This window comes from Palaemon carinicauda, chromosome 14 (genome assembly GCF_036898095.1).
Source record: "Palaemon carinicauda isolate YSFRI2023 chromosome 14, ASM3689809v2, whole genome shotgun sequence".
In the NCBI taxonomy this organism is placed as follows: Eukaryota; Metazoa; Arthropoda; class Malacostraca; order Decapoda; family Palaemonidae; genus Palaemon; species Palaemon carinicauda.
The window spans coordinates 47306326-47378414 of NC_090738.1; the positions used below are offsets into that span (position 1 = coordinate 47306326).

The 72089-nt window shown below is 41.0% G+C and overlaps 1 protein-coding gene across 1 annotated transcript; it reads left to right on the forward strand.

Annotated features, from left to right (window-relative positions):
• Window positions 1-943: 943 nt before the first annotated feature.
• parvin (beta-parvin) lies at window positions 944-49317 on the forward strand. Its single transcript, XM_068386160.1, has 7 exons — window positions 944-998; window positions 3852-3949; window positions 19759-19920; window positions 38204-38344; window positions 44074-44229; window positions 44536-44623; window positions 46946-49317. The coding sequence occupies exons 1-7, from the start codon at window positions 944-946 to the stop codon at window positions 47020-47022; spliced, it is 777 nt and encodes a 258-aa protein (XP_068242261.1). The 3' UTR covers window positions 47023-49317.
• Window positions 49318-72089: the final 22772 nt, after the last annotated feature.

Here is a 72089-nt window from a genome sequence, read left to right on the forward strand (position 1 = left end):
GTCTGTTGTGTGGAAGAGTTTGTGACCCTCTGCCTCTGGGACGTGCTCCTCCGCGGGCTGTTAGGAGACTTTTTCAAACCTGCTGGTTCTAGTCACGATGTCCCTTCAGGGTCTCGTGACAGTTGTGTTAACCCTTCAGGATCTCACGGCAAAATTTTGAATTCTAGTTGTGTTGAGCTGGTGAGTTCTCACAACGTTTGTTATGCTGAACATTCAGGCTCTCATTCCAACTGTCTCATAGAGACTTTGGTTTCTCATGACAGGGAGATCTAGGTTTCCCGTTGCGTTGATCCTTCGGGATCTCGCAACAAAGGTTGCGTTGAATCCTCGCGCTCTCGTGCCCTTTGTCACGTTGAGCCTTCGGGCTGTCGTGGCAAGGAATCCTTGGTCTCCCATCACGTAGGACCTTCGGGTTCTCATGACCGTGGTTATGTTGAGTCTGTGGGCTCTCGTGACCTCTGTTATGCTGAGTTTGCAGGCTCACATAACAGAGAATCTCCGTATTCTCGTTGTGGCAACCCTTTGGGTTCTCATGACACATTGCTTGAGAGATTCCATCTCCCTTCAGGTAATGATGGTGTTGTTCCTTCGGGTTCTTGTCATCCTTCCTGTCGAGTGAACTCATGTAGTTCCAAAATCGGTGGGTGAATCTGGCTGTGTAAGCGTTACCTCCGTTTTGGCTGATGAGAAAAGTCCTCAACCAGGTCCTAGTAAGAAAAAACTTATGAATGACTTTCATAACTCTGCATCAAGCAGAATGGTTCCCTGACCTTCTGAAACACCTCACGGAGATCCTGAGAGAACTCCCTCCACAACACAACCTACTCAAACGGCCACATGCCAAAATCTACCACAAAGCCATAGCTTTGTTTCGACTTCATGCCGGGAGACTGTCCAGCACCTTCTCACACAGAAAGGCTTTTCACAACAAGTTTCAAAGAGGATGGCTGAACTGAACACCTTAGATGCTCCACAGCTTCAGTCTACCAGGCAAAGTGGTGAGTTTTCTGTGGTTGGTGTTGAGGAAGGGGTATCTCTCCCCTCGATGTCACTGTCCCAACGATAGCAAAGTTCCTTGTATACCTTCAGGAAGAAATTATTGTCTCAGTTTCGACAGTTAAAAACTACCGCTCAGTCTGGCCTTTAAACTGAAAGGAGTTGATATTTTCTCCTCGGTGGAACCTTCCTCACTCACACAAAGTTGAGATTACTTGTCCCCAGTTGGAATGTAGACCTCCTTGGAACGTGGTTCGGGTCCTTCAGTCCCTGAAGGGTCCTCCCTACGAACCATTACGCCAGGCCACAGATCGCCACTTCACGTGGAAGACGGTATTCCTACTCGCTCTGGCCTTGGCCAAGAGAGTTGGTGAACTGCATGGTCTATCATCTGATATCTCCCACTTTAGAAGATGGGGAGAAGTACAGTAGTCCTTAGCTACGTCCCCGAGTTTATTGCTAAGTCTCAAAATCTAGGTGTGCTGGACTCTAGGTTTGGCCCATTCCAGATAGAGAGTCTTCGTTCTGTAACCAACTGGTACTTTGCCCAGTCAGGAGTCTGATGTGTTACCTAAAAAGAACGGCAGCAGCTCGTCCCCGTGTATCAACTCAGTTTGTTAGCATGGGGAAGGTCAAGAGGAGGGTCACTAGGAATACCATTTCCTCCTGGATTTGGAAAGCAATTGACTTGGCCCTTAATCCAGATCCTCCTCCTTTCAAACGACCCAGACCTCATGACGTCAGAGGCATTGCTACGTCTCTGGTGTGCAAAAAGAAGTACTTTATGCCGCAGGTACTCCAAGCGGGTGTGTGGAAGTGTCAGACAACCTTCACCGCCCACTACCTGCAAGACGTAACCCACAGTAACATGGATATGTTCTCCACTGGTCCTGTGGTGGCTGCACAAGAAGCGGTCTAAAACATCTTCAGCTCCTTGCTGGACAAGTAGCAGAGGGTTGAGAGGTGAGGTTACCCAGGTTAGTCTGGGATGAATGAGTAGAAGACTGGTGCCTTACTTCCTTTCACCTTCTCTCACCCTGGGGAAAACAGCACCACAGTCCTCAGCACAGCTGACCTTACCTCTCTGCAGGTAAGACTCATTTCCCTTGTGCATCCTGAGTATAGAAATAATACTTTGTTATGTCCCTAATACCTCTGAGGAAGGGTGTTGAGTAATTCTAGAAGAACTCTTTAGGTGACATCGAGTTCCTACGTTAAAGACAAGCCACATTGCTAGATGCACGAAAACACATGCTTCTGCAGGCTGCTAATAGTGCATACAATAATTGCAGCACTTCATTTTAGCGAGGGTTGGGTTCCTACTACACTCGACCATACAGTGAGGTAGAGAGAACCCCGGGTCAAACCAAGGCCAGTTGGGAGGACTTCCTCCCTCCTAAGAGTGAGTCACCCCTATAAATAGCGAAGGGTTTGTATTTGTGCAGGAACAAATGACAAATTTGTTGAATAATTTGTATTTTTCCTAGCATACAAACCTAGAGCTCTTTATGCAAATTGGCCCGCCACCCTGTCCCCCTAGAAGTCATGCCAGAAAACAAAAGTGCTTGCTTAGCCCAGGTGAGCCAAGGCACCAGTCACCCATTGAGATACTACCACTAGAGTGTTATGATGTTCTTTGACTGGCCAGACAGTACTACATTGGATCCTTCTCTCTTGTTACGGTTCACTTTCCATTTGCCTACACATACGCTGAATAGTCTGACCTATTCCTTAAAGACTCTCCTCTGTCCTCATACACCTAACAACACTGAGATTACCAAACAATTCTTCTTCACCCAAGGGGTTAAGTACTGGTGTGTAATTGTTCAGTGGCTACTTTCCTCTTGGTAAGGATAGAAGAAACTCTTAAGTTATGGTAAGCAGCTCTTCTAGAACGACACTCCAAAATCAAACCATTGTTCTCTAGTCTTGGGTAGTGCCATAGCCTCTATACCATGGTCTTCCACTGTCTCTTGGATTAGAGTTCTCTTGCTTGACGGTACACTCGGGCACACTATTCTATCTAATTTTTCTTCCTCTTGCTTTGTTAAAGTATTTATAGTTTATATAGGAAATATTTATTTTAATGTTACCATTCTTAAAATATTTTATTTTTCCTTGTTTCCTTTCCTCACTGGGCTATTTTCCCTGTTGGGCCCCTGGGCTTAAAGCATCCTGCTTTTCCAACTAGGGTTGTAACCTAACAAGTAATAATGATAATAATATCAAATAGCAGTGGGGGGTAGTTATCCCTCGCTAAAATTATCATAGCTCATCTTTCAGCTTCGCGGAGAGTAATACCTCTATAAATAGCTCCAGCTTTGTATGCTAGGAAAATACAAATTATTTCACAAATTTGTCATATTGAAAATGAAATGCCAGGATGCCCAGACACACAGGATTGAATATGTGCATAGTAGTTCGACATGTTGCTGATGAACCATCTCTGTTGGTGCATGAAACAGTTAATGTTGTGAAAGCTTTTAATGCACATGTGGGGTTGAGCCATGATTCAGAAATTGAAGGAGAAATTTGGCTGTGACTTATTTGTTCTTATCTAGAGCTACCCATGTTAGGGAAACAGATTACCATTATCAAAAAGAGAGAATATGCAGTAAATTTACTGTAACCAATAAATCCTGATCATTTTATGGAAGGTTTTTTCTCTTTAAATCATTCTGAAAACTGACTGGTAGATACTGACGACAAGTAATGTAAGTAAGAATTTCAACCCAAGAACTTAAGGACTTTGACAATGACAAATTCAGTATCATATTTTGAACATGATTATCTTATATAGCCTTAAAAAGAATGCTATTTTGAAGATTCAATTGTTGTGTTTTTTTTTTTATCAGAAAAACTTACAAACAATCAATTGGATGTACAAGAAGTTACCCAGAGTGAGGAGGGACAAAAACAAAAGCTGCGCATCGTCCTAAATGCAGCCAATCATGTATGTATATTTTTTTAATCTTAATGACCAATAATTTAAGTGTTATATAGTGATCACTCTTGTGCACATTCATGCTCACACAGGTGGAGTGATAAAGGCCCTTCAGTGTGCTTCTGTAGGAGTGTGCTCTTATATGTGAATGCCCATGAATTCTTTACAGTTTGTGCCCTGGATTTCATAATTGATGATGCTTTGTCCAGTAATACCTCTTTTACCTAACCTCTTTATCTGTAAGTGAACTACTCTATACCTCTAACCTCACCTTTTGAAACTAGAGTTGTGTTGGCTATGGTGAGAGGGTTCATTAATTTGGTGAGATGTAGCTATGTCACTCTTCCCCTATCCCTCTCCCTCACCCACCAATTATGCCACCCTTCTGTAAGTGCAAGTTATCGAAAGCTACTGTTTCGGTTTAATTCCATCAAAGATAATATCTTGAATCCCCTCAAATTTTCTCTATGCATGTACTATCAGTGATTATTGCAAATGTCTCAATCCATATGAAACAGCTTATCTTGTTATAAATGTCTAAATTTGGTAACTGTATTCACGCTAACAGAAATAGCTTTTTCTTTAGCCATCATTGGATAAGTTTTTGTTCATTGTATGCCTTGTAATTATACATAATAGTATACGTCTTTTGTCAAAGGAGTCTGATACAATTTTTTTATATTTCTGTACTGTGTAAAGTAAGTTCTTTTACCAATGAATTGTTTTATATCTTTTGATGGCTATCATAGAATTATTACATAATCACTAGACAATGAATATAAAGCTTTTTTACAACTAATTCAAGTGCTTTAGTAACTATTTAGAGTAAAGTAATATAAAGAAAACTAACTTCCGAAATTTTTTTCTTTAATTATTTCACAATGATTAGAAATATTTCTTTTTAAACGAAAAGTACACAAAATGAAATACATAATAGAAAAAAAGCAAACATCTAAAAAAAATTTTCTTCCTACACAAATACAAACCCCATGCTCTTTTCTATTGATATATGTTTTCTGCATCGCTGAAATCTAGCCATAAACTTTTATGCGATGTTCAAAAGCCCTCTACTAGTTGGTGTGAGTAGTGGGTAGTAGACTAGCCAATTCACTCACACTCAGCAGATGAGATCCCTCTCTTTTATTTTTGGCTCTATAGATTGAAATCTTGCCGTCTCGCTTTCTCGTTATTAACCCTGTTATCTCTGCCTATAAAACTAAGATTTCTCTCTATTTTCGGGTGTGTGTGGTCTCTGAGGACTTACGACTATTTGGGTTTGCCCTGGCATTGTGTGCCGCTGTTGCGGAACGTTTACGTCGAGTATGGTCATGGATCCTCACAGACTTTGTCCTGCTTGTATACAACACTCCTGCACGCAGGCTTCTCCATGTGACGAGTGTTTGGAGTAGACATCCTCCTAGTGGGAGTCGTACAGTAGGCAAAGGAAGAAGTCTAAAAGGGATTCCTCTCCCTCGGGATCATCCTCGGGATCGAAGAAGTTCCAACTTCTTTCTCTGGCACCTTGTACTCTCCCTGTAGACACTTTCTGTTTGTTCTCCTCTGAAGTGCAATGGGTTAAGAGTGATGACCACTGGACTCCTTTGACCCCCCGGACAACCATCGGGCCTGGAGGACCCCGTCACTTTCCCTATCAAAGCAGTGGCGCTTGCTACCCGTGGGTAGTCTACCAAAAATATTTTGACGCCTTGTGTCATTTGTGGCCTTCTTTGGGGCTTCCGGGTTCCCCCATGAAGGAACAGCTTTTGGAGGTGCTAAAGCTAAGGGCACAGCGGGAGTGCACATCTGCTTTCTCAGGGGTTCTTGATCTTCCCTCTCGAACCGCTGGAAGCGAACCGGTCTCGTGCCCCTGGCTGATGTATCCTCTACAGCTCCTATCCCACCTAAGGGGTTGCAGGCTGGTACTTCTTCTTGGAATGCCAGCTGTATCTAGACTCCAAGGCTGCCCATGACATGCTTGATCCCTTATGGGAGAAGCTGGGTATCATCCCAGTCAAAGTGACCAAGACGTGGAGGAAGCTGAGACAGGAAACAACACCCCTCAGAAACGCCTTTCATCCGAGGACAAGCAGGGGTTCGAGATCTCCTAAGGAAATTTCATTCACGGACAATTATCGACTCACCAGTTGAGATAGTCCATACCGCACCATCCGTTCCGCTTTTGAACCTTTTGCTGCTCCTGTCGAGCCTCCACAGTTTTCTCAACCAGTAGTGACCCCTGAGAAGGAGACAGCTAATCTCGTAACCTCATTTTTAGCTAAGCCTCAGGAGTGGAAGAATACAAAAACCCTTCAGAAGAACTGGACTTCGAAAGTTCTTGAGGATCCGGTACTTCGAAAGGGTGCTTGTGATGCGGTACTTTCCTTGTCTTTGTCTATGAAGTAGAACCTCCCCTCTAGAGTAGGTCTCGTTCCTCAATTGGGGTATCGTTGATAACCTGAACCCAACTCAGGCTCTTATTGATGTGAGTGAGGAGTTGGATGAAGCTAATGAAGATTCAGACAACTCTGTTGGTGTGCTGCCTCGGCCCGCTGGCCCGAAAGCTTCTGCCATTGAGCAAGGAGAGTCGGACTATTTCTTTGAGCAAGTTCTAGCTTTAGTAAGGAAGATCAGTGGACTTGGGGATCCATCATACTCCCTTCCTGAAGGGAGAGACTTGGTCCTACACTCATTTTGTCAGACCCCCCGACCTGGAGAGACCAAGCTCGAGTTGCACTGGTCCAAGATGGTTTCAGGGTCTATAAGGAAAGCTGTTTTCCAAATAGCTGGGAAGAAAGACTGCGAGCTAAAAGTTTGTCTCATGTACTTCCTGTGCCTTTCATCAGGTAAAGCAAGTATTACAACATCCTACACGATAACCCCTCAGCCTTACTGTTATATCCTGCAGTCTTGGCTTTAGTTTAGGGGTTGCCCATGGATAAATTGGCAGCACAACAGGTGACGTTCTCGGCTGCAGAAGCTTGGAACTTAGAGTGGATTGCAAAGGTGACTTTGCAAGCCACTTTGTGGATCGACTAGTAGTCTGGCTTGGTTGGTTATCTGATCGCTAATCAGGTTTTGGTGGACCCAGAAAAAAAAAGGTAATGTACACCTTTTTGCTTTCGTGAGCAAGTACTGTAGAGGTCCTCGCTTACAACGCAGTCAACCAAAGGGTTAACTGCACCTTGAAACAGTGTGACACTGTTGCTTCAAAGTTTCAAAGGCAGGTGCCAAAGATGGATGTACTTAGGTTTCGTAACTCATCAGTGGAGGGTCCCCCCTTGTTCTGCTTGGAAGACATTGATGCAGTTGCAGAGGAAGGCGAGTCAGGACATCTCGCCCCGACTCTTTGTCCCCATCTGCATAGGCAGGCACATAAGATGACAGGGACTTCGAAGCAGACCAATGCTAAGATGTAAGAACACAAGTGGCCCTTTCTTGGCAAAGGAGCAAAGGGAAAAGGAAGGTTAAGGTGGAAAATGCCCTTGCCTTCCAGATTTTGAGTCTTCAGAATAAAACTAATGATCCTGATCAGCTGTTACTATGTCCTGTGAGAGTGCTGAGGCACTATCTCAAGCCTGAATCTAGAGCTCACACACACATCAATCGCTTGCTTGTGAGCGTGGGCAGGGTAAAGAAAAGGATTATAGTTTCCTCATGGATTAGGCACGTCACTGACTGGGCATTGAATCCTCTCTCTCTCTCTCTCTCCTCATGATGTTAGGGATGTTAGCACGTCCATAGCGTTTAAGAGAAGCTTCTCTGTGACACAGTTACATTGATCCCTCGTTTATCGCGGTAGACAGGTTCCAGACCCGACCGCGATAGGTGAAAATCCGCGAAGTAGTGACACCATATTTACGTATTTATTTAACATGTATATTCAGACTTTTAAAACCTTCCCTTGTACGTAGTACTGTTAACAAACTACCCTTTAATGTACAGAACACTTACTGCATGTACTACAGTACCCTAAACTAAAACAGGCACAAATATTAAAGGCAATTTTATATCATGCGTTTCCTAAACACGCCAAAAAGCACGATAAAAATGGCAACCAATGTTTTGTTTACGTTTATCTCTGATCATAATGAAGAAGCAAATGCATTTAGTGTACACATCTGTGTATAGGTTAGTTTTTGCATCGATTATATTGATTATTCAGTACAGTATGTTGATTTTGTTATTACCAATGTTTTACTTAATTTTTCTTAGGACTTCCAAATGAAACGGCGGCGTCATAAAGTACGCTCCATCTTCGATCGTAATAAACAAACAAAGGCATTTAACGCGCATGATGAAAGTGATAAATAATGATATTACTGTACAGTAAAAGCTTTTAGAAAATATGTTATTACAAATATTATATACCGTATCTATATAAAATCATACATACGTAGCAAAGCAGGAAAACAATTTACGAGAGAGAGAGAGAGAGAGAGAGAGAGAGAGAGAGAGAGAGAGAGAGAGAGAGAGAGAGAGAGAGTTGTTTTGCGTACGTAAATGTAAATTTTAAACAAAAAAATAGCCCCATTTCATATAAAATAGGTTATTACAAATATTTTATTTTATCATATTACAGTAGTCTGTATAATACTGTAAAGTTCAGTACAGTATGTTGTTGTTAGTCGTGGCGATGAAATTCTCACGAAACAAAAACACGGCATTCGATTACAACAGCTGATTCATTCTCTCTCTCTCTCTCTCTCTCTCTCTCTCTCTCTCTCTCTCTCTCTCTCTCTCTCTCTCTCTCTCTCTCTCTCTCTCTCTCTCTCTCTCTCTTCGTGTTATACAATACTTACATATAGATGAAGAAACTAAAATTAGTTTTCTTAGTGTCAATTAAATACGAAACGAAAAAATTATGCCGAGTTTACATCCATTTCAATCGTTGCTAAAAATACGGCATCCGATTTCATCAGCAAACCACTAGTTTTTGGGAAACATCATTTTATTCTAGAAAATTGCTACTCTTTAAATAGTTAATTGCACATTAAGAAAGCGTGTACTTTTGTTTTTAAATTTCGGGTGTGTTTTAAAAATCGAGTATTGTTGACTTCTTTTTGTTTTACTTTTGGCTGTGATCAGATCAGCTGACGTCTAGCTGCCGCTCTTGAGAGCGTACAAATACACTAACAGAGTATCGTTTATACCATTTCTTAATTTATTCAAACCGTCTATACAGTTGATATTACATAAGCACCAATGTGTTATAACCTATCAAATTTTTTTGTTTATTACATTTAAAACAACACACACACACACACTCTCTCTCTCTCTCTCTCTCTCTCTCTCTCTCTCTCTCTCTCTCTCTCTCTCTCTCTCTCTCTCTCTCTCTCTCTCTCTCTCTCTGTGGGCTACTTTTCACTACCTCCCATTCTTTACCTCTCTCTATCTCTCTAACAAATTATATCTTTGTTGCTCCTCAAAGTTTCATTTATATTGAAAATCAATCATGATTCAATTTTCCTTACTTTCTCCAATCTAGCACCATCGGTCACATCGCGGTATTTTCGAAATTTCCAGAAAATCCGCGATATATGTATATATATGCGTTATGAAAAAAATCCGCGAAGTGGTGAATCCACGATAGTCGAACCGCGAAGTAGCGAGGGATCACTGTACTTCAATCAGCTGTTTGGCAAAGACAGACGTCCTTCACTACCCATTACCCGTAGGATGTAACCCACAGGAACCTGGATACATTTACTCTGGGACCTGTGGTGGCCACTCAACAAGTGGTTTAGCTACCTTAGCTTCCTTGCAGGACTTGTAGTAGTTGGTTGAGGCCGTATGTTACCGGGTATCAGTCTAGGATGAATAAATGGAATGGCTAGCTTTTATTTCCTTCCTCTTCCCCTCTCTGGGGACACAGTGTCTGGAGGACTCTACAAGATGGCCTTCCTCCAACTGCAGGTAAGATCCATTTTCACTTGTGTGGTCTGAAATATTGCATATATAGACATACCTCTCAACACAAAAGAATCTGCTTATGAAATTTTCATGCTGTGAAACGAGATGCGAAGAACTTTACGACTCCCAACGCCTAAAATGTTTCGTGCAATGAAAGAAGGTACGGTACAAGAGCCCGACCGTCTCCGAGGCCGATTTTAAAATTTGCGTGCCGCCAGCCCGTAAACTCACCACCATCTTCCCGGACTCCCATTGGTTATCTCCCTACTCGGATACTACTGTAGTTATAGTCATAGGATCCTGTCCTCTTATTGGTTAGCATCTACTGTACTGTATCCCATCATACATCTACGCATTGGCATTCTTCAGACATTTTGTTTCAGGCAGCGCTATCGTACGCATTGACTTTGTGTTTGTTATTTCACTTTCATGACTCTTATATTGTATTATGTTAAAATATTACGTTACTCTACTAAACTAGCCATGGGTGCCAAGAAAGGTGCTGATATGCAGGGAAAGAAGAGGATGGTGCTTTCTTTGGAGACAAAGATGGAAGCAGTCAAGAAATACGAGGCTGGCATGCTGTTAAGTATGTTCGCAAAGGAACATGGCCAAAATCCGTCTTCGATAGGAATGATCCTAAGTCATTTCAGGAAAATTTTAAGAAGCAGGCAGAAACAAGCTTCCTTGGATATTTTTTTTAAAAAGAGGCCGTTGGTACTAGTAGATCAAAAAGAAGCTTAACCCTGGATAGGTACGATGGGTCGTTTGCGACCCCGAGCGTAAAAAAAAAACAGGTTTTTCTCACGTGACTCACCCCCGTGACTGAATTTGTGGGTGATCGACCTGCAGGAGGTGTCTCCCCTACACGCTCTAGTAGTGTCCAGATGTGCATTGCTGTAGCTGTACTCCTTCCCCGATTTCTGAGACGCGTCGGGGTCGTTCGCGACCGAGTTTACCCTTCTAAGGTAGTTTGCATAATTATCAAAGTTATTACGTACTGTATTATGAAATTGTCGTAGAATGGTGCAACTTGTATAGGTTATCAGTTGTGGAAAGTCTTGGTGGATTGTTTGGCTACCATGTGCATGATTTTTTTTTTAGTTAAAATGTCGTTCATCACCACGAGGACCATTTTACCGCGAGTGCCCCTTTTTAATTTTTTTTCATTTTTTTGCCAAGTCATTTTTCCGTAAGATATTGCCAAATAGGGTCGTAAAACTTTTGCTTGTTTAGTGTTGGAAAGTGTGTCTAGATGATCTGGCTACCCATGCATGACTTTGTTTTTGTCAGATACGACGTAGTTATTGGTATATTGGGTATTTAACTGCGGTTACCAATTTCTGTTTTTTTTCAATATTTGTAAAAATTACTACGTAGTAAGGAATTGCCGTATATTATTCATTTTTTTTCATGTTTATGTGTTAGAAAGTGTGCCTTGATGGTTGGGCTAACACGTGCATGTCTTTTTTTTTTATCTGAGATGCCGTATATTAGAATGTCGGGCATTTTACCGCGAGTGTCCCTTTTTCATTTTTTTGCCAAGTCATTTTTCCGTAAGATATTGCGAAATAGTATCGTAAAACTTTTGCTTTTTTAGTGTTGGAAAGTGTCCAGATGATCTGGCTACCCATGCGTGATTTTGTTTTTGTCAGATACGACGTAGTTATTGGTATATTGGGTATTTAACTGCGGTTGCCAATTTCTGTTTTTTTTTCAATATTTGTAAAAATTTACTACGTAGTAAGGAATTGCCGTATATTATTGATTTTTTTTTCATGTTTGTGTTAGAAAGTGTGCCTTGATGGTTGGGCTAACACGTGCATGTCTTTTTTTTTTATCTGAGATGCCGTATATTAGAATGTTGGGCATTTTTCCGCGAGTGCCCCTTTTTATTTGTTTTGAATTTTTTTGCTTAGTCATGTTACCGTAAGGAATTGGCAAGTAGTGTCGCAAAACTTATATTTTTATAGTGTTGGAAAGTGTTTCTAGATGATCTGGCTACCCATGCCTATTTTTTTTTTAGCCAGATATGGCGTATATATAAGTATGTGTTCGATTTTCCTGTGATTGCCATTTTTTCGTTTTTTCCCATTTCTTTCAAAATTACTACGTACTAAGGAACTATCACAGAGTAATATTTCATTTATATGTTTATTTGTCGGAAAATGTGCCTTGATGGTTTGCCTAGCACGTGGCTGAAATTTTTTTTTTCTGAAATGCCGTATATTAGAATGGCCATTTTTCCACGATTGCCCCTTTTTATTTGTTTTGCATTTTTTTGCTTAGTCATGTTACCGTAAGGAATTGGCAAGTAGTGTCGCAAAACTTATAATTTTATAGTGTTGGAAAGTGTTTCTAGATGATCTGGCTACCCATGCCTATCTTCTTTTTTTAGCCAGATATGGCGTATATATAGGTATGTGTTCGATTTTCCTGTGATTGCCATTTTTTCGTTTTTTCCCATTTCTTTCAAAATTACTACGTACTAAGGAACTATCACAGAGTAATTATTCATTTGGATGATTATTTGTCGGAAAATGTGCCTTGATGGTTTGCCTAGCACGTGGCTGAATTTTTTTTTTCTGAAATGCCGTATATTAGAATGTTAGCCATTTTTCCGCGAGTGCCCCTTTTTATTTGTTTTGGATTTTTTTGCTTAGTCATGTTACCGTAAGGAATTGGCAAGTAGTGTCGCAAAACTTATACTTTTATAGTGTTGGAAAGTGTTTCTAGATGATCTGGCTACCCATGCCTATCTTTTTTTTAGCCAGATATGGCGTATATATAGGTATGTGTTCGATTTTCCGGTGATTGCCATTTTTTCGTTTTTTCCCAATTCTTTCAAAATTACTACGTACTAAGGAACTATCACAGAGTAATGATTCCTCTAGATGTTTATTTGTCGGAAAATTTTGTTTACTTTTTTTTTTGATTGAATATCATCAAATTTTTTTAGCTAAAATATTATATTGTTTTACATTTTTTTTTTTTTCGATTTTATTTCCCTTCAAAAAAATTTTTTTGGGTCAGAATTTTAATTTTATAGTCGTAAAATAATCGACAATTATCCAGCAACCCACCATACAATTTTTATGCATATCCAATAATAATTAGATTAGTAAATAACACCTTGAAATTGACATACCCTTCCTACATTTCAAGTGGCAGATTAGGGAGTCTGAGTCAGTGTGGTTGGCGGCCATTTTGTGGACATATCTGAAGCGTAAGCTGCCCTATCTATATATATTCTTGTTCCCTATAGAATTTGTGATATTTTGGTATATTTTTACCTGCATAAATATCATATTATATATAAAATATATGTATTTTTTTACGAAATTTCTAAGTACTCAAAAAATTACCTTTAGATATGGCCCCTGATATAAATGTAATTTACAAAATAATGAAGATTTTTTTACATATTTCTATTTTAGGATAACATATGTTTATTCCCTAAAAAAATTAGCCACTTCCTATTTCATTTGGGTACCCAAAAAAATTCATGAAATTTGGACAAATTTTTTTGGCCAAAAAAAGTTACCCTTTTTTTCTCATTTCAGATCTTCACCTCCATGGGTCTGACTTCATCCAAAATACATCAAGATGTGTCCTAAACATTCAAGAATCAATTCCTAAAAGGATTTGTGTATATATGTATAAACTTTTTTTTTATGAATTTTTATGTCAGGTCTTTTTTTTTTCTACTTAATTTTTTAAAATATTTATAATAAATAGTTTTTCTGCAGATGAGTAGTATTTATCTTTACAGTTGTTTTAAGCATTCATTGAAGTTTTTTTTTGGCAAAAGAAAAAAGGAGGTTACTGCAAAAACTGATTTTTCAAGAATTTTTTTTGGCGTCGGGGTCGTTCGCGTCCGAGTATACCCTTAAAGGGGTGTCCGAGGAGCGTACCTATCCAGGGTTAAAGTGATCCAGAAAGAAAGAAAAGTGGCAATGATGAAGAAAATATGTACAGTACATTAATTAGATTTAGAAAATACAAAGCGTAAAGTGAAAAAATTCAAAATATAAAAAGGCAAAAAAATAAAAAAGAAATTTAAAGCCTATCGTAAAATTGTTAATATTTTCTGACATTTGTTAATGTTTCCTAAAATTAAGTGTTAATGTTTTCTGTCATTTATTAATGTTTTGTAAAGTTAAGTGTTTATGTTTTCTGCCACTTGTTAACGTTTTCTGCCGTTTGTCATTTTTCTCTACTGCCCCGCCACTTCGCTCTCGGACATCGCCTCACTCCAAAGGTAAGGTTTCATATTTTTGCTACTTTATTTTTACTGTTTGCTCTAATTATAGTCAGACCTCGGTTATCGCAATAATTAGGTTACAGACACTGTCGTGATAAGTGAAAATTCGCGAATAAATGTTACACTAGGGTGGGCTAGCTCTTAACCTAAAATGTCACTGCCCCTTGCCCCAAGCAGCTGCCAGAGCTGATGATTAACACAGTAAATACTGCCTAATAGTTTTACTTTGGTTTCTACAACAGTTTATAATCTTATGTACAGTGTACAGAACATTTGCACAGATGTACACTATGTATTTGACAGTTAGGTTACAGTACAGTATTGTGCTAAGGTAAAGTGTACCGAGTCGTCATCATCCCCTTACTCTTTTGTATAGCAAAAGTTGTTCCTATCTAGTAATACTGTACTTTAACCTAATACTCACTGATACTCTAATGTATATTACTGTAATATAAGTACAGTAATCTTACTACAGTACAGCTTAACCGTACTTAATGTAAATGTTCGGTGTTTTCGTTCAGACGACTGTAGCCTACGCCGCTAGCATGACACAACTTCTTGTGTTGTTTCTTGCGTAGTATTTTATTGTATATTTGTACCTTGAAATACAGCATATTTTATAAACTAAAACCTTAAATATCTCGATAACAATGATTTCTTTCAAGTAAAACAAAAACAGTGCATTTGATTACTTTTCAACAATTGATCTCTCTCTCTCTCTCTCTCTCTCTCTCTCTCTCTCTCTCTCTCTCTCTCTCTCTCTCTCTCTCAATATTCAATTTCTTTTTGGAAGCATTATTGCATTCTAGAAACTTACGATTATTTAAATGATTAACTGTGCTTTAATAAAACATTTATGTACTTTTGCTTTAAATTTCGTGTGTATTTTATCAATTTAAGTATTTTTGGTGCCGTGATCACACAAACAGAGAGAGAGAGAGTGTGTGTGTGTGTGTGTGTTAATGTTTTGTGCTTCCCCTACCCTCACACACTTTACAGCTCTAACGAGTAGTACTTCCCCCGCTCGTTGTCTTCCTCCGTAATAACCAAACTTTTCTACACCTGAAATTCTGAAATCTATAGATATTTGGGGAGACAGTGGGGGACCGGAGACAACTGGACATTTGTATTTGACTGTACAGTATTGTATTTCATTGAGTTTCGTGGAATTTAGACATTTGATGAACATTTAATGTGGTGTTTTTGTAGGGCCTGTAATGAATTAGGCTATTTACTTGTAAAAGGCGACACGCACAAAAAAATCACGCTACGAAAGCCACTACGGAACTGATTAATTTCGTGTTGTGAGGCACTATTGTATTTTGCCCTATCGCCAGTCTCACATGAGGACGAGTTGCACTTTGTCTAGGTTCAAGTTTAAAGGTGATTATTATTACTTTTTACTCTTACCTGGTCAGTTCACAGTGCTTGTTTCCACTCATTCACACCATGATTTCCCAGGTTATTAAAATTTCCAGGTTTACCAGGTCAGAGGTGTACCTCAGGTCTAGTTTTCCCACCTGTTGAAATTTGAATTTCCACCCACCAAAGGATGAGTCTTCCTAGTAAAGAGCGAAGGGTTGGTATTTGTGTAGGAACAAATGACAAATTTGGAGGTAATTTTTATTTTTCCTAACTATACAAACCTGAGCTCTTTACACATGATATGTGGTAATTCGGTTTTACCATTAAGACCTATATTCCTTGATTGCTGCAGCTTTCTTCAGGTTACAGTTTAATTGTGTAATGTTTATGTACTGAAGTAATTAATCTAATACAGTACTTTAATGTCTTTCTTATTTATTGATTTTTCTTATACGTCTTTTACTTCATAAATTATAGTCAATCCATATTTTATTCAAGATAAAAGTGATTTCAGGTTTATTTACAAAGGAAACAAGCTTACAATAGTTAATATTATCTTTTATACACTGTATCTCTATCACTAAAACACACACACATACAATTTCCCAGTTTTAATATACTTTCTTGCAGTGTGTACAGCAAATGCTAACTGATTATAGTAGGTTACTATAAATGATATGTTATATTGAGAGCTTTTAGAATAACACTTTAATGCTCTTTGATTAGTGAAATCTAACTAACTAATTGTTATGAAAACTCATTGATTCGATCATAGTAAGTGTTGTAGATGAAGACTGTAATATAGCATAGCAGTCATTTCATTATTTAGCTTTGCACTGTTTACATGTTTACATTTTTATGTTGACCTATTTTAAGATGTGCATACAGTACTAATAAATATACTCTGATTTGTTAAATAATTGTTCCAATTTGTTGATGCTCATCTTTATTACTTGACTTGATGCTAATTATTGAGTTTTGTTCCACATTCATTACCAATTTAAGGTAAATGAAATACTTTGATTCTTATTGAAATGGTCCCAGGGTTAACTTCCAGTATATCTGGCTAGCTTAAGCTAGCTTTATGTAACTACCTAAACTTTTCAATTGTTTATTTTTTTTTTTTTAACTCTCCAAATTGAAGTTCATTAATTCATTGTACCTGATATTGCTTCACAGGCTATATAGATGGGTTCATATAAAGTAATCTAGTAATTGAAAAGTTGTGTTAGGATTTTGAGTAAGCTTAGCAAAGGCTAATCATAGCAGGTATTTTGTGAAATACATTTTGCTATTTCCTAATGCCCGTTTTGTATGTGGTTAATGTAGGATTTACTTTGAACTACAGTACAATATTTTTTTCTGTAGATAAAAAATTTCAAGTATGTAATGCACATTACTGTAGTCATTGATATAGAAGGTACTATTAGAGAAACTGCTGGCAATGCAGATTTACCAGCAATGTAGGTTTGACTACAATTGAGTCATAGCTAAACATCAAAAGTAGAAGTTTGACTTTTACGTAGATGTAAAAGATATTGATAATTGAATTAATGGGCGTTAAGGGGACCGTCTGCCATGTCTGCCATTTTTTTTTTTGCTAATGATGCAAATTACACCATTTCTATATATGTTTTAGAGATATATAATACCTTCATCATATAAAAATTTCAAGTCATTTGATCAAAAACTTTTGGATTTATTAGCAAAAATCATGATTTAAAAAAATAATTTAGGTACATTTTTCCCCACTACTATAATACCAATTGTATTGAAACTTATACCATAAAATACTCTATCAACCGAACAATTCTGTCAGACAGAATTTTGATTTCCCTTTCTGTTTTTTTTTAATGAATTTTTATTTTTTTTTCCTCGTCTAGACGGAAAATATTCGTGAAAAAAAATATAAAAAGAAAATCAAAATTTTGTCTGACAGAATTGTAGGATTTTGATTCTTCCTTTCAAGGATTTCTTTCTCTCTAATATCGAACAACAAATACGTGAGAAAAATGTACCTAATTGTGAATAAGTATGTTTTTGAATTATGAGCTCCCAAAGATTTGCAACACATTTTCGCTTCTTTTCTTAAAGAAATCAAGATAATATTATTATGATAACTTTTTTTGTTTATTCTTACATAAATGCACCCTAAACGAGGTATTTGAACCCTCAGTTTACTATTCCTACTGTTAGAGTTGCCAGCGATCTCTCCTTGTTGCCAGTGTTTTAGTTAGCAGGTTTCAGCTCTGTACTCTTATTCATGTTTCCCTCTTTCTTGGTTCTTTTTTCTTGCTCTCCACTTACTTTTTGTTCTTTTTATCACCTTATGTAACATTGGCATTGCTATAAAGTTCCAGAGGACGTTGTGAAAGCACAATCTACATACGAACTTCAAGTAAATAAACACATGCATTATAATTTCTATATGTCTTTGGAAACTTTGCTGATCTCGTAGCTGGTAGTTTTCATTTACCTTCCCTCTACCAATGCCTTTCATTTCTGCCAGAAGTACGATATATCGAAACATAAGAGTAATAGAGAGAGAGAGAGAGAGAGAGAGAGAGAGAGAGAGAGAGAGAGAGAGAGAGAGAGAGAGAGAGAGAGAGATCATGAATATAATTTTGGAGTGATAGCATTTGGTTGATATACTGTAGATGGCAGTTCAAATTGAGAGAGAGAGAGAGAGAGAGAGAGAGAGAGAGAGAGAGAGAGAGAGAGAGAGAGAGAGAGATCAACCATTATTTGATTCTAAGAGAGTTGAACATTGTTATTATAGAATTTGTATAAATGGCAGTTTTAAATAATTCGAGAGAGAGAGAGAGAGAGAGAGAGAGAGAGAGAGAGAGAGAGAGAGAGAGAGAGAGAGAGAGAGAGAGAGAGAGAGAGAGAGAGAGAGAGAGAGAGATGCAAAAATAAACGTAACTAGATTCTGTCAAACTCGGTCATGCAGACGACAGTAAGGATGACGTCATAATTTAAAGACCAATATATCATCATTGTTTGGAAAGAATGATAGACTATTTGTTCTTTTTATGACCTTAGGTAACATTGGCATTGCTATAAAGTTCCCGAGGACGTTATGAAAGCACAATCTACATATGAACTTCAAGAGAGAGAGAGAGAGAGAGAGAACTACGATTCTGTCAAACTCAGTCAGGTAGACAACGTAGTAAGGATGACGTCATCATTTAAAGACCGCTATACCTTCATTGTTTGGAAAGATTATTGACTATTTGTTCTTTTTATGACCTTAGGTAACATTGGCCTTGCTATAAAGTTCCCGAGGACGTTGGGAAAACAATCTACATACGAACTTCAAGTAAACAAACGCATGCATTATAACTTCTGTAAGTGTTTGGAAACTCTGGCTTCTGTTCTCTTAGGAGTAGATTTCATTCAACTACGCTTTACCAATACCTTCCATTTCTGCCAGACGTACGATAGATCGAAACATAAGTGAAAAATCGCTATAGATATGCAAAAATAACACACAAAGACGATTTTGTCAAACTCAGTCATGCAGACGACGCAGTAAGGATGACGCATCATTTAAAGACCGCTATATCTTCGTTATTTGTAAAAATAATTGGCTGAAACTTCTGGGGAGCATGTACGATATGTTTATGCATACATAGAAGCAATAAAACGATTTTCTATTTCTGAAAGTTATGTCAAAACCCCATGGCGGACGGTCCCCTTAAAATGGCTTGTATAGATCATCATATGTATGTGCTTTTGTAACCGGAATACTGATCATATTTGGAAATAACGTCGGTCCTAAGCAGTGAATGAAACTTTTGATACTGAATCATTCATTATACACATTGAATTATGTCATATTCACTTTTGTGCTGTTGCAGTATTTGTTGTTTGGTATTTTCTTTGCTCATCTGGTAACATGGCAACTTCCACTAACAAATCTGGATCATGAAAGTATTCACCAAAGTGGTATAATCACAGAAATTAAGAATGGTTTTCCTAATATGGAAATCCTGCAAAATATGATGGTTTGTATAGTTTGGAAATGTCAACATTTAGTATTAAAAGAATTGTGGTATGACACACTCCTTACTGTCAAACTGATCTGTTTTTTTTTTTTTTTAATACATTTTGTCTCTCTGATTACAAAGGATACATTTTTAATACCTATACTGTATGTGAATTTGTGAACATTGTTTTCCAGTAACAATTATTTTTAGTATTTTTGTGTAAGTTATTGCAATATATTATTCTTATTGTAGTCATTTATTATGATTATTTTTTATTTCATATGCAGATTCTTGGGGTAACTCGATATGGGCCTCATAAATGGTCAGTGGAGTCCATTCACTCAAAGAATATTGTAGCTATTCTTCATCTACTTGTTGCCTTGGCTCGTCATTTTCGTGCTCCAATCAGGATGCCTGAAAACTGCGTAATTAATGTTGTTATTGTCCAGGTATGTAACTAGAAAAAGTTTTTGTGGAAAAAGTTTAGAATTAAGATATTGATTTAGTTGTTATGGATGAAAAATTATTGATTTTATGATTCACTTTTCACTGATTTTATGGGCCAATTTGACTGAATGGCAAGTACAGTATGTTAGCATGGCCAGTTAACTGCTTGATAGCAGACAAACCTGAGCAAGATAGAGTTGATGCTACTGAAGCTCCATTTTGATGAGTGATATATCAAGATGGCTGATTATCACATGAGGAACTTCCATTATGAAGAATAGTACACCAAAGATTTGTAACACTTAATTTTGAATCTGTTTCATTATTTGATGAATGATGTAGAACTCTCTTCCCTACTGGAAACAGGGAACCATCCTAAAAGTTAAAAACCTGCAGTTATCTGTTGAATGTCAGGACCCATAAGGTTTGTAGGTTTAGGCTTAGCACTTATCCGAATGTGCTTCTGTGGCATATGTGGCAGAATCCTTTCAGGTCTTACCTTTAGTAGACTGGGCCTTTTTTATTAGAGGTGTCCAGACAAAAATATACTTCTAGGTACTGATCCTTGCATTACTAAGAAATAACCTTGGACTTTGTTTAGTAGTGTTTTGTTATGCAATACTTGTAATTCTATCACCTGTATCAATATGGGGTAATTATTTCAGATGTTAACTAGTATTTACCACAAGATGTTCTGAAAGCGACTGCATAAGAAAGGGCATTAATCAAATTACCATTTAGTTTCCTTGCTGGTCAGGCAAGGAATGCAGTAAACATCTCGTGTCGTAAATAGGCAGGGAAAATAATGGCAAAGCATAAAGTCACAATGAAAATTGATGATAAACTCAATGTAGCTGTTCATTGGGACTTTCATAATGTCTTCATATCTGTTGCATTTTCATGCTTTTGTAACAAATTCCAGTTTTAAAGTAAAGATTAGAATATTAAAGGTGTCTGGTTTTAGATCTAATTTTATCAGAATAGATACTCACCAGAATGCCAGCCGGACAAGTCCAAACTCCCACTGTGGTGTCCAACCACAGCAGTAGCCTTCCCAGTAAACAGCTTAAACTTACGGTCCTGGGCTGGGTTCGATCTGTCGCCATGCGAATGTTAGGCAAACACTTTAGCACTAAACTTGCCAGGAGGCTAGTACTGTACAGAGGTATCACAAGAATTTCCGTGATTGCAGGATGGAAGAGCAAATTTTCAACTTCATCGCAGATTTATCTTTGAAGGAGCATTCTACCAAGTCAAGAAAGACCCATAAAATACTGTATCTTATTAGCTTAAATAACTACTCATGATGGACAGTGGCTAGTTGAAGGTGTAATATTTTCATCACAAAGTGGTTCCATCTAAAAAGAGTTGTTCATGCATTAAAAATGTAAATAGCTTTGAGCATGAGACAGTACACTTATTTGATTTTTTAGTTTGTCTAACTGGCAGGATAATGTCAAAGATCATAACCCTTGAAGAATCTAAAATAATCTTGATAAAAAATCAAGTCAGTAAGAGAGCTTTGGCAATTAGTAGAACTGTTGCAGTTATTTAACTCATTCATCTCTTGCAAAACACTCTTCTTTCTTCTCCTGACACTGTACTAGAACTTCTAACCTTCTCTGTGGGAAGGAGGAGGATGACTTCAATATCCATCTTGGGCAAGGTACGAGAGACCTCTTGGGCAAGGTACGAAGAAGACAATGGTACCTGCTTCCCCAGGAGAGGCAGTTATTCCCCGCTCTTCACCTCTTGATGAGCTGAAGAAATTGTGACGACAATGCTAAGTTTTCCTTAGGCTTGGAGGGCGTCCTCTTAATGCATAAATTGCTGCAAGCCCTGGGTACTTTCAGGCTGGTATATTCCTCACCTGCCACATTGGCAGAAGGAATACCTGATGTGGACCCCCAGGAATCCCTGTCTTTAGTTGGAGCGCAGACCATGGAGACGACGACAACAAACTCAAAGGAAAGGAAGCGATTCTCACTCCTTCCTTGAATTGTCCAATCTATTCAACCTTGCCTTCAGCTTCAGATTTTCCAGTCCCTACACACACTGCAATAGTAAAATTACTGATACGCTGTGAAGGGGAGATATAGATAGGTACATAGATAGATTTTTATTGACCACAAATTCTACATTAAAAATTACAATAAACATAATTACATATTAACATTAATCTATTATACATATTGGGATATTTACATTATTTTATATACAATGTAGTCCTTGAAATTACAGGATTTATAATAGTGCCTTAGCATACATCACAATTAAAATCATTAAACATATTTCCTATAAATCACTTCAACATGAAATAAAAAAATTACTATTAAACCAAAGAGAATATATCTATGGGTAGCAGTTCAAGATTGAGTGGGCAATTTTCACAGTAGTGTGTACATTTTTGGCAAGAATCTGATGAAATGAATTTATATTATAATTAATTCCTATACTATGTGTAATAGGGCATGAGTCCACCACATGTAGCTCCGTTTGCACCTCGCCACAAGTGCTTAGTCTCTCCTCTACTGGGAGGTGACCTCGACCTCTTCAATTCCACCTACCTGTTTCAATAGCAAAGTTATGGGAGCTTAATCTTAATTTAGTAAAAGAAGTTCTATAAATGTCATTACTATTTATCTTTTTAGTATATACGTCATGTACAGTAAATTCAGGTTAAAGCAAGTCCATCATCTCAGATCCTTCACAGTGCTATGTGAAACCTTGTGAGTCATGACCTGTTGGCTTGCACACCCTGCACAGAGCGCACCAATCTGTACTTACACACTCATCACACTTTCTGTCTCATGCATGGCCATTGTTCTCACCTGTTTATTCATGCACACAGGGCCCATTCACTGGTTTGTGTGTACCAATGATGCTTACCTTTACTGGTGCTTCATCATGCATATCCAACACACACAGCAATCATGTAAATCTTGTTAACCAGTGAGTGCTCTCCCATTGCTCTCGCTATATTCATCTATTTGTTTGCCTTCATCACGCTCTCCTACACGTATGCACATCTTGCTTGCCTTTTCCCCTTCACTTCCCATACCAGTCCAAGCTCACCCTTTGTGCGCACATGCATTTCTTAGGGTGATTCCTGTTGAACATGATCACATAGTATTTGGCATGCTTTCATTGTGCTCATAGTGCTTACCTGTGTATATACACTCATCATGCTCACCTTTATATGCTTTCTCATTGCTCTTACCTAAATATGTCTGCTCATGGTATTCACTTGTGTGCGTACACACACGTCACTTATGATCTTCTGCTCTTGTGCAAACTTCTTGAATGGAAGGCAATATTTCCCCTATTCATACACTTTCTCCTGCGCTCGTGCACACTCCTTTAGCAGAGGGAAAAATTTCCCCATTCATGCACACTGGTCCTGCATACCCAAGGTTATCCCTTGCTATGTGCTCCCTAGCGTGTGAATGCACTTCATTGGATGCACACATGCTTGTCCACATGCCCTCTTTTGCGAGTTCGCGTTCTCCGTTGCACACGTTCCCTCCTGTTGTAGCACATTCTGCGTGTATGCATCATTTTATTACTTTGCACTCTAAACAGTGTGAGTGCTTGACACTTTCAGCGACTTCAGTTAGTACACACACAACTCCCAGTATTTATTCTTCTGTGGATGGAAATTCACCAGCACAGGCAGGCACAATTAGTTGCTCTCATATACATACTTAGAGTTGGTCACCTGATTGTTCAACGCGATGAGAGAGCACGTCTGCTCTCGTATGTACGCTCATACGCTTACATTGGAGAGCAGTCGTCAGTTACAAGACACTCCAATGATTGAGATAATTTGCCCCTTTTTGACCGACCAATGCATAGGCACTCACCTAGCAGTGAGAAGTCACTAGCTCATGGCCAAAGTTATGTGAGTGCTTCAATCAAAATGAGGCCCTCAGATGATATCTCGTGGGGGGAAATCTTCACGAAATAGACAGTTACTACAAGAACATGATCTTCGTCTTTGCAATGATTCCCTTCTGGCCACCCCCTCACGTATGCATGGTAATGAGTTAGCCCAAGGATCGTTCCGACAGGATAATGTAAGCCGTTCTGCAGTACAGGGAGTAGCCCAGTCACCCAAGGCCAGCACTTGATCTCGGGAATCCGATCAGACTAGATAAAAGAGAGGCTAGTGACAACAATAACATAAAAAACCATCTCCTCAATGGGAAGAGGAGTCAAGGGAGACCATAGACCCTTCAACCCTTGACCAAGGTTCCGCTCCTCCGAGTTGGAGAACCTGGAGAGTGATTCAACCTTTTTCAAAGTCTTATGCCTGCTTTAGGAGTAAAACAACTTACGGGGAAACATCAAGAAACCCTGTAAAGGGAGGCAAGACTGCCATTGACCTGCACTTTGATGCCCCGGTAGGATCAAAGCCCTATTTAGAGCTTTCTTTGTCGGAACTAGCTGAATAGGCAATCAATAATGTGGATGAACAGATCTCTGGGCCAAGAATTTGTGGAAGCTTGGGCACACGTCAACAGCATTTGTCTTCTGATATACATCAACGACTGGTTGATACTCTTCTCCTCCCGAGGATAGCTTCTCCTAAAGAGAGAGACAAACTTCTTACATTTTGTCATGATTTAGGGATCGTGATAAATTGGGAGAAGACCAGTCTATAGAAAAAGCATAGGATGGAGTGCCTGGTTATGCTGATAGATACATTACAATGAAGGCAAAGATTTTTTCTTGCATTAGCTGACTCAGGAAAGCAGTACAGTATAACCCTTCTTCATCAATCAACTTATATCAGCAAGAATGGCAAAAGTTACTTGGACACTTGTCATCCTCGGAGAGGCACATGTTTCACAGGCGACTCCATCAGTGGTTTTTCCAATGATGCCTGAAGGCACACTCCTTTGCAGCCACCGGTTCCGTTCAACAGCTAGTTCCAGTCGACAAAGATGTACGGAAGGATCTAGCATAGTTTCTAAGGGACAAGAATCTACTTAAAGGAACTCCCATAGAGTGCCTTCCTCCGGAGATGCTTCAGTTCACAGACGCATCGAAGAATGGATAGGCTTCAGGCCTGAGGAATGAGATCACCTCAGGCTGTTGGTCTGAAAAGGAGAGACGACTGCTCATCAACATCTTTGAAATAAAAGCAGCTATAGCCGAGGTCATTTCAGTGGCAGGTGATAGGTCACTCGGTGGCGCTGATAAGCGATAATACCACCGTAATGGATGTCAACAAGAAAGGTGGCTCAATACTGCTTCAAATGGCAGGTGATAGGTCACTCGGTGGCGCTGATAAGCGATAACACCACCGTAATGGATGTCAACAAGAAAGACGGCACAGTACTGCTTCAAAGCACCTCCACGACCTAGCAGAGCAGGTACATCCTGGGCACTGGACAACATAGTGGAGCTTTTGGCAAGATTTATCATGGGAAAGAGTGATGTAATTGCCAATAAGCTCAGTTGCTAGGGCCAAGGAGTAGGAATGGAGTAGTTTATTTATCCTGTAGTAGCTGAGAGACTGCTAACTTTGTTGGGTTTCCCGTCAGTAGACCTTTTTACCATATAGCTCAACAGCATGCTTCCATTTTGCTGTTTACTGATCATGGACCCAGCAGCAGCTCTAGAGGATGCCTTCCAACATCATTTGGACGGGCTCAACCTTTATGCTTTTCTGACATTTTGCTAGATTCTACGGGTAATCAACAGGCTATGGATTACTCCAGATATCAGGCTGACCCTGGTGGCTCTCAAAATGCCATGAGCAGAATGGTACCCAGACCTGCTGGTGCTGCTAACAAAAGTTCCAAGGGAATTTCCTATGTGTCCCAGTCTACTTTTTATACCCCACCTGTAGAGGTTCCATGGCGCACTGGCATCCTTGTGTCTTCACGGGTGAAGACTATCCAGCATCTCCTCCGAGAGGAAGGCTTCATGAGGCAATGCAAAGGCTATGTCTGGATACCTCTGTAAGTCCTCAGTAACAATCTATCAAGCAAAGTGTGCTATTTTTTTGTGATTGGTACTGAAGAAGGGGTAACATTTATTTCAGAGCTTCTTTGTAGTTGATTGCAGATTTTCTTGTTTACTTTCACGGGGAGAAACCTCTCACTCCTGGTGGTGAAAGCTATCTCTCAGTCTTGAGCCTGGTCGTTAGACTGAATGGCTTAGGCCTTCCCTCATCGTGGAAATTGTCTATGCTACGAGGAGCTTTGAGCAGTCTTACCCAAAGACTATATACTGAAGGAAGATAGGAAGGCTCAGGCTTTTAACACACAAATGAGTGTGCTATGAAAAGATGCCAGATACTCCCATGCGAAACGAATGGCTCCATCTGTTGAGCGAGCAACCAAACATTCAGAGCGGTAATGCTTACGGGTATATAGGATGGAATTCGATTGTAAATTTTGCGACATATTTGTTCATAATTTGCATTACTATGTCAGTATATTTTACTCATATACATATTCTTAAATTTTAGGTAACTAAGTTGCAAATTATGTTTCTCAGTCTATTTTTCAGAAATTCAATAGCTATATCTCTTATGATTTAGTTAATTTTCTTGCAAATTTAAGTATTGTACAGTATATTACAACCATTTTTAAATGTTCTATACAATACCACATTCGAATAAATTAAAACATACTGTATATCTGATTTGTTAAACTTAGCCACACATGCTTATGTGTAGGCATACATTTAATTACAGTTTGTAGGCCACTGTAAGATGGAGAGATATTAGGTGTATAAAAACACAATTGTATTTTATTTTTTATTGAAATGGAAAAGCCTGATGCACTCATGTATAGTTTAGTATTATAAACTAATAAATGTATAAATGTACAATCAAAAGGATCAAAATAACACAAAATTGTATCACACACAAAAATAATCAAAAGGGGGTTGGAAATAGAAATAAGGTAGCATACAATCCAACAAAAAATGAAAAACAAAAGAGATTTACTGTGGATGCCTTGCCTTAATCTTACATCCAATATCAGTGGGGCTTACTCATTAGCAGCACATACTGCATGTATAATACTGTTTGTACTCACCGTTCTTTGTCCTTTGGGAACCTGTGAAATACCAAATGAGGATCGGTTTCTTTTTGTTTATGGCACACAACACACTTGTGTGACTTCTTTACTGTCGGCGCCATGATTTCGTTTGAGTCAACTGTCAAATTCTGAATATAAACAAACAGACGACAAATGATGTATACCTACAACGCCATCTGAAATCGGAGCAACCAACTATTGTGTTCACTTTGGAGTTGCCAACTAGCATATTAACATTCTATTTTGAGCCTTCCTATCTTCCTTCAGTATGTAGTCTTTGATCTTACCTGCCAAGAACTCAGACCACCTGTGAATGATTCAACAAGAGTCCTTAGAAGGCCCCCTTATGAACCCTACGACAGACATTGGACAAGGACTTCACTCTCAAGATGGTTTTTCTCTTGGCATTATCCTTAGCTAAGAGAGTAGGTGAACTTCATGGTATTTCCCAATTTTTATCTCATTCCAAGGGATGGAGAAAGATCTCTTTCCCCTTCATTTCAGTGTTTGTTGCGAAAAGCCAGAACACTGCTGTCGAGGACAAGTTTGAGTCTATTTCCATATTTTCTTCATCTCCTTCAGGAACATGACCAATAGTGTTGATAATTTTCTTCTATGTCCTGTGAAGGAGTTGAGACACTGCTTGAAGAGAACCCAACCCTTTAGGCCGCAGATTCAAAATAACTTTACATATTACTACTGGTAGCATTAAAAGATTTATGAAACACCATTTCTTCTAGCTTCATGTAACCACTGTGAAGGCGTATCCTCAATCAGCAGAAGATCCTGAAAATGCAGCTCTTCCATGGGGCTATGAAGTCTGAGAAATTGGTTCAACACTAGCTTTTAATAGGAACCTCTCAGTAGCACAAGCACTAAGGGCGGAGTCTGAAAATGCCAGACAACCTTTACAGCCCACTATCTGGAGTAATATATCCACAGGTCTATCAACATGTTTTCACTGGGACTTATGGAAGCTGTTCAGCAGGTTGTGTAGCATACTTGGCTCTTTACAGGTCAAGAAGCATCCTGTTTTAAAATAATAGTTGCGAAGTTAGACATTTTTCTCTCCCTTCCCTTCTCCTGAGGGTGTAAGGTTGTGCTGTTATTTACTGGATTAGATGTTTTGATGCAGGTAATCTTCTACATTGAGCACTTTTCTATATGTAATAATATATAAATATCTCCTCCATCCTTATGAGAGGGAGGATGGTTTGTACTGTATGTAGAACTCATTACTTTATATTGGCCTTATATTATGGCAGCATGATATAGGTTCATCCTTGACTATCTGTTCATAGACAATAACCTAGCTTAACCTTTGAGAATCTATTTCTCAAAGTTAGAAGGTGGTAGGAGTCTACACCCCTACATCTTATAAGGTTCAAGTGACTTTTCCTTCCGGGATTTTAGACAACCAGCCAGTATGGTTATAAGGACTTTCTCCCACATAAGGATGGATTTCCTATTAAAGGGTTATTATTTGTGTAGGTACAAATCACAACTTTTAAAAGAAATTTTTATTTTTTGTAACCATACAAACCCGAATCGCTCAAGTTTCACTTCCTGCCTCAATCGCTTATTTCCCATCTTGACCACTTCACATGCCCTAGGTGATGGTAAAACTGAAGTTTTGGTGTGGTGGCAAGGGCGTAGGCTGCCCCACCACAAACCAGTAACTAGCAACACCTCTCTGAATTTTAACAACCGAGTTCCAGCTAACCTTGTATGGTTGGGAAAAATACAAATTACTTGTAAAATTATATTATTTTTAGTGAATCTAATTTCCAAATTCTTTATTTGAAGTCATCATAAGTAGCTGGATTTCCTGAACACATGACTACCTGTTACCCTTGAGAGATTTAAGTTTTAATGATCATATCCCCAAAACTCCTTATGGTTCTCAATTAGCTTGTGTCGTGTCATATTCAGCCCAGTTCTTCCATCCTAAATTGTAATTATTCCAATACAAATACAAACCCTACGCTGTTTATAGTTATATCCTTTTGACGAAGCTGAAAGATGAGCCATGATAATTTTAGCGAGGGATAACCACCCTATCCGCTAGTTAGCCGGTTGGGGGTAGGGGTACAGGCTACTGCACTCCTTCACACACCTGGGCTTAACAATCATTTCTCTTTCGGGCGCGGTAGAGGATGGTCATACTGCCACTCTCTCTTGGTTTAGACTTGCCATTGTTAATCCTTCATGATTGTTCTTTTCAGGTGTGCTTGGTTGTTTACTTGAGTATCATGCGTACAGTACTTGTTAAGGTCCCAAAGGCCGCTCTTGTGGTACCTTCATGTCCGCTGCGGTGACGGAACCCCACCAGCTGTGTCCAGCTTGCCAGGGCCGCCGGTGTTCACGGGACGACACCTGCTGTGAGTGTAGGGAGTGGTCTGCCTCCCAGTGGAAGAGGTTGGGCGGGGTAAAAAGAAGAAGTAGGCTAAGCGCTATTCATCACCTTCGGAGTTATCCTCAAAGTCGAAGAAACCGCGGTCTTCTTCTTCGACCCCCAATCTTTTCCCGAAGCTGCTTTTCCGTAGGTCCTCTCTGGGGAACGGCCATTAGCAGCGCAGCCCTGGTTACTCCAGGTCAACCTCGTAGATCAGGGGACGCCACTGACTCCCCTCCCGAGTCGGCCTCACCCCTTCCTCCTGGGAGCGCCTGCTCAATCTCTGACCTTTTGTCTTTTTTGTCATCACTGAGCATTGATGGTCCCCTTTCTAAGGACATTCCTTCCTCCTCGGAGGGTGATCCTTCCGCTGTGGGTGCAGGCGCTGCTGCCCATCGATCAGACTTCTGGTCACCTGCAATCAACGCTAAAGACATTGCTACTCTATCTGGGCCAGTGGAGGAGCAAAGTCAGAGGCATGATTTCCTCCAGGAGGAACATCTTTCTTGTTCACAAGAAAGAAACTTCTCGTGAGCGGTCTCCTTATGCCTACTCAACTCCCCCAAGGGTAGATCCAGAGCTGAGTTCTCCTTTGGGGGAGAACAAACCTCTCCCTCGGGAGAGGTAGCTTCTTGGGCTTAAACAGTATCCCCCACGGGTGGTTTCTGCTAGAAGTTCCCCTTTGGAGGTTCATCGGGTGGAGGAGTTCCTAACCCCTTGTCACCCCGGGCATGCTCCTCCCCCAGGGGTAAGAAGACGCCTCTTCGAACCCTCGGGTTCAGGTTACGATGTCCCTTCAGGGTCTTGTGACGGTTGTGCTTAAGTCTTTGGGCTTGTGGGACCTCGAGCCTTCAGGCTCTGGTTATGTTGAGCTTCAGGCTCTCGTAGCCTGGGACTTTCCAGTCCTCGCCATGCTGAGCCTTTGGGCTCTTGTGATCCAAAACCTTCGGGCTCACGTCACGTTGAACCTTCTGGTTCTCGTAGCCCGAAAACTTAGGGTTCCCATTGCGCTGAGCCTTCAAGCTCTCCCCCCATTGGTTTCGTTGAGTCCTAGGCTTTCATGCCTTCTGTCATTAAGAGACTTCGGGTTCTTGTGGCCCGGAACCCTTGGGTTCCCGTTGCGTTAAGCCTTCGGGGTCTCGCTATCCCGCGTACGCTGAGCCTTTGAGCTCTTGTGCCTCCCGCTACGCTGAGCCTTTCAGGCTCTTGTAACCCGGAGTCCTCAGTCTCCCGTTGCGCTAAGCCTTTGGGCTCTTGCATCCCCGGTTACGCTGAGCCTTCAGGCTCTTGTGACCGACGTCATGCTTAGCCTTCGGGCTCTCGTGACTCGTGTTACGTGGAGCCTCTGGGCTTGCGTGACTTGCTTTACGCTGAGCCTTTGGGCTCTCGTAATCCCCGTTATGTTGAGCTTACGGCTCTCATAACAGTTTCCAAACTCTCGTCACGCCGAGCCTTCGGGGTTGCGTAACCCTCCTTGTCATGTTGAGCCTTTGGGGTTGCGTAACCCTCCTTGTCACGTTGAGCCTTCAGGCTCTGTTTGTCATCTCCGCATTGGTCACACTCGGTTGACACACGAGTTTCTGCTAAAGGGCCAACACCAACCGTATTGCGATGACTGTTTGGTACCTTTGACAGTGAGGGATTTGCTGACCGAATACCCCAATTATAATAACTTGAGAAACAGATATCTGTTTGAGGCTTGAGGTGAGGATGGCAGGTTCATCCTTGCCAAGAATCTTGGACATATGTCCTACTATGCTAGTGGCATTTTTAGATTTATTTCAGAAGCAGGTCTTCTGAAAACTATTTAACTTCTATAATGACATCTTAACTTTTATGATTTTAATTGAATATTCATTTATTTTTTATATAAAATAAAAGATATCGGCATCAATGACCTTAGATGTCAGGATGCCAGAAAACTTAAAATCAATCAATCAATCAGGCTCACATGGCTGGCGTTACGCTGAATTTGTGGGCTCTCGTCACGCAAACCCTGTGGACTCGCACATCCTGATTTTCGAAAGTTTTATCCATCCGTTGAGTTTCTGTGACATACAACCTTCGGGTTCTCGTCGCGCCGAACCCCAGAATTCTCACGACTGGGAGCTTTCACACTCCACAGTTGACTACCCCCCTCCCGGGGTTTGGTCATCCTTCCCCCGCTTGGTTTTATGCTGCATCGCGCAGTAGACCAGTGTCGCGTGACGGAGCAGCGAGACCTGCCCCGTCACCTACCTGACCAGATTCCATCTCCTTTTTTGGATGCAGAAGATATCCCCTCCCAATGAAACCTCCTTGCAAGGCAAGACTCCCATCAGTTTCGCCAGTCGTGTGGGCCTCCACCTGCCCCGAGACAGCCCTCGCCTCCTCGTTCCCCCCCACCCCCTGTCTTTGCCCCCTCAGGGTAGAAGAGTAGGAGAAGCACTAGAGCACCCAGATGCTCAGAGCTTCAAACACCAAGACACTTCCCCGAAGAGAAGGCCAGTGCCAATCCAAGCTATTGGAAAGGTGGCTAAGAGACCTTCACAGTTCCGTAAGCCCAGGGCTCCGAGCCGGTCAAAGGACTTCCACTCCCAGTACATCGGGAGCTTGCGACCCCCCATGGCTGTGTACATTATTTAACATGATGCAGGAGGCCGTGACAGGGGCCATTCCCCATTCCCAGTCTGTGGGTGGCATACCGATGATTCCGTTATTGAATGCTCTCCTTCCAGGTGCTTCTCATCCTGCTGACCCCAGGAGGAGTTCAGAGGACTCTGCTTCGGCATATCCCCCTCAAAAGGAGAAGCCCATCTCTCCTCGTAAGAGGACCTGGGAAAAGAGCGTTCCAGAACCCCAAGGGAGTCCCGTGCAGTTTGGAGTTCCTTGGGCCAGACTTAAGGGTAAGAGGAAGAGGATCAAACCATCTCCTCCTAAGAAGGACAGGGCAATCTCTTTCACTGACTCCTGCCTCACTCCGATCGAGGTGGTGCTTAGGGAGTCTCGTCCTTCAGCGGTGTATGAAGTGGTTCCCCCTCCTGTAAAGAACCATCACCTTCATAGGGCAGAGGAATCTGGAAGGCCTACTGTGATGAAAGAACTCCTGCCGCAGTGCAGGCAACCCAAGGACTTATTTACGATCTCTAAGTCCTCGGACAGAGCTCCCCCATCTCGGTATGAGAGGCAGAAGGAGGTCTTGTCCGACACGTTAACAGGAATTGCCGTGTTAATGGCTTATCCTGATGATGAATTCGACCTACCCGGGCTGCTATGGATGAGAGCTCGGAGCTGGATGAGCATTTTGATCATGAGGAAGATTTTTTGCCAGTTGCCGCTAGCCCTAAACTCTTTGAGGCGGAACAAAAGGAGACAACATGCCTTCTGGTACGTTATAACCTGCATACATGCCCTTAACGGGCTGCCAGATCCATCGGCAGCCCCTATTGAGGGAAAGGACACCATCCTTGATCAGGTTTAGGGCACCCACAGACCCTTGAAGGGCAGTGCAGCTATGCCCAGGTCAAAGGGGTTGAGGAATGCCAGACAGAAGGCAGTGGCCCAGGCTCTTCCTCTTCCCTTCGCTCCAATGCCTTCGCAAAACTCTTCCCACTGTCTTACATGCAGCAGGGGAGATACTATGAAATCCTCAATGAACCTCTCCCAGCCTTTCCTCTTGATCATTCCCTAGAGGCACTCTCGAATGGTACGCTCTACAAGAGCTAACGGGACTCTCAGTCTCATTCTCGTCTTCTAAGATCCTTAACCAGGAAAAAGTCGCCAAGTGTGCTATGCAGGCAACTTCATGGCTTGATTTCTGTGGGATTGTTGGGACAACTTGTCCGGTCTCAGGAGTCCATGAGGAAGTCGATGGAGACTTTCCTCTTGTTAGGCACCAGGGCAATAGAGTTCGTCTCCCACCAGGTGGTAAACCTTTGGGCTAACACCATCCTGAAGAGGAGGGACTCAGTCATTGGGAAGTTCCATCGGCAACTTCCCCAGGCTGAGGTAGCTAGGCTGGGAAACTTCCCCTTCGGGGGAGCTCCTTTTTCGATCCAGAGAATATTGAGCGGGTGGCTGAGAAGTGAGGAAAATCTCACCATGACTCCCTTATCCAGAAGGCCTTATCAACCTGAGACATACAAGAAACAACCAGCTTCTAGACTGCCGACAAATAGGGCTAGGAACCCTAAACAGCTGTGTCCTCAAATGTCTAAAAAGTCCTTTCTAGGCAAAAAGATCTTCTGTTGAGGGAAGGGAGAGAGGGAATCTGGCCGAGGCCGATCACACTAGGATGGTCAATCCACCCATATGTCCACCTGCGGGGGAATGCCTGCGAAGCCGCTGGAAGGCCGAACCCTGGACGGTCGAGGCGATACGTTCAGGGTATCACGTCCTGTTCATGCTATCTCTCCTTCCACCAACTCGGGATCCAGTCCCAGCGAACTCCTATGCGAAGGGATCCGCAAAGGAGTTAGCCCTTCGGGTAGAAGTCCAGACCGTGTTGAAGAAGGGTGCTCTCCAAGAGGTCCTTGACTGGTCTCCAGGCTTCTATAGTCAACTTTCTTGTCAGAAAGGCGTCTGGAAGCTGGAAACTAGTCATCGATCTCTCGGCCTTGAACAGGTTTGTCAATCAGATCCCGTTCAAAGTGGAGACAGCCAACATGGTCAGACAAGTAATAAGACAGCAGGACTTCATATGCATGCTGGATCTCAAGGACGCATGCTTTAAGATCCCAATCCATCCATCTTTCTGAAGTATCTAAGATTCAAGTTAAAACAAAAGCAATACCAGTTCAAGGTGCTGTGTTTCAGTCTTTCCATAGCACCCCAAGTTTTCACAATAGTTTTCGCTCATGTATCATTATGGGCTCACAGAATCGGCTTCCATCGCCTAAGATACCTGTATGACTGGCTGATTCTAGCAGACTCGGTGGGGACCCTTCTTCGCCACCAAGACAAGCTTCTATGGTTCTGCCAAGATCTGGGGATCATGGTAAATCTCGAGAAGTCTCAACTGCTCCCCTCTCAAAATCTTTTCCATCAGATGAAAGGATTCAGAGGCTGAGGAAGGTAACACAGCCCTTCCTCAACGAACACCTCAGGATGAGGACCCTCCAGTGGTGCCTCAAATCTCAGTGGAATCAGTCCTTCAATTCCCAGGATCTCCTAGTCTACATAGGACAAGAGGTACAGATGGATCTTAGATGGTGACTAACAGACAAAAACCTCTGCAAAGAGGTCGATCTTCTCGTTCCTCCCCTGGAATTGATGCTGTTTTCAGATTATTATTATTATTATTTGCTAAGCTACAAACCTAGTTGGAAAAGCAGAATGATATAAGCCCAGGGGCTCCAACAGGGAAAATAGCTCAGTGAGGAAAGGAAACAAGGAAAAAGAGAAAATTTTAAGAACAATAACATTAAAATAAATATTTTCTAAATAAACTATAAAAACTTTACCAAACAGGAGGAAGAGAAATTAGATAGAATAGTGTGCCCAAGTGTATCCTCAAGCAAGAGAACTCTAACCCAAGACAGTGAGAGGCCATGGTACAGAGGCTATAGCACTACCTAAGACTAGAAGACAATGGTTTGATTTTGGAGTATCCTTCTCGTAGAAGAGCTTCTTACCATAGCTAGAGTCTCTCCTATCCCTACCAAGAGGAATGTGGCCACTGAACAATTACAATGCAGGAGTTGACCCCTTGAGAGAAGAATTGTTTGGTAATCTCAGTGTTGTCAGGTGTACGAGGACAGAGGAGAATATGTAAAGAATAGGCCAGACTATTTGGTGTATGTGTAGGCAAAGGGAAAATGAACTGTAAACTGAGAGAACAATCCAATGTAGTACTGTCTGGCCAGTCAAAGATCCCATAACCCTCTAGCGCTAGTATCTCAACGGGTGGCTGGTGCCCTGGCCAACCTAAAGAAGGGGGGTGCCATATGCTGGACCACACCACTTACAACCATTGGTCCAAATCAGAAAGGTATCAGCATATAAATCTCTAAGAGATGAGGGCAGCCTTCCTTGCCCTCCAACAGTTCCACCAGTTCCTGGCGGGCCATTCCGTGGTATTGATGAGCAACAATACCATGGTAGTAGCTTATTTAAACAAGCAAAGCGGTACCTTTTTGCAGCCGCTGTGCCATCCAGCAGTAGAGATACTCAGATGGGCAGAACACAACTTAGTTACCCTATCTGCTCGTTTCATTCCAGGCAAACAGAATGTGCTTCCGGACAATCTGAGCAGAGCGACTCAGATAGTGGGCTCCGAGTGGTCTTTGAATCATCTAGCAACCAACAAAGTCTTGACTTTGTGAGGTTCCACGACTGTGGACCTGTTCACAATAACCCTAAAATTCCGGCTCCCGATATACTGTTCCCCAGTCCTGGATCCCCATGCTTTTGTCTGAAGAGAAAAGTCCTCAACCAGGTCAGAATAAGCAGGAACTTATCGATGTCCCCAGTAGCTTCGCTATGCATCAAGAAGAATGGTTTCCATACCTTCTGCAACTCCTCACCGAGATTCCGAGGGAACTCCCTCCACGTCACGACCTGCTAAAGCAGCCACATGCCAAAATCTTCCACAGAGCCATGGCTTCGCTTCGACTTCTCGCCTGGATACTGTCCAGCACCTCCTCATACAGAGAGTTGTGGAAAGAATGGCTGGACACCTCAGATGCTCTTCAGCATCAGTCTACCAGGCAAAGTGGTCTGTTTTCTGTGGCTAGTGTTATGAAAGGGGTATCACTCCCCTCCATGCCTCTATTCCAACAATAGCGGAGTTCCTCATACACCTTCGGGAAGAAATGCTTTTCTTGGTTTTGGCAGTCAAAGGCTACCACTCACCCTTGAGTCTTGCCTTTAAACTGAAAGGAGTAAATATTTCCTCCTCATTGGAATTTTCCTTACTCATACAGTTATGAAATTACTTGTCCTCAGTCGGAACTTAGACCTTATGAACCATTACGCCTGGCAACAGACTGCCACCTTACATGGAAGACCGTATTCCTACTCGCTTTGGCTTCGGCCAAAAGAGTCAGTGAGTTGCATGGTCTATCTTCTGATGTCTCCCACTCAGTGATATGGGGGGGAAGTAATACTCAGCTTTGTCCCTGAGTTTATTGCCGAGACTCAAAATCCGGGTGTTCTGGATCCTAGATTCGGTCCATTCCGGATAGAGTGTCTACGTTCTGTAACCAAAAATCCAGACCAACTGGTACTTTGCCCAGTGAGGAACCTGAGGTGTTACCTTAAAAGAACAGCAGCAGCTCGACCTCATGTGCCAGCACTTTTTGTCACCAAGGGGAGGGTCACGAGGAACACTATTTTCACCTGGATCCGAAGTGTTATTGAGTTTGCTATCAATCCAGACCCTCCTCCTCAAAAACAACCCAGAGCTCATGAAGTCAGGGTCATTGAAACGTTTCTAGCGTTCAAGAAAAACTACTCGGTGGTCCAGGTATTGCAAGGCATAAGCCACAGGAACATGGATACGTTCTTCATTGGTTCTGTGGTGGCGGCACAATTAGTCTAAAAAACCTCAAGCTCCTTGATGGACAAGTAGCAGAGGTTTGAGGGTTGAGGTTACCCTGGTTAGTCTGGGGTGACTGAGTAAAGAATGACTGGCTTCCTTCTTTCTTTTTCACCTTCTCACCCCCTGGGGAACTCAGCACCATGGTACCCAGCACAGCTGACCTCACCTCCCTGCAGGTAAGACTCATTTTCCCTGTGTATCCTAAGTATAGAAATAATACTTGTTGCGTTCTCTACACCCCTGCGAGGTTGATGATTGGGCAAAGTCTCAGTACTCTCAGATTCCCATGACTCAAGATCCTATTTACTAAGACCAGCCACATTGCTAGTATCACAAACACAGCTTCTGCAGGCTGCTAATTGTGCATATCACAACTATTTTAGAATGGACAGGGTTCCTACTACCTTCGATCCCATATCAAAGGAGAGAGAACCCCGGGTCAAATTCCAAAGCCAGTTGGTGAGGACTTCCTCCCTCCCAAGAGGTAAGTTATCCCTATAAATTGTGTAGGGTTTGTATTTGTGTTGGAACAAATGACAAATTTGTAAGTAATTTGTATTTTTTCTAACATGCAAACCTAGAGATATTTATACAAATTGGCCTGCCGGCCCTGTTCCCCAAGAAGTCCTGCCAGAAACCGAAGTGGTTGCTTAGCCCAGGTATGTGAGTGAACGGGTACCCGGCTAACCCCACCCCCTAACAAGCGGTTGGGGTGGTTATCCCTCGCTGAAATTATCATGGCTTGTCTTTCAGCTTTGCCAAAAGGATATCCCTATAAATAGCTCCAGGTTTATATGTAGGGAAACATAAAAAATACTTACAAATTTTTCATTTTGAATTAATTATAAGTAAGACCTTTCTTGTAAAACAAATGTAAATTTGATGAACAATCAATTTTTCACAAGCCTATCTCTTATAATGGTAGTGCTTTTCTCTCAACCCATTTTTATTACAACTCCTTGTTCAGGTGACAAAAGCATGAACACATTTCTTACTTTAAGTATCTGGTTTTTATTCATGTATGCTTCTTTTGAAGGGGATTTATGCATCTGTATATTCAAAGACTGCCAGCTATAACAAATGAGCTTTTGTGGAAAATTTTATTTTGTTTAATCAGATTTCATATTAAGTCAAACTTTGTGGTAGGCTAGAATAGGCTAGTGATTGGATCTAACTCAGTTTTGCTATAATTTTTTTACATAATAGGAGTAACAATATTATTTCTCTTATTAACTTTTGCTTTGTTTTATGGAAAATTTTGAAAGGTGAAAATTTTTTTCTTGTCCCTTACTAATGCAGTAATCTTTTGACAGAAACGTGATGGACAACTTAATCATCGCATAGTGAATGAGGAATTGACTGGCACTTATGATGACTTGGGTCAAAGATGTGAACGTGATGCCTTTGACACATTATTTGATCATGCTCCAGATAAACTCCAAGTTGTTAAAAGGGTAAGTATGATTACTATGCTTTATTTAGTGAATGATTTATGGTAAAACATTTATTCCTACACTCATAAGGCTGGTTCCAGGAACCCTTTGAATCTATACAATGGTCTGTTTAAAAGTACTCTTCTGCCATATAGTAAAACTGTGGTTTGCCTGCACACTGTAAGGGGTATTGCAAATGGTAGAGAGATGGGCTTAGTGGGAGGAGGAAGTAGAAGATGCTGAAAGAGGAGCTGGAAAGTCAGGATGAAATGCTGGAAGAATTGCCGGAAAGTCATGATGAAATGATGGAAGAGGTGCTGGAAAGTCAAGACAAGATGCTGGAGAAGTAGAAGGTTGAGGTTTGGGTGCAAGCGTCTCTACCTTTTTAAAGTACATATACAGTTCTGTCTGCCGGGATTGTATCCTCTTTTCTCCAAGATCTTGTAACCTCATAGTATCCAGGACCCCCCCGACACCATCATGAACCTTTCTATGCTGGAATTCTGCTCCTCAAACTATGCCATTGCTCCCTCTAGCTGGGCAAAACCTGCCAAACCTTGGGTGTAGATTTCTTGGGCCCTGAGATTGAGGTGTCTTCCTCTTCTACAATAATCTGGCTTTCCAGCTCAATTAGGTCCTCAGCCGACAACTCCTTTCCATGAGATGTCATGAGCTCGATGAATAATCATCAGCATCCACCTCAAAATCCAACTACTTACTAAAGTCAAAAGCCCTCTTAGTGATAGCCACAACTGTCTCCTCAAAGCCAAAGAAATCTTTGACAAACTGGGAAAAAGCTTCTTCCAGATACTATTTGTGTTAGTTTGCTTCACATCATCCCAAATTTTAGCAATGCTCTTGATGGCATCTTGGATGTTGTAGGACTTTCAAAACATTTTAAGAGTCATGTTCTTTTCTATTGCCATAGCAATTATTCTTTGGAGGTAGTACGGCGTGAGGAAAGTAATTAACCCCTTGGTCCATAGGCTGTTATTATTATCATTATTATTATTATTATTATTATTATTATTATTATTATTATTATTATTATTACTTGCTAAGCTAAAACCCTAATTGGAAAAGTGGGATGCTATAAGCTCAAGGACTCCAACAGGGAAATTAGCCCTGTGAGGAGAGGAAATAAGGAAATAGATTAGTGTGGCTGATTGTACTCTCAAGCAAGAAAACTCTAACCCAAGATAGTGGAAGACCATGGTAAAGAGGCTATGGCACTACCCAAGACCAGGGAACAATGGTTTGATTATTGAGTGTCTTTCTCCTAGAAAAGCTGCTTAGAAAGTACCCCTTAACAATTACAGTGAAATGAAGAAGACTTTTTCGTTATCCTAGCGTTATCAGGTTTGTGAGGAAAGCGTAAAATGTGTAGAGAATAGGCCAGACTATTTGGTGTATGTGCAGGCAAAGGAAAATGGACCGTAACTAGAGAGGGATCCATTATACTATAATACTATCTGGAGAGTCAAAGGACTCAATAACTCTCTAGGGGTAGTATCTCAATGGCTGGCTGGCGAACCTACTATCTGTTACAGAGAAGTTGTGTTATGTGGCAAGTAAACCACCTTGACATTGTGATGGAAGTCAGCAAAGTTGGCATGGTGACTAGGGGCACCATCCAACAACAGCAGCAACTTGAAGTGTAGGCCCATCTTAACACAATACTGCTCAACCTCAGGTACAAAGAGGTTGTAAAACCAGTTCTCAAATAACAATAGGGTCAGCCATGCTCTCCTATTACACTACCAGATGATGGGTAGCTGACTCTTCCAAACCTCTTAGAGTACCCTGGGATTCTCAGCCTGATACATCAGTATAGGCTTCAGCTTGCTGCCATCAGAAGCATTACCCCCAAGAAGCAAAGTCAGTCTCTCCTTGCCAACTTTGTGTCCTGATGCCATCTCTTCCTCCTTTATGATGTAGGTCCAGTTTGGCTTACGCTTCCAGAATAAGCCTCTTCATCCACACTAGGCCTATGTAGTTTTGGCTATAGCCTAAGCTATGACTGGTAATAATTTATTACAAGTATTGAAATCCTGATCGTAAATAACATTTACTTTATAGACAAAACTGAAAACGTAAAAAGGTAATAAATTTGAATTTATATCCCAAAATCATCCAAATTGATCATTTTAACCCTGGATAGGTACGGTGGGTCGTTTGCGACCCCGAGCGTAAAAAAAAAACAGGTTTTTCTCACGTGACTCACCCCTGTGACTGAATTTGTGGGTGATCGACCTGCAGGAGGTGTCTCCCCTACACGCTCTAGTAGTGTCCAGATGTGCATTGCTGTAGCTGTACTTCCCCGATTTCTGAGACGCATCGGGGTCGTTCGCGTCCGAGTTTACCCTTCTGAGGTAGTTTGCATAATTATCAAAGTTATTACGTATTATGAAATTGTCGTAGAATGGTGCAACTTGTATAGGTTATCAGTTGTGGAAAGTCTTGGTGGATTGTTTGGCTACCATGTGCATGTTTTTTTTTTTAGTTAAAATGTCGTTCATCACCACGAGGACCATTTTACCGCGAGTGCCCCTTTTTCATTTTTTTTCATTTTTTGCCAAGTCATTTTTCCGTAAGATATTGCCAAATAGTGTCGTAAAACTTTTGCTTGTTTAGTGTTGGAAAGTGTGTCTAGATGATCTGGCTACCCATGCATGACTTTGTTTTTGTCAGATACGACGTAGTTATTGGTATATTGGGTATTTAACTGCGGTTACCAATTTCTGTTTTTTTTTCAATATTTGTAAAAATTACTACGTAGTAAGGAATTGCCGTATATTATTCATTTTTTTTTCATGTTTATGTGTTAGAAAGTGTGCCTTGATGGTTGGGCTAACACGTGCATGTCTTTTTTTTTATCTGAGATGTCGTATATTAGAATGTCGGGCATTTTACCGCGAGTGTCCCTTTTTAATTTTTTTTAATTTTTTTGCCAAGTCATTTTTCCGTAAGATATTGCGAAATAGTGTCGTAAAACTTTTGCTTTTTTAATGTTGGAAAGTGTGTCTAGATGATCTGGCTACCCATGCGTGATTTTGTTTTTGTCAGATACGACGTAGTTATTGGTATATTGGGTATTTAACTGCGGTTGCCAATTTCTGTTTTTTTTTCAATATTTGTAAAAATTTACTACGTAGTAAGGAATTGCCGTATATTATTGATTTTTTTTTCATGTTTATGTGTTAGAAAGTGTGCCTTGATGGTTGGGCTAACACGTGCATGTCTTTTTTTTTTTATCTGAGATGCCGTATATTAGAATGTTGGGCATTTTTCCGCGAGTGCCCCTTTTTATTTGTTTTGCATTTTTTTGCTTAGTCATGTTACCGTAAGGAATTGGCAAGTAGTGTCGCAAAACTTATATTTTTATAGTGTTGGAAAGTGTTTCTAGATGATCTGGCTACCCATGCCTATTTTTTTTTTAGCCAGATATGGCGTATATATAAGTATGTGTTCGATTTTCCTGTGATTGCCATTTTTTCGTTTTTTCCCATTTCTTTCAAAATTACTACGTACTAAGGAACTATCACAGAGTAATATTTCATTTATATGTTTATTTGTCGGAAAATATGCCTTGATGGTTTGCCTAGCACGTGGCTGAAATTTTTTTTTTCTGAAATGCCGTATATTAGAATGGCCATTTTTCCACGAGTGCCCCTTTTTATTTGTTTTGCATTTTTTTGCTTAGTCATGTTACCGTAAGGAATTGGCAAGTAGTGTCGCAAAACTTATATTTTTATAGTGTTGGAAAGTGTTTCTAGATGATCTGGCTACCCATGCCTATCTTTTTTTTAGCCAGATATGGCGTATATATAGGTATGTGTTCGATTTTCCGGTGATTGCCATTTTTACGTTTTTTCCCAATTCTTTCAAAATTACTACGTACTAAGGAACTATCAGAGAGTAATGATTCCTCTAGATGTTTATTTGTCGGAAAATTTTGTTTACTTTTTTTTTGATTGAATATCATCAAATTTTTTTAGCTAAAATATTGTTTTACATTTTTTTTTTCGATTTTATTTCCCTTCTAAAAAAATTTTTTGGGTCAGAATTTTAATTTTATAAACGTAAAATAATCGACAATTATCCAGCAACCCACCATACAATTTTTATGCATATCCAATATTAATTAGATTAGTAAATAACACCTTGAAATTGACATACCCTTCCTACATTTCAAGTGGCAGATTAGGGAGTCTGAGTCAGTGTGGTTGGCGGCCATTTTGTGGACATATCCGAAGCGTAAGCTGCCCTATCTATATATATTCTTGTTCCCTATAGAATTTGTGATATTTTGGTATATTTTTACCTGCTTAAATATCATATTATATATTAAATATATGTATTTTTTTACGAAATTTCCAAGTACTCAAAAAATTACCTTTAGATATGGCCCCTGATATAAATGTAATTTACAAAATAATGAAGATTTTTTTACATATTTCTATTTTAGGATAACATATGTTTATTCCCTAAAAAAATTAGCCACTTCCTATTTCATTTGGGTACCCAAAAAAATTCATGAAATTTGGACAATTTTTTTTGGCCAAAAAAAGTTACCCTTTTTTTTCTCATTTCAGATCTTCACCTCCATGGGTCTGACTTCATCCAAAATACATCAAGATGTGTCCTAAACATTCAAGAATCAATTCCTAAAAGGATTTGTGTATATATGTATAAACTTTTTTTTTATGAATTTTTATGTCAGGTCTTTTTTTTTTCTACTTAATTTTTTAAAATATTTATAATAAATAGTTTTTCTGCAGATGAGTAGTATTTATCTTTACAGTTGTTTTAAGCATTCATTGAAGTTTTTTTTGGCAAAAGAAAAAAGGAGGTTACTGCAAAAACTGATTTTTCAAGAATTTTTTTTGGCGTCGGGGTCGTTCGCGTCCGAGTATACCCTTAAAGGGGTGTGTCCGAGGACCGTACCTATCCAGGGTTAATATGTTCTGCTTAACTTTTCTTTTTCACTCCATTTTGATGTCCTCTTTGTACGACTCACAGAAGTCAGTGTTAGCTGAGGAGTTCATGCTACAGTCACATACTTAGTTTTCTTTTAAAATGTTATTTTAGCATGAAATATATTGGTTTTTCACAATCCAATATTTTTCAGTGATAAGATTCTACATATATGAAAAAGTTTTCCTCATATATTTATGAAGTGAAATATAAGATTTAATACTAGGTGGCAACTCAAAAACAATGCTTGTCCAGTACAAAATAGGAAGTTTGTACCACTTTTGCTGCATACTGTACCTTGGCTAGTAACAAAACAGTAGTATTGTAAATATTTTTTTAACCTCTGCTCGTACAAGTTTCTCTTTTGTTATCTTTACAGAGAAATTTGGGCCAAGAAATTCATATAATAGTCCGTTTTAAAGTGGAATATTCTTTTAGAGGTCAAATATATTTTTTCATCTAGGGTAATGTGGAATTCAAGAAATGAATGGAAATAGACTTAATTTTTAAAATAAAATGACTGAGATTCATGAATGTTCTCATTTACCTCCTTACTTTTATTGGTGTCATGCTGAATTCTTAGCATTTTTTACTTAACCATTTGAATGCCATTGGACGATTTTATGATTTGTTTTCTCTTATTATTTACTCATGAAAATTTTTAAAAATATGAGTTTTGGATGTACAGTAAACTTAACATTCTATTAGTTGAAAATAAAATGTTAGAAACTTTATATATGTCGTATAATAATAAATTATTTTATATCTTCCAGTCACTGGTTACTTTTGTTAATAAGCAGTTGAACAAAATCAATCTTGAGGTTGGAGAGCTAGAGTCAGAGTTCAGTGATGGTGTGTATCTTTGTCTCTTGATGGGCCTGTTGGAGGGCTACTTTGTGCCTTTGCATCATTTCTTCTTAACACCTAAGGTGAGATGTGAGAATATACTGTATTTCATATGCTTGTTATTATTCCATAGGAAATCTTGAATGTATGCTGATATATCTTTTGTATAAAAAAACTTTGATGTTACTGATTAAAACGAGTTATTTGTCATATAGAATATAAGGTAATGAGGTTGATATGTAGTGGGAAAGTCACAATTTTTTCCTGTTAATTTCTGTCCCTCAACATAAGAGGAGTTAAACAGGAAATTACATATGCAATTTTTTCATGTTTTCCATTTTCTGATTTTCAACCTTTTACCATAATGTCAACTATATTATCTATTTCAGACGTTTGAAGAGAAATTGCACAATGTAATACAGTCATTTGAACTCATGATGGATGCAGGTTTAGCAAAACCAAAGGCTCGTCCTGAAGGTAGGTTTACTATGCACATTTTGATTATTTAATTATTGTACAGTAAGCATATTTTAATCTATTTATTGAATTGGTCACCTTACATAGTTTAGAAGTATTTAAATGATTTATGGTAGAAACTTGATAAGGTACCTTTTGACTTTTCCTTGCTTTGTACTCTATTGAGATACGTTTAATTGCTCTTACAAAACAGGCACCCCTTTGTCTCTGTGGTTTCAGTTATTCATGGTTCAGAGATCTGTGGAATATTAAATAGTTTTGCTTACTCACGGTTAGTACTGATGCTAGCAGCCTGACATTTTCAGACTGCCTGCTCTTCTTTGCACCTGGCCTTTGTGCCATTTTCCTCCCTCCACAACGCAATAATAAACAAACAAATATACACGACAACTTTATAGCTAACACATGTAAACTATTCTGTCATAAATTCTTTGAAGAGAAATTTTAATGATAAAAAAAGATTAAAAGAGGTTCATATACACAGTATGTTTGAGTAATATTTGACATGTAATATAAAATGCATGATGAAAAATGTAAATTTACATTACTGTACAGTTATAAGAAAATCTCTCTCTCTCTCTCTCTCTCTCTCTCTCTCTCTCTCTCTCTCTCTCTCATATATATATGTTTCGAAATCTTGTACTTCTGGCAGAAAGGGAAGGCATTGGTAATCTACGTTCTACGAGAATAGCAGCTAGAGTTTCCAAAGACGTATAGAAACTATAATGCATGTGTGTTTACTTGCGGTTCGTATGTACTGTACATTGTGTTTTCACAACTTCCTCAGGAACTTTATAGCAAGGCCAATGTTGCCTAAGGTCATAGAAAGAACAAAAAGTAAGCAGAGAACAAGAAAAAAGAACCAAGAAGAGAGGGAAACATGAATAAGAGTACAAAGCTGAAACATGCCAACTAAAACACTGGCAACAATGAGAGATTGCAGGCAACTCATTACATCCATACGCCAAGTGTAATAGTAAACTTAGGGTTTGAATACTCCTTTAGGGTGAGTTTATGTAGGAATAAACAATAAAAGTTATCATAATAATGTTATCTTGATTTCTTTGAGAAAAGAAGCAAAAATTTGTTGCAAATCTTTGGGAGCTCATAACTCAAAAACATACTTATTCAAACTTAGGTACATTTTTCTCACTTTATTATTGTTCGATTTTAAAGACCCTGTCAGAGTCCTTGGGCTTAGCATCCTGCTTATCCAATTAGGATTACTGCTTAGCTAATAATAATAATAATGATAATAATAATAATAATAATAATTATTATAATAATAATGTAGATGTACACTGTTGTAATCCATAACTGAATATAATCATTGCAATTTGTTGATTTGAGAAATGAAATTGTAAAATGGTGGTGGCAATCAACAACCCTCTTTGTATCGTTACTACCATTATTTACATGTCAAGGACAGTCATTGTTAACGGAATGTACTACGAATTATATGAAACACAGCAACTATTGTATGGAGGGCATGAAACAAAACCCTACTGGAAGGGGATTGACTTGCATGAGCATTAACAAAACCAAGCGAGCCGGTGCCCCGCCAAAGGTAAACGACCATCCAAATACTTGAATGCCGGCACTTGGTAAGGCATGGATTATATTAGTTAATTAAGCCATGAAAGAAAGAAAAAACTTGCGGGTACTTGAAAACTGGTACTCTTTGGTAAAATAATTTATCACTCCCCTTACTACTTGACTGGGGCTGTTGCACTGTCGAATAACATCATATATAACTTCCCTCCTCTTTGAGCCCTGTGCCTAAACGTTTTATTTTCTACAGACCTGGACCCTTCCAACATAGGTAATTGAAATGTACAGTACTTGAAACAATTTTTCCTGCAAGAAGACCATTGTTGGGAGCTCTCTGAGCTGCTGAGGTTCAAATTACAAAAGCTTGGCAAATTGGCCACATATTTATATTAGCTTGTAAGTTGTAATTTGATCGCACTAAAATATAAATATTGTTTCTTTCCATCCAGCCAAGAAGAGTACCACTTAAACGATACAGTAGACAATACTGTACGTAAAGTTCTTTGGTGTTTTTCCTTTGGACCCTGTTGCATTTCTATCTGCTTTTCATTAGTTCCCTTGATCTCTGAACAACCTCATTTACAACATCTTTAACCTTTCCATGACCCACTTTTCACCTCTTATTTAAAGATAGATTTTTGGGATCACTAAGAGACTTGACAAGATTACTCAATGGTTTTGTTAAACTAGTTTATCTTGTTATTATTATCATAATTATTATAAAATGTTTTGTAGCTTTCATCTGATATTTTCTTTGAATATTATTTTCAGATATTGTAAATGCTGATTTGAAGTCTACACTACGGGTTCTATACAACCTGTTCACTCGTTACAAGAATACAAATTGAAGATGCTGTCAGCCATTTATATATGTAATCTTTTTGTCATTAATTATATTATCTGGAGTTTTACCAAATTTAAATACTAAACAAATGTAATTTATTCTTCGTATGAATATAACATTTATTTCATAGATTTGAGTTATCGTACATTTTCTTTTAAATCAGAATTCAAGCCACAGAATTATGAAGCTTTAACACTGCCGAGATTACAAGGGTCAAAAGTTTTATGTGGCAGCTTTAATGTACCGCCTAAAGCACCAGCTGATTATAAATCAATAAGATTTTGACCAGCTGTAAATTTTATTAGGATCCTTGGGTCTCATAATTTTAGTGTGGTCTTTTCTTTACCCATTTTATATGCTAATAGAACTTACTTGTTTGTGAAAGAACAGTGCAGTATAGAATTCAAATATCTAACAATTTTTGTGACATTGAATGTATTATCTAAAGTTGCAAACTTATATTTATTGTCTCTGGAATAGCTTACTCATTGAATTTTTAAATCCTAAGAAAAAATGATAGTGTAAGTTATTACAATAGACTCAATTGCATAGATGTGGATCTTTAAACTGTAGTCTTGAACATTCTTTAAAAAGTCATTGTATCAGTTTCTTGTGATGCACATGTTGATGTATTGAGTAATTACTGGTTTTAACTTTTTCACTGTATACTAAACAATTTATTTTTTTAGTAAGCATGTACGATCATGTCTTCTTTGAAAGAAAACTCGGTCTTGCAGCAATATGTAATTCCTGATGCATACTTTTTTAATGTTTTATAAATAATTAAAAGACCTGAATATGCTAAAAATCTTAGCAAGGCTAAAAGAAATTAAATTTGAAAAATTAACTATAAGATTTTGATTCTTAATATCTTGAAGATGGTACTACAAATTGAACAAGTCAAATATATACACAAGTTACTGTATTGTAGTCTTAACTGAAAAGTACTGTATACTATTACCTATTTGTGCCAAAAGGAATTTTGTGCCTTACTATAACTGATAGTGAAGCACTAGAATAAGGGAAAATGTGTTCAAAATATATTAAGCAATAAGGTTTTATTTTAACGAAGATCATATACCCAAGAGTAATAATACACTTTTGTATGGCATTTATGTTTAAGAAATGTGTAAAGTACAAGATTTATACTGTTTCTATGTAATAGTCATAGGAATGTTAAACAGCACAAATGCTAACCTTTTCCTTTTGACATGTTCAATCCTAATGATAGGGACTGAAGTTATTTTATGTGGTTGTGGTAGATGAGTAGATTTTATTCCAAGCTGATTCAATCTCATTCAAGAAGGCAAGATAGATTAGTTTCAACAAATTAAAAGATACATGATGTGACACCTGCTTGAGCTTAGTTTTGTATGTTTCATAGAATATGATGTTCATAAACCCTGGGATTTTTAAAGTATTGGAGATGGAAAAAGTATTTTCATTAACTCTACTTGGTGCCAATTGTCTAGCTACAGTGCATATTAGTCCATTTATAATGTTTTGCGAACAGAATTAATGAGAGCTTTTGATACAGTATTTTCAACATTTTTAGATATGCATAATGTTTTTTCACGGTATAACTTAGCATTAATTGTTCATGTACACAATAAAAAGAAAATTACGTTATTGTGAACTGCCAGCTACAGGAAGTAAAGTATTTGTTATTTAATTACAAGTGCATTTTCATTACAGGACAATCCTCTTGGACAAATATGCTGTGCCTTTAGTAAAGATAAAATAGAGAACGGGTGTTATAGCAGAACAGACACACAAGCTAAGCATGTATTTTGTCATTGATGGTCTTTCAGATGTATTTTGTTTTTTTATAACTGTCGATACACTGTCTCTTATAGCAGTTCTGTCATCTGAGATTCCATCTTTCAATAAATTCATTTTGTTACACTTGGTTAAGTGATTCTGAGCTCTCTAGGTAGGTTTATTGTTAAGAAAGCAAATTCAATTTGAGAAATTTGAAGTTTTGCCTTTTAATAGTTATTTATTTGTAAGTTTGTGCCTTATTATGATCAAAACTTATTTGTATTGCATCTCATTATTGATAATAGATATTGATGAAATAAGTTTGCTACTTAGTTGAGGGATGTCTTTTTTTTATGAAATCTTAAAACTTACATTGTATAAAGAAACATTGTCCTGAGCACTTTGTTGGCATTTACTGGTTATCAAATTCCTTCCAGCAATCCAACTTTCTTGTTATTTGTGAAAAATGTTCACACAAGTTCTGATGTGCCTTTTTTGCCTTCTTCTAATATGAATTAAAGTCTAACAAATAATCAAATTTTTCACTTTTCACCCAAGAATCACTGTTCTTGTATTGAATATGTTTGCTGGATAAATTGCAAGTCGTTCAAAGCATAAAGGTATGAAACTAATGAAGAGTAAAAATGAAGAATGATAGCAAGCTGCATATTACAAAGTACTTCATTGCCTTTTATTGCTGTATACTTGAGAATTTCATCTCTATATTACTCTGTCTACTACTAATGTTGGAAGAAGAGTATTGACTCCCAAGACTTGGGAACTTTTATCAATTTACTTATGATTGATATAGATTGCCCTTCCCAGAGTCATAGTAGTTAAAGAATTCCGTTTGTATATTTTAACTGCCAGTACAACTTAAGTATTAACCCCTTCTCTACAATGATGTATAGTGTACACCAAAACATGCCTGGTACAATGGCAAATAATGTACCAGATACGTCATTTACAAATATAAACCATATGGAAGTTAAAATTATTCGTTTTTCCTACCAAGTACAGTACAACACATGGTCATATATCTCATCTAAGGATATTTTCCTAAAAATAGCCCCTCATTTCTTCAGCCAACCAACAAACACTTTGGGATTCCAGCCTTATTCTTGATTGTATAAGGGAATAGTTTAGTTTGTTTATATGTTATCATTCATAATTAAACCATTCTCTTTAGCTAATGGTGACATTCCTTATGTGAGACAATACTCTAACCCCCAAACACCTCCCAGCTTAGTAGTCCATGGGCCAGAGGCCATTTTCTTGTCGAATGGTACCAATCAAAGGTACAAAACGAGATCGATATTTTCTGAAAGCTGTCCATGTCTACTTTCCAGAACTGTTTGCTGGACATCTATGTAGTGAATGCCTTCTGGAAATTCTGGATCTGCTGCAGGAGTTTCAATCCTTTTAGTTCTTCTTGACCAGCAAAAGCACTGACTGAATTGCAGCCTGTGAATGCATGGAGACCTATTAAGGCATTGTATATATCATGACCCAGGCTTGCAGCAAGTGTGTTGATACTGATCAGTCTTGATCTGTTTTTCGTTCCACATCTCACGTGCATTTGGCAACCAAAGTTTCTGCATAAAGCAAGGGAGATGATCATGACACCTGTGTATTCTGCAATCAGTAAGGCTGACTTGTATCCTGACTCAGCTGCGTGGTGAGCATGTAACAACAAGCATGTGATGGCTTCTTCATGCATGCATATCAATTAATTAACTTCTGACTGCATTAGATGTTATCTTGAAGCATCGTTCCTCAAAAGCTACATAAATCCTCTTTTCTTGAAGTTGGTCCCATCTTTCTTGATTCTCTTGCCAATAAGTGGCAAAGAAATTGGAAAGTTAGGCTTTGCTCTAGGGGCATGGAAGAAGGCGACGCCAATTTCAAATTTTGTGGCCAGAAATGATTTGCGAAAACAATATTCCTCTGTCTGCCCCTCTTTCTGTTCTTTCAGCTGTTTTCATCGACGAAGCATTGTACCTATCAAACACTACATCGACTTGAGAACTTGATGCTGATGTTTGCAGTGCAGTTCTGAGAAGGTGTTCAGACAACTTGCATTTTGTGTACAATCCCCATGCCATCGATGATTGCAGCTGAAGGTAAGTCAATGTGTTCATCTGAAGTCACTTGTACTTCAAGATTACGTGCCAGGGCTGCCTTGTTGATCTTTTTTGCAGAGCCATCACAATTCACAAAAGACCACGGTTCCGAGAGAATGCTGAAGAACGTCTTTAATGCCCATTTTCTGGCTACCTGCTATCAGCAGGATTCAAGAGAACACTTGGAAATCAGCTTTCAAGGCAGTTTCTTTGTTTCCTGATTCAGCTTTAGCTTTTTTTCAAACTGTTAAATGACTTATTGCAAGTTTTTCAATTAGTTATAAAAGACTGCCTTTTTTGAGTCTTGAATTGACAAACTTGTGGTATGCCTTTTCTCCTTGATCTTCAGCTGTGAGGAGATCGCTAACAACACTTTTGGGTGCTGTGATACCAGATGCTATGCTCATCAGTTCATGGTCCTATGGTGGGAAATTGTTCTGGTCTCTGTCTCGTGTATTCTAGATAGCATGATCTGTGGTAGTGTGCTTCAGCAGCTACCAATTCACGTGATGTGATGGCCAGGCTTTGTTCATCAGTTGTCTTCTGGCTTTCAGACAGTTTTAGTCAAATATTTGCAGGCAGATTCCCGTATTGTTTTGTCTGTCTGGAGCTCACCTGCCTGAGTCAGTTTTTCACGACTATGGCTTCTTCTAGGACATTTGGAGTCTTTGTCACAAAATTTGCATTTTGAAGAATAAGTGTGAGACTTACTGATCCCAGGCTCTCGGGATGTTCTTTGATGTTGAGAAGTTGACTGCCCGAGATCAACAAATTCAGCTTCTAGCTTATGCAAAGATTTCTTGTGTGCAGTCGTTATGGCATGTTTCATAATGTGAGTTTGGAACTTCTTGATTGTGAATAAATTTCTAGTATTGGTCCAAATCTTCTTATCTTAGGAGCATTAACAAGTGTCTTCCATGATTCAATGCACTTGGGTTTGGTCAAGTTTTTCCGTGGTACATATTTGATACACAGTATACAGAGCGCAGTATCTGTCTTTTGTCGCTTTTCCGGAGCTCCAAGGTTTGGATCACAGTCCTCATCGGAAGCCATAGTTTTCAGTCAGATGCCTGCAAAGACAGAAATAGAACTTGATTAAATACTAACTGTATATTTGCCACAAAATGCAAATTTGGTGATTTTTACAATATGACACCATGAAAAACTTAAAATCCCTCTAACACTAAAAAGCTACAAAGTTTGAATGTCCAGCAAGCATTTTTAGAAATGGGATTCCATACTGGATGCTGGTTAAACTGGGTTTTAGTACATCTAGAAAGTATCAGACAGTCACCTGGCCCATAGAATACAGAGACTGAGCTAACCTCACATCTCACCCCACCACCTAGAAACTTGCTATTCTAATTTTTATTCGTAATTATGTAAGGACTATTTTAGTGTATTTCCATGTTGGCATACATGATCAAATCACAAAACAAATATTTTCTGAAGCTGATGAAGACCTTGATGTGCCCATGAATGAATTCAGTGTGTTTGAAGTCGAAGCTATCCTTGAAAAACTAAAGAGATGGAAAGCCCTGGGATACGATGAAAAAACTGCCGAGATGATACTGGCCGAAAATGAAGTGACTCCCAGACTACTTACAAGATTATTTTGTAGAAAGTGGCATGAAGAGGCAAAACCTGATGAATGGGAGTTAGGTGTTGGTGAAAATAGCTAAAAAAGGAGACCTGATTGATTGCAATAATTACAGAGGCCTAACACTCATGTCAGTTATGAAAATATATAGTACAGTATGCTTATTCTTAAGAGACTGGAGAGAGAGATTGATGAAAAGCAGGATTTAGAAAAGGTAGAAGTTGCACTGACCAAATTTTCATTTTGAGACAAGTTTTACAGCAATGCATAGAATATAGAAATCCCCTTTGATAGTATTTGTGGACTATGAAGAAGCCTTTGATAGTGTGCACCGGACAATTTTGTGGTGAGTCCTGCATTATTATGGAATTCCTCTTAAATATGTAAATTTGATTAAATTTGTTCATGAGCATAGCAAGTGCAAAGTTAATGTCAATGGAGTCTTATCAAGCGAGTTTCCAGTGAACAGCAGAGTACTCCAAGGGAATGTGTTGTCACCTATGTTGTTTATCCTCCTCATGGACTTTGTAATGTGTAGAACAGTCAGAGATGGTGGAGAAGGATTGGACTGGTTTGGTGATAGGGATTTAGCAGACCTAGAGTATGCTGATAATGCTGTCCTTGTTAGCAGAACACCACAGGATTTGCAATGCTTGCTTACCAGAATGCAGGAAATATCACACGAGGTTGGGCTGAAGATAAATACAGTAGAAGAAAGACAGAGATGATGAGAATGGAGTATGCAATGGAAGATGAAATATCATTAGAAGGAGAAAGGATTAATGAGGTAGAATCATTTAAGTATTTAGGAACTATGATCTCCAATACAGGGTCTTTAGAATTAAAGTTTAGTGAAAAATTGAAAAAACCAAATCAGACAATGGCTGGATTAAGTAAAATTAAAATTTGGAAATCAAATCGCCTAAAATTACATATAATTATCAGACTATATCAGTTTAATGAGATCGGTATTACTCTATGGACATGAGTCATGGTATGACAATGAGACAATCTCCAATATATTTAGTAGATTTGAGAATAAAGCCCTCAGAAGGATATTGGGAGTTAAATGGCAGGCCAGGATTAGAAATGAGACTATAAGAAAGATTACTCGAGTGCCATACGTGGATGAGATTATGATGAGGGGTAGATGGAGATGGTTTGGGCATGCTCTTAACACTCCCCAAGAGAGGTTAGTTCACCAAATGTTCAGCTGGGCTCCACAAGGCACTATAAGAATTGAAAGACTCAGGCCTACATGGCTAAGGACTATGAAGCACGAAGTAGGAGATGATGAATGGAGAAGTATCGAATGAAAAGCTCAAGACAGACGACTGGCGAATTCTAACCGAGGCCCTTTGTGTCAATGGGCTTAGGAGGAGATGATAATGAGGGGACATAGCTGTGTCCCTTCCCTGTCCTCCAGATGATAAAAGCTTCTGTTTCAGCTGAATTAAATCACAGAAACATCTAATATCCCACCAAATTATCTCCAAACTATATATAATTACCTGAAAATGTCTTAATTCACATAAAAATTCCCTTTCTTTTGTTATAAACTAACAAAGTTCACCAGCATTTACGTGAATTTCACATATCAGGAAATTTCCGCAAAATCAGTAATACTGATTATATTTGTAACCCTGATAGCTAAAGACACAATGAAAAACATCATTTACTTTTTCCGTTTCCTGATTCCCTCTGGACTCCTCCTGAAGAGAAGAGATGGAGGACTTGAACCTAGTATAGTGGACAGCTGGGTTCCTGGTCTTGGACACAAAAACTGGAACATAAGGAAAGCAGACCTTCCATCCTTCAGAGTGACTTGTGATTTATGAGATACAGTGAACCCTCGCTACTTCGCGGTTCGACCATCGCGGATTCACCACTTCGCGGATTTTTTCAATACCCCATATATATACAGTAATATATATATATATATATATATATATATATATATATATATATATATATGTATACATGTATTTATGTATATATGTAGGTATGTATATGTGTTTACATATAAATATATATATATATACACACACACACACACATATATATATATATATATATATATATATCTAAAGTAGGAAGATGTGATGTAGTTCTAAGGGAAAAGTATGGGAAATATGTCTGGGTAATAAGCAAAGCTCTACCTCCAGTTTGTTTCTACATTATGATCAGAGATAAATGTAAACAAAACATTGGTTGCCATTTTTTATCGTGCTTTTTAGCATGTTTAGGAAATGCATGATATAAAATCACCTTTAATATTTGTGCCTATTTTAGTTTAGGGTACTGTAGTACATGCATTAAGTGTTCTGTACATTAAAGGGTAGTTTGTTAACAGTACTACGTACAAGGGAAGGTGTTAAAAGTCTGAATATACATGTTGAATAAATAGGTAAATATGGTGTCACTACTTCGCAGATTTTCACCTATCGCGGCCGCGACTGGAACCTATCTACCGCGATAAACGAGGGTTCACTGTACTGTGAAACTCACCAACTTGCTTCAGGTAAGCTGAGGCTAGCAGAAAGACATTTTTGAGAGTTGGATCTCTATCTGATGCCCGTTTCAAAGGCTGGTATTGGGCAAGCAAAAGAGACTTGAGAACATTGGTCACGTCCCACTCCGGGGGAGCCTGAGGTTCCGGAGAGGGTAAGACTGCTCGCTGAGCCAAAGCACCCTGCTACCCGTTGAGATACTACTGCTAGGGAGTTACTTGGCCCTTTGACTGGCTAGACAATACTAGATTGGATTTCTCTCTCTAGTTAGTATTCATTTTTCAATATTAAACTTACCCGATGATCATATAGCTGTCAGCTCTGCTGCCCGACAGAAAAACCTACGGGCGGAATACGCCAGCGATCGCTATACAGGTGGGGGTGTACATCAACAGCGCCATCTGTCAAGTAGGTACTCAAGTACTCGATGTCAACACAGAACCAATTTTCTCTCTGTCGTGCCACTGGCAAGACCTACTAAATACGCTGTTACTGACTGGATTTGTTTTCGCAACTATTTGTTGAAGTACACTATTCCAGTTTTGAGCTTTCGCTATGCAGGGGTTTTATCTTCATTTCAAAACTTGAACTCGTTTTGGATAGATTTAATTATGGTGACAAAGAGAGTATGGACTCTCTTTCACTTTTAAATGGCCGACCCTTCCCTTAGACGGAAGTGTGTTTAGGTTTTTAGTAATTTTGCTTAACACGTTATAGATCTATATATTTTATATCTCTCCGCCTTTATTAGGCCTCTTCGATTAACTTTCCTTTTATTATAAACATATAAAATAAATTTTTATGTTTTGTTTATATGCGACCTTTCCTGAATAGGCGGTCCTAACTTGGAACCGAAGTTAATCAACGTTGAGCCCGTTATATCGTATTTAACCTTTAAAGAATTTAAAACTTTTTAAATTTAATGTTTTATGAAAGAATTTCTTTGATAGTCTCGTACTGTTTTCAAAGATGAACTAACGTTTAGTTTTTTGGGCTCAAGCCATGGCGTCCTGATGGAAGGTTCCTTTTTGGTAGCTTCCTTGGGTAATCACTACTAGGATTTTCCCAGAGAATTAAACCACAGGTTATCACAGAATTCTAACTTCTGGAGCGAGTATCCTAAAGGTTTCCCCTTAAGACATCGTGTAACAACAGGGGACACGCATGTATAGACGTGTAGATAGCTATGTGGCACGTCTATACATGCGTGTCCCCTGTTGTTACACGATGTCTTAAGGGGAAACCTTTAGGATACTCGCTCCAGAAGTTAGAATTCTGTGATAACCTGTGGTTTAATTCTCTGGGAAAATCCTAGTAGTGATTACCCAAGGAAGCTACCAAAAAGGAACCTTCCATCAGGACGCCATGGCTATCTCACCCAAAAATAGATTTTTCGCTTCGCTCAAAATCCGTTTTTTAGTCTACGCAGTTGTTGACGTTCAGGACGTTCAACATGCGCTCTATCGTTACGATAGAGAGAGAGTGTATCACGGTTTCACTTTGCAGTAAGAGTAAACCGATTCTAGCGTTTCGTTCATTCTTTCTTAGCTTAAATGGTTTAAATTCTATATTAAAGGAACTTTTTATTTGGAAAACCTTTCAGTTTTTTCCTTTAGCAAATCTCATGTTTTGACGATATATATTGGGCTCTTCTCTCAGGTGCGAAATCTAGAGAGAAAGAGAGAGATAGAGACGGAGGGAGAGAGAGGAGAAAAAACGTTTCGTTCAAGCGGGTAACGTTGTTCTCGTTTTACTCTCCTCCCTAGTCGCTGTAGGGGAAGAAGGTAAAACGTTTCTGGGGTTTTATTCTTGTTCCCAGGCTATGTGCGGTGAGAGATTGTAAACGTAGTTTATTTGATCTAGTGTTTAGTCTCTTTCCCAGCCACTAAATTCTTTATCTTTATATATGTTTTCTGTTGCATTATACGACTGTTTTCGCAATTACTACCTTTTAATGAAAGGTAGGATTGCGTGTTTCAGGTAGAAATCAGTAAAAGTTTCGATTTCATTGAAATAAGTGCAAAACAGAAAATCAAAGTGATAAAGTGATATGCGCAAAGTGTTACAGTGTTACGTCCGAGGGTTTCGTCTGTTCGTGCCTGTCGTTCACCTAGTCCGGGACCTCTTGCAAGCTCCCAAGCCCAGGGGAGAAGTAATGTCGAACGACTTATGGGTTCCTCAGGCCTTGATCAACGAACAGACGTTTCCCTCCGTGGTTTCGGGCGTATCTACCCAAGATCGCCCCACCCACACAAAGACGAGAGAGCCCATTTACTTCTCGTCTGCGGAAGAGGTTTCTCGTAAGAAACCTTGGACCAAGGTCTCGCAGCTTATTAAGTGCAAGTCGGTCCCTTCCGCGCAAGTCCAACGGCCCAGGTGTAGCCACTGGGTCAGTTCGGACTCGCTGCAGTCATCCGACGACTGCACACCTCCCAGGAGAGGCAAGGTGGTACCGCAACAGGCAGTAACTCCGTCTGTTGCCGCACCCGCTGTTTTAGACCCTCAGTTACAACGGACAGTAGCTCCGTCTGTTGCCGATTTTGTAGACCCTAGTGGTCTTTACTGCAGTCTATGCAGACTCAGTTAGCTGCGGTTATGCAGGAGTTTCGTGCGGAGAAGGTTAACGCTGCACCCGTTAGCCTACAACCTGCCACGGTTGTGCGCCCAGCAGACGCTGAGGCTGCCTGCTCCCACACTCCGACTGCGGAGAAGGTTGACGATGCACCCGTTTGCCTACAACCTGCCACGGTTGTGCGCCCAGCAGACGCTGCGGCTGCCTGCTCCCACACTCTGGCTGTGAGAGCTCCTCCACCCATGCGCAGTCGACCCTGCCAGACGCATGCTGACTCCCACAGACGCACGGAGCACTCCGTTGCCGTGCGTGAGCTACCACAACAACAGGAGGGTGGAGTTAAGCTGCCGTGTTTTGACACGGTGCGTCAGCCTCCGCAACCCACTGTGGTTACCGCCACTCGCCCGCAGCAGACTAGTCAGTCAGGAGTTGAGGCTTCCCCACACAGCTTTGGTTGTTGCCAGCTCACAGACTGTCAAGCAGTTACATGACGTTGCCTTCTGATCTGCTACTAATGCACCAGTGCTGTATGTCCTCACGCACCTGTTGTGGTTGACAGTTCAGTTTTTTGACAGTTCACAGACTGTCAAGCAGTTACATAACGTTGCCTTCTGGTCTGCTGCTAATGCACCAGTGCTGTATGTCCTCACGCACCTGTTGTGGTTGACAGTTCAGTTTTTGACAGTTCACAGACTGTCAAGCAGTTACATAACGTTGCCTTCTGGTCTGCTGCTTATGCACCAGTGAGACCCTCACTGAGATAACCTAGCTTTTCTCGGACAAGGTTCCTGTAGATGAGAAAGTGCTGTTCTCCCTCCTACTGATATTCCTTTGAGGACTCTGTCATTTGGAGAGGAGCCTTAAGCTGCTTAGCCTCCTATGGACTTTAATTATAGCATAACAAGGCTTCCAGGGATGGTAAATGGTTCCGCTTCAGTCGCTAACCCCGTCTGTTGCCACACCTGCTCCCGTAGACCCTAATGGGCTTTGCTGCAAGACATGCAGTCCAAGCTTGTGTCCTTGATAGAGGACTTTTTTACGGAGAAGAACCTTCTGGCCAACAACCTTCCTACCGGTTGGTTGACGCTGAGGTATCCTACTCGCGTACGCCAGTTGAGGTGGTTCCTCCACCGATGCGACCCAGTGTGGGTTGCCAGTCGTACGTTGACGTTAAGCGACTCTCGGAGGTGGTTGTTGACGTTCAGTGTGTCACTAGGAAGACGTTCAATAACCAGCAGAGGTGACTTGTTGTGACGCAGTGCGGCAACCTCAGCAACCCGGTAGGGTGTTGACTGCACAACCCAGACAGTCTAGACAGTTTCGGGTTGACGCTGTACTTCCTCGCGTCCCCATGGTTGACAGTTCACAGACTGTGCAGCAGTACCATGATTTTGCGTCCGGCTCCGTCACGCATCCACCAGTGCGACCGGATTCAGCGAGTCAGACGTTGCCCACTCCGTTGCCGTTTCCTCATCAGTTTCGGATGAGGAACCCTCTGATGAGGACGTTGCTGAACAAGACGATCAACCCCCAGCCCTGCTATCCATCCAGAAGATGCTGAAGAAGGAATGCTGCCCTGTCAGGCTGTGGATGAGTCTGGTAAGGACACTGTCATCCGTGGTTCAATTTGTGTCACTTGGAAGACTACACCTCCGTCCTCTTCTGTATCATCTAGCTTTTCACTGGAATAAGGACAAGACGCTAGAAGCGGTCTCGATCCCGGTTTCCGGAAAGATAAAGTCTGGTCTGACTTGGTGAAAGGACTTTATCAACCTTAGAAAGGGTCTTCCCCTGACTGTTCAGACTCCCAACCACGTTCTCTTCTCGGACGCATCGGACGTAGGCTGGGGTGCGACATTAGGCGGTAGGGAATGCTCGGGATTATGGAACTCGAGTCAAAGGACAATGCATTTCAACTGCAAGAAGCTACTGGCAGTACGTCTGACCTGGAAAAGCTTCAGGTCTCTCCTTCAAGGCAAAGTGGTGGAGGTGAACTCGGACAACACCCGGCTTTGATGTACATCTCCAAGCAAGGAGGGACCTACTCTCTGACATGGTATGAGATCGCAAGGGACCTCCTCTCCTGGTCAACAGGTCTAGACTTTTCACTAGTAACGAGGTTCATCCAAGGCAACTTGAATGTCATAGCAGATTGTCTCAGTAGGAAGGGACAAATAATTCCAACAGATTGGACCCTCCACAAGGATGTATGCAAGAGACTTTGGGCCACCTGGGGCCAGCCAACCATAGATCTCTTCGCAACCTCGATGACCAAGAGGCTCCCAATAGTTTGCTCACCTATCCCGGACCCAGCAGTAGTTCATATAGATGCCTTTCTACTAGATTGGTCACATCTAGATCTAGATGCATTCCCTACGTTCAAGATTGTCAACAAGGTACTGCAGAAGTTCGCCTCTCACGAAGGGACAAGGTTGACACTAGTTGCTTCCCTCTGGCCCGCGAGAGAATAACTCACCGAGGTACTTCGATGGCTAGTAGACGTTCCCAGAACACTTCCCCTAAGGGTGGACCTTCTACGTCAGCCACGCGTAAAGAAGGTACACCAAGGCCTCCACGCTCTTCGTCTGACTGCCTTCAGACTATCGAAAGACTCTCGAGAGCTAGAGGCTTTTCGATGGAGGCAACCAGAGCGTTTGCTAGAGCAAGGAGAACATCCACCCTTAGAATCTACCAATCGAAGTGGGAAATCTTCCGAAACTGGTGCAAGTCAGTATCCGTATCCTCGACCAGTACCTCTGTAACTCAATAGCTGACTTTCTCTTATATCTGAGGAAAGAACGATCTCTTTCAGCTCCCACTATCAAGGGTTACAGAAGCATGTTGGCATCAGTCTTCCGTCACAGAGGCTTAGATCTTTCCAACAATAAAGATCTACAAGACCTCCTTAAGTCTTTTGAGACCACGAAGGAGCGTCGTTTGGTTACACCTGGTTGGAATTTAGTCGTGGTACTAAGATTCCTTATGTCAGATAGGTTCGAACCGCTTCAATCAGCCTCCCTGAAAGATCTCACCTTTAGACTCTTTTCCTGATATGCTTAACCACAGCTAAAAGAGTCAGTGAGATTCATGCCTTCAGCAAGAACATCGGATTCTCATCCGAAACGGCTTCATGTTCTACAACTTGGTTTTCTAGCCAAACACGAGCTGCCTTCTCGGCCTTGACCAATATCGTTCGATATTCCAAACTTATCGTATGGTTGGAAATGAACTAGAAAGAGTATTATGTCCTGTAAGAGCTCTTAAGTTCTATTTAAAAACCTTTACGAGGCCCGTCTGAAGCTTTATGGTGTTCAGTTAAGAATCCATCTTTGCCTATGTCAGAGAATTCTTTATCCTATTTTATCAGACTGTTAATACGAGAAGCTCATTCCCATCTGAATGAGGAAGACCAAACTTTGCTGAAGGTAAGGACACACGAAGTTAGAGCTGTCGCAACTTCCGTGGCCTTTAAACAAAATAGATCTCTGCAAAGTATATTCGACGCAACCTATTGGAAAAGCAAATCAGTGTTCGCGTCTTTTATCTTAAGAATGTCCAGTCTCTTTACGAGAACTGCTACACTCTGGGACCATTCGTAGCAACGAGTGCAGTAGTGGTGAGGGCTCCACCACTACAATTCCCTAATTCCATAACCTTTTTAATCTTTCTCTTGAAATGTTTTATTAATATTTTTGGGTTGTCCGGAAGGCTAAGAAGCCTTTCGCATCCTACTTGATTTGGCGGGTGGTCAAAGTCATTTCTTGAGAAGCGCCTAGATTAGAGGTTTTGATGAGGACCTTTAGTATGGGTTGCAACCCTTCATACTTCAGCTCCTAGGAGTCGCTCAGCATCCTATGAGGATCGCGAGGCTCAGTAAGGAAGACGTACTTAAAAAGGCAGAGTAATTGTTCAAGTCGACTTCCTTACCAGGTACTTATTTATTTTATGCTTGTTATTTTGAATAACTGCTAAAATGAAATACGGAATACTTAGCTCATAATGTCAACATGTAATGCTGGTCTCTACCCACCCCCCTGGGTGTGAATCAGCTATATGATCATCGGGTAAGTTTAATATTGAAAAATGTTATTTTCATTAGTAAAATAAATTTTTGAATATACTTACCCGATGATCATAAATTAAAGGACCCACCCTTCCTCCCCAATAGAGACCCAGTGGACAGAGGAGAAAATTGGTTCTGTGTTGACATCGAGTACTTGAGTACCTACTTGACAGATGGCGCTGTTGATGTACACCCCCCACCTGTATAGCGATCGCTGGCGTATTCCGCCCGTAGGTTTTTCTGTCGGGCAGCAGAGCTGACAGCTATATGATCATCGGGTAAGTATATTCAAAAATTTATTTTACTAATGAAAATAACATTTTTCCATTGCCTACACATACACTGAATAGTCTTGCCTATTCTTTCCATATTCTCCTCTGTCCTCATACACCTGACAACACTGAGATCACTAAACAATTCTTCTTTGCTCTAGGGGTTAACTACTGCACTGTAATTGTTCAATGGCTACTTCCTTCTTGGCAAGGGTAGAAGAGACTTTTCAGCTATGGTAACCAGCTCTTCTAGAACGACACTCCAAAATCAAACCATTGTTCTCTTTTCTTGGAGAGTGCCATAGCCTCTTCACCATAGTCTTCCACTGTCTTGGGGTAGAGTTCTCTTGCTTGAGGGTACAATAGGGCAAGCTATCCTGTCTCATTTTCTCTTCCTCTTACTTTTTATCATGTTTTTATAGTTTATATATAAAATATCTATTATTTTAATGATACTATTCTTATTTCATTTTAATTAATTACTTCTCTTGTAGTTTATTTCCTAATTTTCTTTCCTCACTGGGCTATTTTCTCCTGTGGGAGCCCTTGGCCTTATAGTATCTTGCTTTTCCAACTTGGGCTGTAGCTTAGCTAATAATAATAATAAGGAAAGGTCCAAGCCATTCAGTCTGAAGAGCTGGCTCAAGGCTGAATGATGGCATTTCACTGCTGAGACTGAAAGGGGCTTCTCTAGGCAAAGGAAAAAGACCAGTAATTAACTGAAGAGTCTCTGACCTGAGAGGTATCCCATCTATGACTCATTGCAGAAGATGGCCTACTTCCCCTGGTACACAGCTGCAGAGGGCCTTGACAGGTATCTAGACATCTCCTGTGCAGTACCTCGCAAAAAGCGTTTTGCACGGAGGAGATGGTGGATAGTCTCCAGCCGTGAAGTGCAAGGGATTCCACAGAGTGATGGTACCTCTGAAGATGGGGCTGAAAAAGAAGAGTGGGCTACTGGGATAGTTCTCTTGGCACTTTGACGAGGTACATCAACATATTTGAATATTTATATTAAACCAGATCGTAAAATTATATTGATATGTGATTTTCAATGACACCAATAAGGTTTATATTGTTAGCATGACTGATAATGAAAGATTCAAGTTTTCAGCCTGAATGAATACATTCTTTTAAAAAACAGCATGGCCTCACTCCGCTTAATAATATGACTAATATATAATATATAAAATAACATGAGTTCTTCAACAATGTCCTCTATTTGCTTATGTTTAAATAAATTTGCAAAATGTATTGCCTCATCCCTCTAACAATTGTACATGGTATTTTTGGGCTCAAGCCATGGCGTCCTGATGGAAGGTTCCTGTTTGGTAGCTTCCTTGGGTATAAGACTACTAAGATATTCCCAGAGAATTTAACCACAGGTTATCACAGAATTCTAACTTCTGGAGCGAGTATCTCAAAGGTTTCCCTTTAAGACATCGTAATACAACAGGGGACACGCATGTCTGAACGTGCCACATAGCTATCTCCACCCCGAACAGAGTTAATGCTTCGGTGTGTAAGGACTGAGAATAGCTGGGAGCCGTTCCACAGCTAATCTCACTCGTGGCTACTACTGATACTCGAGACGTAAACAAACGGACGCCATTGCTCTAATGACGTCACGCGCGTCTTCATCCTTTGTTTAGTAGCTGCCCTACTTAGACGGATTTTCCCTTGTGTTAACTTTATCGCTTTGCATCTTCGCTATGTCGTTACCTTCAGCCTCGCCTTCTTCTGGAAAGTTGAGTACAAGGTTCCAGTATTGTTTAATTAAGCTCTGGCCGTAAAGTAAATATTATTTCGCGAAATAATTGATGTTTTGTGGCAGAGCTGTGCCTCTACCGGACCCGCCATTTTATGGCGTCGTTGTTGTTTTGCATGTCTTATTTAGTTAGCCACAACAACGCTTCCGGCATTATATACTAATCGAATACATTAGTTTATTTAGTCTTCATAGCTAGGAACTTTTATATCGTGTTTAGACGCTTTTTATCGGTCATCGATTGACCTCATACCAGTCGGCTACTATAGCCCCCAGGCCAGGAGCCTACATACAAGTGTTCATGCATGATTTATTAGTGATCCTAGACTAAGTTATGAAGATAGTGGCATTATTATTTTACAATACTTTTGACTAGTGATGCAAATGTTTTCGCCTTCAGGGACCATATAGGGGATAGGCTAGTCAGTGATTCTTTCTAGCCTAACCTAACCTTAGGACCCCTATATGCTTCCTTCATCCCCTGCCTTGGCACTCCCTCTATTTAGCCTTGATCCCTTTTCTGAGTAAAGGGATTAATTGTCTAATAGAGTATTTATATCGCCTCTCAGTCCTCCCTAAAGGAATGACCCCCCTTTAGGATTGCGTCTGAGAGTGAGGTTAGGCTAGCCTACCTCTATGGCTAGGATAGTCTATGACTTTCCTGCGATAGCGATACGTCTTCTTCCTTGCCTAGTTCAGGACTTTTAGCCCTGCTCTAGGTCGGGTTAGGAAGGTTTCTCTGTTCCATGCTGAAACTGTACTCTTGCACCGTTTTAGCCGATCAGCCTAATCTTAGGTTAGGGAGTGTCCTCCCTTTCCTTAGTGGCCGCTCTGGTACAGAAACCCTTCCTGGGAAGACCTCTCTCTTCTCCCTCCCCACCTATCTCTTGTATAGCCTAGCCTATGCTTAGGTTAGTTTATACTCATCTGTCCCCTGTCCTACAAATCCTCCTTAGGGTGGATGAGTAGGGCTACCCGAGCTTCCCTGTGCTGTCCGCTCTGGTACATATACCTTCATAGTGTCCTATAAGGTTAGTTACTAGTGTAGCTCTGCATAGGGGAGTCTCCCCCCCCCCCTCTTGGGTGTTCCCTAGTCCTCCCTTGGGCTACCTGCTCCCGGTCCCTAGTGACCCCTGCTTATGGATGCTAGAGCCTGTCTCTATCATGGGTACACCCCCTCAGGGAGGGGGAGGGATGTCTGGAACCCTGACGGTACTTCCTGCATCCTTTCCCCCCTCCCCCTGTCTCTCTATCTATCCGGGTGCCGGTCTCTTGCCGCCTCTACTGTCGGCAATACCTGCCTCCCTCTTGGTGACTTCCCTACCCTTGCCGCCAGCCCCCCCGTGTACCGAGGGACTGCCGGCTGCCGCCGGCTACTACCGGCGGCTCTCCTACTCCTATCTAATCGTCCGCTTGCCGGTCGATCTCCGGAGTGCCGGCATATACTGCCGGCAACCCGATACTACCTGTACCATCCTTACCCCAGTCACCAACCTGGCATCCTCCGGCTGCCGGAGCCGCCGCTCCCTGCCGGCGTGCCGCCGTTGTGCCGGCGGCCGCCATCCTGGTATCTAACTGACTTTGAAAATTGTCTGTTCTAGTGCCAGAATCTATGCTGGAGCGAGCTCCGGCATGCCGGCGGCTTGCCGGATGCCCCGGAGGCGTCAAGAATACTTGCACCCCCTCTCTGTAGCTATCATAAGACTAAGATAGCCCTACATTGCAAATAGATAAGCTGCTTTGCTTTTAAGATCAGTACCTAGTACTGCTCTATTAGTGATCATGCTGTCTCTTTGCATTCTTCTATTTCCAGCATGCTATGTGCATCTTAGCGCGGCTGGTTGCCAGAAGCAGTTACCCTTAATGAGGCCTTCTGGCTCCTAACTGGGAACCGAATGAATTCGATCCCAATCTTGTCCTTGGCTTTCCATGGAGTTCCAATATAATGGGAATCCTAGGAAACTATATCCAATGATCTCGGTCATTTGGATTATCCCAGGACCAAGCCTATGGTAACCAGCCGGGCGAGATGCATGGAGCGTGTTCTCCTTTACTGTTTCATTCTCTATGCATCACACCTTCTTTAAGTTAAAATTAATGATTAATATTAACTTAGTTTAAGAGCCATTCCTATGACTCCCCCATACTCATTTTCTCTTTCTTCCACAGGAGGAGCAGATGAAGTGTGACTTCGCCTTCTGCGCTGTGAAACGCTCGCAGTTTTACGGACATACGGCGTGCAGGACTCACGCCCCTTGCGCAGACAAGAAAGGGGATTTGAAGTTCTGGAATCCACTGGAATGTACGGTCTGCCAGGCCTACCTAGTTGAGGCCTTCCATAACCCTCCCTCAGCGGAGGTTAGAGACATTGCTCGTGAAAAGCTGCGCAAGTGGGTGCGTGGTTTTCAGAGAAATGCTACTGGACCGTACCTGGCCACCGAAGAACTGAGGTCCCTGTTGTTCCCTAAGGCCTCCCCTGACTCAGTGGTTCCAAAGGAAGCAATCCCCACTGTCCAAATTACGGTGGAACCTGATGTGGTCATGGCTCAGTCCATGCACGAGTGTCGTTTAGATTCCGAGGATGATGAACAGATCTCAGACGTCTCGGAAGACACGGAGAAGACGCTTATGGCTCAAGGAGCCGAAGAGGACGAAGACAAGGTGGAATACACCGAGTCGGAGCTTGGAGCTACTCCCTCGTCCATCCCTCCGCCTACTCCTACACCGACGGAAATGTCCATTCCGTCTACCTCCTCGACTCCGGATCCTTCCTCTTCTACCCAAGAACTGATCCGACTGATTAGAGCTGTCATGGACGACAGACTGAAGGAGAACCAGGAGTCCATCAGGTCTATGATTGGATCCAGAGACCCGAAGAAGATTTCGGTCAAGGATCTCCCAGCTTGCTCTCATGCCAACCCGTGGAGGTATGCAGAGCATATGGTTATTGCGACCGGCAGGATCTTTGTTAGTGACAAGATCGGCACGGTCCCGTTGGAAGATGTGGAGTTCTTCCCAAGCTTCGAGGCCTACCCGGACTGTTACGTCCGGCTTCGTTCCGAACCTGCCTCGAAGGAGGAGACCGAACCTAAAGAAGAGATAGTGTTCGATCTCGCAAAGGCCCAGGCTATGCTAGCCTCCGCATTTAAGAGCAGGGGCTTTACCTGCTCTAAGCTTCCTGCCTTGAGCAAGAAGCATCCTACATATGTCGCACCTGACACTGCGATTCTTCCTTTTTTGGAAAAGGCCTTGGCTGCATGCCTTAAAGCGGCGGAAGAAGGAAAACCCTGCCCTGCACTGGAGGAGTGCAGACCCTTCTCCATCGTGACACCCCCTGACACTAGACAATGGAAAGATGTTCAACATACTTTCGTCGTGGGTAGGCTCGATCCTGACGTCGCCGGACGTCAGTTTAATGAAGACCTCCCTAAGCTCAATGATCACCTCCTTCGCCGGGAACAAGACACGAAGGAGAGGCTTGCGGCATCTCTTTCTCATCAAGTCCAACTTGAAGTTATGGCCTGTGACACAAGAGTACCTGATCACTACATGGTACTAGCCAAATCCCACTTACTCACAGTAATGAAGGACTTGTACCATTTCATAAAGGCTCGTAGAGCCTGTCGTGAATTCGTGTTTGTCGGTGCCACCGTGAAACACGAACCCCGGAGGCTGATTTCCTCCAACATCTGGGGAAAGCACCTGTTTCCTTCTGACCTTGTCAAGGAAATAACTGACAGAGCCGCCACGGAGAATAGGAACCTTCTCCACAAGTGGGGCATGTCCAGAAAAAGGAAAACCTCTCAGGACGATGGACCTCAGCCTAAGAGGAAACCTCAGAAGCCAAAACCCCAGCAACGTCAACAACGACGTCAGTTTCCGGGACCCGCTACCTCCCAAGTGGTTGCCCAACCACAACAGACCTTTCAATTGGTCCCCCAACCGGTGTTGTCACAGTCACCGGTCTTCACCCCTGCCTTTGAGCAGCCATCCACTACCTTTCATGCCAGAGGTAGAGGCTCGTCCAGGGGTGCAAGCAGAGACGCCTCTCGTCATCCCTCCAGAGGTAGAGGAGGAAAGGGAGCTAGCGGCCGAGGCAACAAGTCCTCGGGACACCAGAAGCAATGAAGTGCTTCCGGTGGGAGGAAGACTCCGCCAATTCCAGGATCGTTGGACCTTCGATCCTTGGGCACACAGCATCATCAAGAACGGTCTAGGCTGGAGTTGGGTGCAACCACCCCCAATCTTCCAGCGGTTCTTTCAACAATCGACCCCCATTCTGGAAGAATATGTTCTAGACCTCTTGAACAAGAAGGTGATAAGGAAGGTAAAGTCCACCAGGTTCCAAGGGAGACTGTTTTGCGTTCCCAAGAAGGACTCAGACAAGCTCAGAGTCATTCTGGACTTATCCCCCCTCAACAAGTTCATAGAGAACAACAAATTCAAGATGCTGACGCTTCAACAAATAAGGACCCTTCTGCCTCAAGGTTCCTACACGGTCTCTATAGACCTGGCGGATGCCTATTGGCACATTCCAATGAACCATCACGCTTCCTCCTACCTAGGATTTCGACTCCAAAGAAAAAGCTACGCCTTCCGGGCCATGCCATTCGGCCTCAATGTGGCCCCTCGGATCTTCACAAAGCTGGCGGATGCCATAGTACAACAGCTCCGCCTAAGAAACGTCCAGGTGATGGCCTACCTCGACGACTGGCTAGTCTGGGCTCCATCGCCCGAAGAGTGTACAAAGTCTTGCGACGAAGTTACCCAGTACCTAGAACACCTGGGATTCAAGATCAACGAGAAGAAATCTCGCCTCTCTCCGGCTCAGAAGTTTCAGTGGCTGGGAATCCACTGGAATCTTCAGTCACACCGCCTTTCCATCCCCCAGAAGAAAAGGAAGGAAATAGCAGGGTCTGTCAAGCGACTACTGAAATCCAAACGCATTTCAAGACGACAGCAGGAACGAGTTCTAGGCTCTCTACAATTCGCCTCAGTGACAAACCCAGTGCTTCGTGCACAGCTAAAGGATGCCGCGGGAGTCTGGAGACGATCGGCATCCATCGCTCGAAGAGACCTCAAGAGACGGCTTCCAAACAGACTTCGACGCCTCCTAAAGCCGTGGTCGGAAGCAATGGCCCTGAAAAGGTCCATTCCTCTCCAACACCCTCCTCCATCACTCAACATCCACACGGATGCCTCACTGGAGGGCTGGGGAGGTCACTCCCACCTGAAACAAGCTCAAGGGACCTGGTCTCCACTATTCAAGACGTTCCACATAAACATCTTGGAGGCCATGGCGGTCCTTCTTACTCTGAAGAAGTTATCCCCGCCGCCCTCGATCCACATCCGTCTAACCCTAGACAACTCGGTGGTAGTTCGTTGTCTCAATCGCCAAGGCTCAAGATCGCCCCAGATAAATCAGGTGCTTCTCCCAATCTTCCGTCTGGCGGAGAAGAAGAAGTGGCACCTGTCTGCAGTTCACCTACAAGGATTCCGCAACGTGACAGCGGATGCTCTATCTCGGACAAACCCGATAGAGTCGGAATGGTCTCTAGACGCAAGATCATTCTCCTTCATCTCTCATCAAGTCCCAGAACTTCAGATAGATCTCTTTGCAACGAGCGACAACAATCAACTTCCTCTGTACGTAGCCCCGTACGAGGACCCCAAAGCAGAAGCGGTGGACGCCATGTCACTGGACTGGAACAGATGGTCGAAGATATACCTGTTCCCTCCCACCAACCTTCTGTTGAAAGTCCTCTCCAAACTGAGAACCTTCAAAGGGACAGCGGCCCTAGTGGCTCCCAAGTGGCCCCGGAGCAACTGGTACCCCCTGGTCCTGGAGCTGCAGCCCAAGCTGATCCCTCTCCCGGGCCCAGTTCTCTCTCAACAAGTACAGAAGTCGACTGTCTTCGCTTCATCATCGAAAATCAAGGACCTTCATCTCATGATTTTCTCTCCCTTGCCGCAAAGAAGAGGTTTGGGATCTCGAAGAAAAGTCTAGACTTCCTAGAGGAATACAAGACCGAATCCACGAGACGGCAATATGAATCATCCTGGAGGAAATGGGTCTCCTTTGTTAAAGCAAAAAATCCTAAAGAAATCACCATTGATTTCTGTATGTCCTTCTTCATTCACCTTCATGGACAAGGATTAGCAGCCAATACGATTTCAACCTGCAAATCGGCTTTGACTAGACCAATTCTATATGCTTTCCAAATTGATCTGTCCAACGACATCTTTAACAAACTGCCGAAAGCATGTGCTCGCCTACGCCCAGCACCCCCTCCGAAACCGATCTCCTGGTCACTAGACAAGGTGCTCCATTTCGCCTCCAACTTGGACAATGATTCATGCCCCCTCAAGGATCTGACTCAGAAAGTTATATTTTTATTTGCTCTCGCCTCGGGAGCTCGAGTCAGCGAAATAGTGGCATTATCAAGAGAAGAGGGACACATCCTGTTTGCTGATTCAGGAGAAGTGACCCTCTCCCCTGATCCGACGTTTCTCGCCAAAAATGAATTACCCACCAAAAGATGGGGCCCTTGGAGAATATGCCCCCTGAAGGAGGATGTCTCTCTATGTCCAGTAGAGAGTCTCAAGGTCTATCTTCGCAGAACTTCGAACTTTGGTGGAGGCCAACTCTTCAAAGGAGAAACATCGGGCAGCGACCTGTCACTGAAACAATTAAGAGCGAAAATCACCTACTTCATTCGCAGAGCGGATCCGAACAGTACACCCGCTGGTCATGATCCTAGAAAAGTGGCATCTTCTCTGAACTTCTTTCAGAGCATGGACTTTGAGAGCCTTAAAAACTTTACGGGCTGGAAGTCCTCGCGAGTTTTCTTTAAACATTATGCGAAACAAGTGCACGAAATCAAACATTTTGTGGTAGCCGCAGGTAGTGTTATGAAACCTGCACCTAACTCTGCGTAGAACAGTGAGTTACTTGGGACTCTAACTCTTCGGGTGCCTATGTTGACCCTCGAGTGATTCATAGTGATGTCTAAAAACACTTAGTGCTTTTATAACTGTTCTTATCCCAGGTGAAATGTCATAGTGTCACACAAGTGCCGCATGCCTTGAGCATGATGTGTTGTTAAAGACTTGCGTTCCTCGAGAACGAGTACCTACTAATCCTGAAATTCCTTTTCAGATTCAAGAGCAAGCCTTTATTTCTATGTACATTATTATTACTGTAAATGAACTTTACTTTTGCTGTAAATTATTTAATTTCTGCATTGTGAAATAAAATTTCTATTTTATTACTTATGCGTCTCTTTCAGCTCCTACTTACTATGAAATACATACTGTCATAGTTTTATTTATTCCTCCTTTCTTATGGTCATGAAGAATTTAAGATGTCTAATCCTAAATTATATTCACCTTGTCTCAGTAAGGTTCCTACACGAATACTTACTTCTGATAATCAGGAGATGAACTCTACACACAGTGCCCAACCACCACTGGCCTACTTCAGAATGTTCCTATACAAATATCAAACATTCTGCTTCATCTCTAAGTTCTTAAAAGTTCTTCTGTCAAGATGAATAGCCCTTCAATACCACTTTGACGTCGGCATAGCCCATGGGAACTTCCTACCAATGGGGGGCAGGATACTTCGTTCCTATGGTTCTTACCTAAGATTACTTTGCTGTTTTGTCAATGCCTAGGCACTTAACTCTGGGGGAAAATCTACCACGATACATTGATTCTCTGGTACTCTTCCATCAGGACGCCATGGCTTGAGCCCAAAAAACGGATTTTGAGCGAAGCGAAAAATCTATTTTTGGGTGAGATAGCCATGGCGTCCTGATGGACCCTCCCTACTACTTCGTTCAGTCTGTTCCCACCCTACACAATTGTATCATGGTGATGGGCAGCAACTGGCGCCAGGATAAAGACGCGCGTGACGTCATTAGAGCAATGGCGTCCGTTTGTTTACGTCTCGAGTATCAGTAGTAGCCACGAGTGAGATTAGCTGTGGAACGGCTCCCAGCTATTCTCAGTCCTTACACACCGAAGCATTAACTCTGTTCGGGGTGGAGATAGCTATGTGGCACGTTCAGACATGCGTGTCCCCTGTTGTATTACGATGTCTTAAAGGGAAACCTTTGAGATACTCGCTCCAGAAGTTAGAATTCTGTGATAACCTGTGGTTAAATTCTCTGGGAATATCTTAGTAGTCTTATACCCAAGGAAGCTACCAAACAGGAACCTTCCATCAGGACGCCATGGCTATCTCACCCAAAAATAGATTTTTCGCTTCGCTCAAAATCCGTTTTTGCAAATAGAGTACAGTAATGCCTCACAATAAAAAATTAATTGGTTGCGGAGTGGTTTTCATACTGCAAGTTTTTTGTATTAAGAGTCACCTTTTATATGTAAATCACCAAATT

What these genes read in the sequence shown, in the direction of transcription:
- parvin (XM_068386160.1), top strand. Translation starts at nt 944, where the DNA reads ATGGCTGAACTGAACACCTTAGATGCTCCACAGCTTCAGTCTACCAGG. An exon ending in TCAGTCTACCAGGCAAAGTG is followed by an intron (nt 999 to 3,851) that starts GTGAGTTTTCTG and finishes TTTTTTTATCAG; the next exon opens with AAAAACTTACAAACAATCAA. An exon ending in TTAATGTTGTTATTGTCCAG is followed by an intron (nt 19,921 to 38,203) that starts GTATGTAACTAG and finishes ATCTTTTGACAG; the next exon opens with AAACGTGATGGACAACTTAA.